This window comes from Bos indicus, chromosome 18 (genome assembly GCF_029378745.1).
Source record: "Bos indicus isolate NIAB-ARS_2022 breed Sahiwal x Tharparkar chromosome 18, NIAB-ARS_B.indTharparkar_mat_pri_1.0, whole genome shotgun sequence".
NCBI classification, from domain to species: Eukaryota; Metazoa; Chordata; class Mammalia; order Artiodactyla; family Bovidae; genus Bos; species Bos indicus.
In genome coordinates, this window is record NC_091777.1 from 66725896 (window position 1) to 66790523 (window position 64628).

Here is a 64628-nt window from a genome sequence, read left to right on the forward strand (position 1 = left end):
TTTTGAGGCTGACTGCATTCTATCTATGGAATGTGTTTCTAAATAAATCTACTTCTTACCTATCATTTTTGTATCTCACTGAATTCTTTCTGCGATGAGACATAAAGAACCTGAACTTCGTTAAATCCGGAGACCCGGTGTGTGATCTCAATTAAATGACCATGGGTTGGGACTTACTTGGCAGTCCAGTGGTTAAGACTCCATGCTTTCACTACAGGGGGTGCAGGTTTGATCCCTGGTTGAAGGGATCCCTCGTGCTATGCCATGAAGCCAGAACAATAGAAAAACACCTTGTGTTTGAGTCCCAATATATAGGTTTAGGCTGGGTTTGTAGTCCAGACGTGGGTTCAAGGTGCACCCCAGATGGGACTTGAATATTCTTTGTGTACAAGAATGGCAGGAAACATGTCCTACAGAGATATGCATTAGATTTTCTTCAGTTTCAAGGTGAGCAAAATTTAAGCACAAATACTAATTGTAGTATTAAGGAAATCAGTCCTGAATATTCATTGGAAGGACTGATTCTGAAGCTGAAGCTCCAATACTTTGGCCATATGATGCGAAGAACTGACTCACTGGAAAAGACCCTGGTGCTGGGAAAGAGTGAAGGCAGGAGGAGAAGGGGACGACAGAGGATGAGATGGTTGGATGGCATCACTAACTCGATGGACGTGAGTTTGAGCAAGATCCGGGAGATGGTGATGAACAGGGAAGCCTGGTGTGCTGCAGTCCATGGAGTCTTAAAGAGTCGGGCACGAACTGAGCGACTGAACTGAAATGAACGCCAAAATGGATGCTATCTCTTACAATACAAAGATTTACATACAGTATTAATAGTACAGACATCTGGAAGGCCGGCTACTCCACTTCCCAGCGTCCCTCGCGGTGACGCTTTGCCGTTGCCGTGGAGACAGGAGGGCGCCCGCCACCCCCGTCCGCCCTGCCTGCAGGCAGGCAGAAGCCACGCCTCCCCGAAGTCTCTGCGCGTGCGTCCGCAACGCGCCACGGGCCAATGAGAGCTCACGAGATTGGACTTCCGGCGCCTGGGACTGTCACTTGGCTACCGGTGTCGGGCCACGCCGGTGACGGCCGGAGAGGGCAGGGTCGCGGCCGGCTTGGCTGGAGGGTCTTGTGACCCGAGGCGCGGGCAGCGAGGACGCGCGGGAGGAGATTCGAGGCGCGGGCGGCGGAGCCAGGAGGCCCACGACTCATAGCCGGTCTCAGTTTCCCCGGGTGCCGCTTGGGCTGCCGCCGAGCCGCGCGCTCTCTGGTTTCCACGCAGCCCCGACGCGGCGCCCTTGACGGACGGGGAGTGAGGCCCGCGTCTGGGCGCCCGCCCTTTCTGCAGGTTCCAATGGCGGCGGCGGCGGCGCAGCCCGACCAGGAACAGGTGAGTAGCTAGAGCCCGGGCGCCCCACCCCACTTTGCCTCTTCCAGGGACCAGAGCCCCAAGCCGGGGAGGCAGTTCACCTGATGTCTTCCCCTCGCGCTTCGTCCTAGGCCCTGGTGTTCCGGCCGGTTGGGCGTGCACTCGTGGGATCCCCACTTCTTGCAGCTAAGGGGGTGAGGTGTGAGTAGAACTTCCCAGGGGACGTTGCCCCGTGTACAAAAGCTGGGAGGGAAGCCTGAGTGTAGGCGCTTCCGAAACCGAAACTGCGGGACCAGGAGAGGGTATGTCCTAAAGGACAGGCCGAGGAATTAAGACTATCCCAGGGCACTGGAGACTGGACATGCTTTAAGTCACGAGGTTTTACGTATCCTATCGTTTTCTGGATGGAGGGCAGCAGAGGGGGTGGCGCTGTGCAGGGAGCAGGCTGCGGCCAGAGTCCGGGCAGTGGAGAAGAGAATTCTGTGTAGATACTCTGGTGTAGCAAGTGGGATGTGCGTGAGTCCCCAATGGAAGGACCATTCTAAGGTTTTCCGCGGAGCACCCAACAGGATGCAGGTGTGGGGCCAGGATTTGGGAGCTTGGCCTGAAATCGAAAACCCTTGATTACATCCTTGCCCTGGGACTGTGTCAGTGACAACTATCACTCAGTGGGACAGAGTGGGGGAGGGGGAAGAAGGTGCTGTAGACAAAATTAGGCATTTGAAGGGAAAGTAGGTTTAAGGGGAAATTGGTAAGAGTCTATGGTATCTTAGAGTGGAGGTGTCACATGGACCTGGAATTGTAGCTGTCCAACGACAGTGTCCTGGTGTTCTGAGTGAGGCTGAGCCTGGGAATCAAACGTAGGAGGAGGGGATCTCATGGAGTCAGCCAGGGACATGCATAGATACTTAGGGTTCTAGGGAGATGGAAATGGCTGGCAGTCCTGGGGCTCTTGGGGGAAGTCTGGCAGGTGGCTGAGGGAAAGGAGGCGGCAGCCGAATGAGGAGGAAATAGAGGAGGTCTGACTGTTGGAGGAGGGAAGTGGCTTCTGTGTGCCCGCCAGGTCCTTGGGATCTTGCCTGTGGCGACTGCAGGGGATCAGCCAGCCCTCTGGTTCAAAGAGCAGCCTCGAAATGTTGGGCGAGTTCAGCAGGAGAGGGCGTCCCTGCAGGGATGGGCGTGTCCTGGGGGCTCTGCTGCCGTCACTTGCTGTTACTTGTGCAGGAGCAGTGAGGGCACCTTTGGGTGGGTCAGCATTTGCAAAGGCTGGAGAATGGGTGGGCACCAGGGGCTTCCCTTGGGGCTTCCTCATGTAGATGGTCAGGCGGGGTTAAAGAGGCATCTACGGCCTAGATAAGGAAGGCAGAGGGGCTCAACCAGGTCAGGGGCGTTCCACCTGCAGAGACTTGTTGGGGGGGCGGGTAGCAGCTGAGAGACGTGCGCAGAGGTAGCTTTTGGGGCAGAGAGCTGGGTCTTGGGTCACACAGCCGTAGCTTCATTGTGTCCACCTTCCGACTCTGGCAGGGCCTAATGGCCTTTGAGGATGTGGCCGTGCACTTCTCCCAGGAGGAGTGGGGGCTCCTGGATACAGCGCAGAGGGCTCTGTACCGCCGGGTGATGCTGGAGAACTTCGCCCTCCTGGCCTCGCTGGGTAAGTGCTGGGTCCCCACGCGAAGCCAGGCTGGGCTGCCAGCACTAACCTCTCATCGCCTGGCAGCCACGTGCCCACTGGCCAAGCATCCCTGTTAACTGTGGTGTCTCAGCACTCAGTCCCCTGCTGGTGCTGCCAGCACGGTTTTCCTCACTCGTGGGAGGAGGTGTGACCCTGCCCTGGGGTATGCCCTTGGCCTCCTCATCCTCACAGACGGTGCTGTCTGCGTCCCATGAAGCCCCAGCCCCTCCGTCTGCCCCTCACTCGCCCGTCTTCTCCTGCAGGCCTGTCTGTGTCCCGGCCCCGTGTGGTCACGCAGCTGGAGTGCGGCAACGAGCCCTGGGTTCTCAGTGGGGCGGACGTGACCTTGGCCTGGGATGCCCAGAGGAGGCCCCACCACGGTGAGTGGGGCTCGGGGTGTGAGCTGGCGGCCAGTCTTTGAGCTGGCTTCGTACGCCTCCCTTCCCGGACGTGGTCCTTTCTGGCTTCCCACCCTCCTGACTGTTCACTTTCAGCCTCTTCTAGAGGCTCCGACTTTGGCCACCCTTTGAAGGTGGCTTCGGGGCCGCCTCCAGGCCATGGGGAGACCTGCCCAGAGTTCCACCCTCGGCCAGTGTGTGTGGCCTCAGACCCTTCCAGTCTTCCCTCGCCACCTCATCCGTGAGGCCATTTATTTATGGGTGCATGGTTTCTTGAGCACTTGGGGTGGCCAGCTCCATTCCAGGCCCTGGGGACACAGTCTTGCCCAGATCACTTGTGGTCTTGCCTTGGTGGGGTCCTACGGGGGAGAGGCAGTCAGTAGGTGCTAGGGCCCAGGCGGTCAGTACCAGAGTTGGTGAGGGAGGAGCAGAGAGGAGAACCCCGGGGTCAGCTCTGCACCTGAAGGTAGTCAGGCCCCTGTCCCCCTCATCCACGCTGGGTCTGGGGTCCCCTCGCCCACCCCCACGGCCCGCCCAGGATGACCCAGTTGTCCACCGTTTCTGTGCCTGCAGGCTCCCCTCCTCTGGTGGAGGACGGTTGTGTTTCTGGAGAAGCCCCATTCCCAGGGGCCTTCGGGGATGGCTCCCCTCTGGCGCCTGCCAGGGTCCTCCCCACCGCGGGTGCCTGTGAGCGCGGGAAGATCCCGGAGGGTCGGCGCAGCATCTCCCCTTCCCGGGAGAGGAGACCCACCGGGGTGTCCGTGATCTACTGGGAGAGGCTCCGGCTGGGGCCGGGCAGGGGCGACGCCAGCGTGAGCCTCCGGCTGACCTCTTCTCTGCGGCCGCCACCTGGGGACAAGGCCCTCGCAGAGCACCCCACGCCCAGCCAGCCACCCCGGGTGTCAGAGCGGCGGAAGCCCTGGGCACGCGAGGCCCCCGGGGGAGCCTTCTCGAGTGCTCCCGGGGCTCCAGGAGCGCGAGGGATGGGCCCGGCCTGGCGCGAGCCTCCCGGCTGGGCCGAGCTGAGTGAGGCACTGCAGCCCGGGCCTGGCCTCCTCTCTGGGGAGAAGCCCTTCGAGTGCAGGGCGTGCAGCAAGGTGTTCGTGAAGAGCTCCGACCTGCTCAAGCACCTGCGCACACACACCGGGGAGCGGCCGTACGAGTGCACGCAGTGCGGCAAAGCCTTCAGCCAGACGTCGCACCTGACGCAGCACCAGCGCATCCACAGCGGGGAGACCCCCTACAGCTGCCTGGCTTGCGGGCAGGCCTTCCGGCACAGCTCGTCGCTGGTGCGGCACCAGCGCATCCACACGGCCGAGAAGGCCTTCCGATGCGCCGAGTGCGGCAAGGCCTTCAGCCACCGCTCCAACCTCAGCCAGCACCGCAAGATCCATGCGGGCGGCCGGCCCTACGCGTGCGCGCGCTGTGGACGCAGCTTCTGCCGCAACTCGCACCTCATCCAGCACGAGCGCACGCACACGGGCGAGAAGCCCTTCGCCTGCGCGCTCTGTGGGGCTGCCTTCAGCCAGGGCTCGTCGCTCTTCAAGCACCGGCGCGTGCACACGGGCGAGAAACCCTTCGCCTGCGCGCAGTGCGGCCGCGCCTTCAGCCACAGCTCCAACCTGCGGCAGCACCGGCTGCTGCACACGGGCGAGCGGCCCTTCCGCTGCGCGGACTGCGGCAAGGCCTTCGCCAAGGGCGCCGTTCTGCTCAGCCACCGGCGCATCCACACGGGCGAGAAGCCGTTCGTGTGTGCGCACTGCGGACGCGCCTTCCGCGAGCGCCCGGCCCTCTTCCACCACCAGAGGCTCCACACCGGCGAGAAGCCGGCACGGCGGCCCCGGGCTGGCCCGCGCCCCCCGTCCAGGCCGCCTTCGGGGGCATCGCCCGAGGGCGCGCTGGGGCGGGAAGCCGGGCTCCCCGCCACCTCGGGGCCAGCCACCATCCTGAGAACCACTGAGGCCTGAGGGTGCGGCCCGACCTTCCCCGGCGGGTGGTTGGGCCCTTCCGCGCACACAAGCCCCCTCCTCCGCAGAGGCCTCCACTCTGGAGGAGCTCGGTGCGGGCACTGGGGTTCCTCCTGCACCTGGTGACGAGATCTGCCGCTTGTCGGCCACAGCTCACCCCTCCAGCCTCAAGCGGTCTGGCTGCAGAAAGGACGGGGGAGGCCGGCAGGGTGCTGCCGGTTCACGCGTGTCTTCCCTGTGGTACTACCAGAACGGGAGGTGCTGGAGGGCGTGGAGGTGGTCCGGAGACATTTCCGAGGTTTCCACCCAAACGAGGCTTCGTAGAGAACCGCTGCACCCCCGCTGCCGGGAGATCCCCCACCCCAGGCCTCAGTTCAGCTCAGGCTTCCTGGGAGCGGGCCCGTGGACAGGAGGCCTTGTGGGAGGTGGCTGTTGGCTTTAGAACCAGTGGCTGGGCTCTGAGCCTCAGCTCCCACCTCCGGGGAAGAGAAAACATTGAGGCTGCAGACGGCAATCTGCAATCCCCGCAGGCTCCCGCCAGCTCCGCCTCTGCCTGCAGCGGCTTCTCCTGACAGCGCTGAGGGGCTGGTGTGGCTGGGGTCTCCACTCCCCAGAGGAGGCTGAGGCGCAGAGAGCTCGCCCCTTCACCCCACACTTAGCCTGCCAGCTCGGAAGGTGAAGCCTGCCTGGCTCCCTGCACGAGGCCGACCCTCAGGAGGAGGGGAGTCCTCAGGGAGCTGGGGGGCAAGGTGCAGAGTGCCGGTTCCCTGGCTATGCTTGTTCACTCAGATTGTGGTCCCGGCTTAGCTCCTGTGTCCTGCCCTCCCTAAAGTCAGCGCCATCCGAGCCTCTCCAGCCCCACTGCCCTGATGGAAGGTGACCACAGCAACAGGTTCAGAGGAGGCGGATTGGCCACTTGCTTCTGTGGGATCCAGTGTCCGTGTGCCTGCCTGTGCTCCCCTCATGGGGTGGAGGACTTGACACCACCTGAAGCTGTGTGTGGCGCTCTTCTGAGACCCCTTCCCAGGGTGCCACAGCCCACCCGGTAGGGGCACTGAGGCAGACAAATAGGCTGGGGGCCCGGTTGGCTTCTTGTGGCCTTCCACCTGGGGCATCTCCACCCGGGGTCTCACCTCCAGGGAAGTTAACGGTGCATTTATTGGAGGGGAAAAGACTAGAAATTGCGGCTTGGAGGTACGTTTTAAACTCTGCACGGCACTGTGCAGGTCCGAGGCCTCAGCCTCCAGGTCGTGGTTCAGAAGGTTTTGATAAGACAGAGTCCAGAGAGACTCCCTAATAAAGGTTTCTTTTTAGAAACATGAACATAGCTGGCCTGAAGCGGGTTTCATCTCAGCGTGATGCACACGTGTTGTCACACAGCTGCAGGGCCCTGGCTTCAGGCCTGGTCCCTGTGAGGGGCTGCAGGGTAGAGGTGCAGCCTGTCTGTCCCCTGAGCAGTCGGGGACCCGGATGGGGTGGGGCTGCCCCACGCTGCAGCTCTGCTGGGAGATGAGCCCTTGTGGGTCCAGACCCTGGAATCTGAGGCTGTGGCCACGTGTGGTGACCCAGAAGGTTGACCCCAGCCCAGTGAGCGCTCCAGCTCCATCACCTCAAGACCTCACATTTTTAGGTTTAAACCTGCCGGCAGGCTGCCGCCCCTGAAACCTCACAAGTCTTTGAAGGAAAGGAGACTTGGGGGTAGGGAGAGGGGTCACACAGGGTCACGCTCCCCAAGACTCCTCAGAGGCAGGTCCTCTGAGCCAGTGTCCAGCCGTCTTGGGCCCAACCTCTCTGCCCTGGTCCTTGCCTTGGCCTGACTCTGTCTTGTCTTCCCCTAGGCAGGCCTCCATGAGGGAGCATTGAGCAGGCTATATCAGGGTCTGTTGGTGTGGCTGTGAGATGCAGGCAAACCCCACAGCTTACAGAGCGCTGTGGTAGGAGCCCGTGGGACTCAAGAGCAAAGGAGCCTGTTGCATATCAAACAGGTTCCCAGAGAATCAGTCACATGCAACCTTTGTTGCATCTCAGAAGAAGCTCCTGGAACCTGGTTTCCACCCTGAGCCCTACTGACCCCTCAGGCTAGGCCTGGTGCCCTGTCCAGCCTCCTTCCTGCTTCACTGAGCTTTTGTTGCCATGTGGTTGGCTCCTACTACCCCAGTTCCTCCACCCTCCTCAAGTCCACCCTCCCAGTACCAAGGGGTAGGAACAGCAACCATAAGTATCCCCCTGCCCCCATGTCTTGGCCCCAGAGTTGTCCTCCAAACTTTTGTGGTCATGTTGGGCTGTGTCCTGCCAGGCTGACCCCTCTGCTTAACCCCGAATGTGTTATGACTAAGTTTTTGTGGGTTTTCTAGGTCAAGATGAAGGACTGAACACATGCATCTTACTTGGTCCAGAAACCCACTGAAACCACAGGGAGCGTTTGAAACACTAACCCTTGGGAATTCCCTGGCAGTCCGGTGGTTAGGACTCCAAGCTTCCATTGCTGAGGGCCCAGGGTTCGATCCCTAATTGGGGAACTAGGATCCCACATTCTGCGTGGTGTGGCCAATAAGTAAATAAAACACAAAACCACAAGTAGGATCGTGAAAGAGGAGGCAATGGCATACGGAAGCTAGAAGTGGGTGGAAATCGAGGAGCTAGTACCGATTTAGGGAAAAGCCAAATACTGAGTTGGCGCTGGTGGACGTGCAGGGTGGTCCAACCAGGCTCACGCTGTAGAAATCCAGAAGGCTTGAAAACCAGCAGCCCTCTGGAAGGGTAGACCCAAAATAAACATGACTGAGGGAAATCTCCTGAATAGGCTGTTAGAGCTCCAGCTCTCCCCACATGGTAGATGGTGGAAGAGACCTTTTTTTGCAGGACTCATCTAGCTGAAGGCACGTCTGAGAGTCTGAGGATATAGATTACGGGACAGTTTCCTCATCAGTAGATGAGTGCCTGCTGTCCCTGCACACCCGCAGGGCGCTCAGTGGTAGTCGAATGACGGACCCCAGCGCCACCCTCGCTGGAGAAATTCCTGGGGAAGGCGGAGAACGCTCATGGGTTAGGCCAGCCTTCCCGGCAGGTCCCTGCTTCCTCCTGGGACCCCGAGAGGCGAGTCTCTGGGAAACTTCCCGCCGCCTGGGAGGGCACGGCCACGCTCCGGCGGTCGCCTTGGAAATAGCGGGAGGCGGGCCGCTGTGCTCCCGCGGTAACCACGGCGACCGCCGGCGCCCAGAAGGAGGCTGCAGGGAGAGCACCAGGGCGGAGCGCTAGCCTGATTGGCCGAGAGGTCACGCCCCGCCCCGCCTCACCTCTCGGCCAATAGGTGCCGGCCTGCTGTGCGCATGCACAACGTCCGGAGGTCTCGTCCATCTCTGCAGTTGGTGAGTCTTCGGGGGCGGGTGCAAAGGGAGAGCGGCTGCCGGGACGGGGCGGGAGACCCCCGAAGCCCGCGGCGCCGCAGATGCCTCACGGAGGAACGGGGCGCCCCTCAGTCATGCGAGGCCTCCGAGAAAGAGCACCTGCTCTGAGGCCGCTCCTGTGCTCGCGTGCTGAGGCTCATGGGAAACGTAGTCCGACGGGAGGGGGGCGGGGTCTCGGAGCAGACGTGTGATTCGCCAGGGCGGCGTCGCCGAGGCAACGCGCGAAGGGCAGGCCGACGGGAGCTGCGGAAGGGACGGGGCTTCAAAGCAGACGCGTGATGGGTCAGGGCCGCGTCGCCGGGGCAACGCGCGAGGGGCGGGCCCATGGGGGGGGTGGCCCGCGGAAGGGGGCGGGGCCGCTCACCGCAGTGGCTCGGGGTGGCGGAGTGAGCGCCGGCCGGCGCGGCGCACGGGCCCCTCCCGCCGCCGCCCTATGCGCGTGGGCCCTCCCGCTGCCACCCGACGCGTGCGGAGCGCCCCGCCCCCGAGCCTTCGTCTGGCCCCTCCTCCGTCTGGGGCGCCGTCCCTTCCTCGCGGAGGACCCCCGTCTCCCCTCCGTCTGTGGAAGGCCAGCTCTGGGGGTCGGGCCCTGTCCAACCTGTCGGACAGGCCCCCCCATGTGGACGCGTCTCCCTGCGGACCCTCAGGGCCGGGACACGGTTGTCCGCGGAGCGCCCCATACAGCCCTAGGCTCTGTTTTGCTTGGCTTCCGCCTTTCACAAGTACGGTCCACACGGTGTGAGTCACGCACAGCTGTCTAGTGTCAGCGAGCACGGTGTCTCGGGGTGCACGTCGGCCCCTGCCTCGCCCGTGGCGCAGACCAGCCCCTCGGGGTGCCCCTCTTGAATCAACGTCACCCAGAGATGGAGGGGACGGGTAGCCTGTTCTCACCCTGGTTCCCCCACCCTCGGCTCCTCGGCCTGACCCTGGAAGCCTGGGGTAATTCCCCTGGCCTTGGGTTCAGCATCATCTAGCTGTTCCCTGGAAGCTCCATCCGACTCCAAGTGATTCACAAGATTTCCTTCTGCTCTTAGTTCCAGCTCTCGTGACCTTTCCTTCCACTAAACTTTCCCCAGTTCAGCCTCGAGCGTCCCCACACTAGGGTCCTCTCTGTCCAGACATCAGCACCACCACCACCACCCCTGGGCTGGGGCTGTCTGCACGCAGCTGCCTCACCTTGGCTGTGGCCTTGTGGCTGACACTCTGACCCCTCTTTCCTGCAGGTGGCTCCAGGAAGATTCCCCGCACAATGCCATCCCCACTGGGTCCCCCAAATCTGCCTTCTCTGGACCCGGAGGCCATCCCAGAGAATCCTGAGACGGCACGCCAGCGCTTCCGGGGCTTCTGTTACCAGGAGGTGGCTGGTCCCCGGGTGGCTCTGGCCCGGCTGCAGTTTCTGTGCCACCAGTGGTTACAGCCCGAGGCGCACTCCAAGGAGCAGATACTAGACCTGCTGGTGCTGGAGCAGTTCCTGGGGGCGCTGCCCCCTGAGATTCAGGCCTGGGTGCGGGGCCAGCAGCCAGGCAGCCCTGAGGAGGCGGTTGTCCTGGTCGAAGACCTGCAGCGTGACCCTGGGCAGCTGCTGGGTTGGGTGAGTGTGGTGGTGGTGGCTTCTCTGAGGGACAGAGTGAAACTAGCACCCCAATGACCCTCCCTCCCCCCTCAGATTACAGCACATGTCCTACAGCAAGCTGTGCTCCCAGCCACGCAGAAGACAGAGGAGTTGGTGGGGGGTGTCCACCCCTCAGGGACAGTGGAGCCCCTCAGGGCAGCCTCTGGGGAGGGGCCAAAGGATGCCCAGATGGAGGGCAATGCCCAGCTCAGCTGCAGCGTGAAGGAGGAGCCTGATGGCTACATGCAGGAGATAGGTGAGGTGCGGGTGCACGAGGGCTGGGGCCCCTTGAGAGTCAAGGTGGGGGAGTCCAGGAGAGGTTGTGCAGAGACTGGGGGCTCCTGGAGTGGGTCTGGCGTCTCCAGCTGGGAGGCGGGCCCCACAGGGACTGGGCCCCCCAGAGGCTGGAGGGAAGGGCTGGCTGCCCACCTGCCGTGTGCCTGGCACACAAAGAGCACACCTCCTGTTGCCAGAGGAGGGCCCAGGCTACAGCACCAATGCCAGCTCCTTGCCTGCACTGGCTCGCAGGGACAGTCCCTGACCCCTGCCTGCCTGGCTTCCTAGCATCCTCCAGCCCCCCACCTCCAGCCCAGTCCCACAAGGAGCACGTCGAACAACAGGAACCGACCTCCGCACCCTTCCAGCCACCCCGGCTTCAGGTGAGCAGCCCCTGGTTGGCGAGTACAGCCCTGCTGCAGGAAGAGGGTGTCCTCAGGGGCTGCTCTCTGTCCTGCCGGATGTCCAGGCTCCTTCGCCAGTGCTTCTTGTCCTCTTTGCTGCCCTGAAGTGGAGTTGGTGTCAGGGTACCCCTGGCAGGGCCGGGGGGACAGAACAGTGCTTGGAAAGAATTCTGCTCTCAGGGAACTGGGAACCTGGTTTAGAGTGATGGGAACTGGCAGAGGTAGGTTTCGCACTTACAGACGTGAGACGGAGATTGGCAGGAGTCCTGAGCCGGCACCCGGGGTGAACCCTCATGGGCTTGTGCAGAGGGGACAGGGTCCCCAGTGTGGCAGGAAAGCCTGAGTGCCACCCAGCAGTCTGGCCTCCCTTGCACACCTGAGGTCAGAATAGAGACACTTTTACCAGGAAATGGCCCGGGGCCTTCATCCAAGGCCAGTCAGCCCTCAGCTGCAACCAACTGGGCGTGGAAGCCCCTGTCACTGGAGGGCTTGGGTCCTGAGTGCAGGCAGCAGGGTCTTGTCCTTTCCCAGTGACACTGTTCCTAACCCTCTCTGCACTGAGAAGCTCGCGAGGACCCAGCCGCAGCCTGAAGGCCTGGTTGCATCATCCACAGCCGGCCCAGCTGTGCCCGGAGGTGCGAGGCTGTGCCTGCCCTCTGGCGCCCCAGCCTCCCTGCAAGTTTGCTGAGGTGCTGGGCACTTTCCCTGAGGATCTCTATTACCCTTGAAACCAGAGGCAGGGGAGAGGTGGTTGGGGTCCTCGCCATTCCCTGGCCTTTTGCTCCACGCAGCACACGCAGTCCCAGGGCCATCCAGGTGTCCTCAGCTTCCTTCTTTGCGGCCAGAACGAGGGGTGGGGCAGCTGAGGGTGACTGGTGAGCCAAGACGCAGCTCCCTTCCCGGGCCTACATCTTCAGTGCTCACTGGTTCCCATCTCAGCAGGTGAGGCTTTGGTAACCTGCCACCCCTCAGGGGACCAGCAGGGCTCTGGCCAGGATCGGCCTGGTGGGTGCAGGGTAGATAGTTATGTGGGTGATGGGTTGTGTCCCTGCAGGAGTGGGGGCTCCTGGAACCATCCCAGAAGGAGCTGTACTGGGACGCGATGCTGGAGAAGTACGGCACGGTGGTTTCCCTGGGTGAGGACCCCTCTCCTTGTCCGGGCCCTTGGGCGCACCTTGCCTCCCAGCGCTTCCCAAGGGCTGCCCCCCCGCCCCCGGCCCTTCATTCGTGCGAACCCCTCACCTGATGGGCCCCCCACCTCAAGCAGGGTTGCCGCACCCCCTGCCTGAGTCCCGCGCGGAGTCTCAGCCGGAGGTGCTGAGCACCGGATCCGAGGGGCGGAGACGCCTCCGCCCGGGTGAGTGGCCTCTCAAGGTCCCTCGGTGGGGGTTGGGGTGCAGGTGCGGGTGGGGCAGGGGCGGGGGTGGAGAATGGGGGCTGGCGGGGTGCCCAGGAGGCCTCGGCTGGACAGTGCTGGGCCCCCAGGTGACCTGGCCTCCTTCACTCCCCAGGAGATGAGAGCGAGGGCCGGCCCGGTGGCCCCGAGGCCCCGCCACCACCGCCGCCGCCGAGGAGCAAGCCCTACACGTGCACTCAGTGCGGCGGCGCCTTCGACTGGAAGTCAGTGTTCGTCATCCACCGCCGCGCGCACGCCGGCGGCCCGTGCACGGAGAAGCCACCGGCCGGCCCGCCCCAACGCGCGCTCCCGGGCCCGCGCGGCTACGCCTGTGAGGAGTGCGGCCACAGCTTCAGCTGGAAGTCGCAGCTGGTCATCCACCGCAAGGGCCACGCCGGCCAGCGGCGCCACCTCTGTGCTGACTGCGGCCACAGCTTCGACTGGAAGTCCCAGCTGGTCATCCACCGCAAGAGTCACCGGCCCGAGGCCCCTTGAGCGTGGGAAGGGCGGTCTCCCATCCCTGCGCCAGCGAGGCCTGGAGACCTGGAGGCCGCCCAGGACCCTGGAGCAGGTCAGAGTCCCAGGGGATCCCTCGGCCCCCCTCAGTCTCCCCCCGGAGTCAATGCTCCCCGTCTCCTGCCTCCCCCACCCCAGCTTTCTGAGAGGCCTGGGCTCCAGGCCTCCGCCAGCCCAGCGCAGCCAGGGGACTTGGAAGCTCCCACCGGTGACCTAGTGCAGGCTCGCCTGACCTCTGGGACCACTTGGCTTGGTGACCAGGCCCCTCCCACTCCTCCTGCAGAAGCTGGGCCCGAGGTTTGAGTGTGGACGGGCCAGGAACCCCAGGAGAGCACGGCCTGCTTCCGTCAGCAGCCAGCTGCAAAGTTGAAGTTTATCCACTGTGCGTTTTAGAGTTTTAACAGATTCCAGTTTTAAACTGGAGACGTTTCTGCAGAAGAATCCTGGTGTATGGTCTCTGCTGATCGGATCAGAGCAACTGCCCTCCCGCCTAGCCCCTGGAGCTGCCGAGCAGCCGGCCCCCGAGCCGGGCCAGCGTCCAGCCCACCTGCTCCTTGGCCGCACACCCAACTGCTGGCATTGTTGTCCCCGCCTGAGTGGACGTGAAGGGAATTTCTCTCCAAGGATTTCTGGACAAGGATGGGCTCCGAGAACAGATGTCACTTAGGCCTGTAGGCCGGCGGCTCAGGGCTGCGTCCCCACAGCCTGCACAGTGGGTCACCCCCGGCGGCCCATCTGGGTCCTGGGCAGTCGTTCAGGTCTCAGCCAGCATCCTGTGGTACTTTCCTACTGCTGCGATGGCTTAACACAACACGTGTGTCCTCTTGGGACTCTGGATTGGGTCTCCCTGGGCCCAGTCACGGTGTCAGCAGGGCTGGTTCCCCCTGAAGTCTCTAAGGGGGAATCCACTGCAAGAGTTTTTCTGACGTGTAGAGGCCGCTGCACCCCTTGGTTGGTGGCTCTTCACTCCATCCGAAGTGCTCTCTGTGGACGGTGCGGTCCCACGCTGCCTCCTCCTCGTCAGGCCCTCGGGGCTGCGTCCAGAGTCCCCAGTAACCGTGGTGGTCCTAGTCTCAGGACTGCACGGCTTCCACGTCCACCCACCCTCCTGCTCTCATCTGCACAAGCCCTTTGCATGTGAGGTGACATTCAAGGCTCCAGGGGTTAGGACGTGGACGTCTTGGGGGCTGTTACTCGGTGCGCTTCGGTCTCCATTCTGCTCTAAAACGAGCATTTTGTGGGAGGTGATTTCAGGGAAACACGTGCGCCCAAGAATTGAGCCCCCTGCAGCCTTGGGCACATGCAGGGGTTGCAGGAGGGTGTTGAGTGCTGCAGTAACCATCGTTACCGGGCAAGGTGGAGGACACCTGGACGGGGGTTGGGGGGCTTACTGCAGCCTGAAACCGGGAGGGAGAAGCCTTCATCCCAGGGACCCACCTCCTCCATGCCCAATCCTCCATGCCCCCCAAATGCCCAGGGACCTTTGAGCTGTTGACCATACTCAGGCCCGGGGAAGTACAGCCAGGCTGCAGGTGGAACTGGGCACCGGTGACCTCGTTACCGCATCCAAGCTTGTGTTGCTTGGTGCATGACAGGCTGATGAACTGAGAGCCTGAGTGGTGAGGGCAAGGAGTAGTGCGTGTATTCAAAAAGCCAGCAAACTGAGACGGTAGGAGACTTGTGCCCCAAAGAACCATCTCGTCTGAGTTAAAATCCAGGCTGCTCTTACACTGAGAGGTGATGGAGTCAGGTGAAACATTTCCTGCTTCAGAGGGGATGTGTTCATTTCCTCCTTCCTGTAGACACTCACAGGTGGTGTGGTCAGGAGGTCTCCTGTGAGCTAAACAAAGGAATTCTAGCTTAAATGCTCACTACCTGTGAGTCAGGGCTCCCAGAGGCGGGCTATTATGTATAATTTAAGCTTAGAAGCAGCATTCTTAGTGACTAAGCAGCATCACTTAGTGACTTAGTGATGGACTCAGGTGACAGAATTCAAAGGTTCTTCCTCATTATAACACAGTCTGGCTGGCAGCCAGAGGTGAGGTCTGAGCTGGGGTCACAGAGGAAGGTGGCGGGCAGGGCCCAGCTGCACACAGGTAGTGAGGGGTGGGCGGGGGCAGGCAGGCAGCCTTCCTGGGAGATTTTCCATGTTTAAAGTAGTTTCTGTTTACTTAGGAAAGTCTGAAATGTACCAGAGGACAAAGGTCACAAAAGTGGTCCTGGATGGCACTGTTTTTCTCCGTGTTCAAACGGGGTGGGGTTTTACAGCGGGCGAGGCCCCAGCGTGTTGTTCTGAGCCCTGCTCTTCCCGCCCACCTCCCTGTGTTGCTAAAAATGGGACGTGTCATGATGCCTAGGTGGAGATTCCACTTCCTGGGTTTCCACCAGGCCCCGTCAGTTCCCTGTCTGCCTCTCCCTCACAGCTCCCCGTGCCCTGAGGACACACCTGAGCAGACCCTCGGGGGGCAACCTGCGTGTTTCCTCAAAACAGACTCCCCGCAGAGTGGGAGTGGCAAGTTTTCTCGAGCGTGGGATTTCTGTTCTTATTTTCTTTTTCTAATTGTTTTAAGAAACAAAACAGATTGCAGTTCTGAGGTCAGGAGGCAGGCATAGTCTCACTGCGCTGAAGTCCAGGTCCCGCAGGCCTGCTTTCCTTCTCTGATCTCTGGGAGAACCATCGCTATACTTTTCCACCCTAGAGGCCTGTGTGCCACGCTCACTGCCCTTCCCCAAACCTTCTAGGCTGGCAGTGGCCACTCAGTGCTCAAGCGGGCTCGCCCGACACTCTCCTCTGCCCTCCTTTTCCACCTCTGAGGACCCTCGTGATGACGCTGGGCCCACCTGCATCATCTCGAACAATCCCCCTGTCTCACGGTCAGCTGGTGGGGTAAGGGGTTTTTAAATTCTCCGCGGACTCATCAGCGTCTTCCGGACACATGGCCCCCGCCCGCCTTCCCGGGAAGGAAAGGCTTCCAGCGGCAGAGGCCCCAGAACGTCGTGGACTTGCTTTTCCAACCTCCCTTTTCCATCCTTCGGGCGAAGCCCACGAGCTCTGCGTCTCTGCGGACAGCAGGCAGGCTCCGCCCCACCCACGTGCTCGGGTGTGCCTGTTGCCCTGTTGGCGCGGCCTCGCGCATCACGGGGTCACATCCGTCACTGTCTTCCATCGGCTTTAGACCGCTTGCCCCAGCCAGCTCCCGCAGCACGGTCACCCTGTTGTAACTGAGCCAAGCCTCCTCGGCCAGCCTCCCGGGCACCCCGCACCCCAGCATCGCCCGGGCTGCCTCTGGGCCAAGACCGTGGGCGGCGTCGGCGTCTTCCCGCCTGGTCCCAGTTGCTCGCTTCCCACCCCGTCTCATCTGGTCCTCGAGGCCACCGAGAGCCTCTGTCCTCAGCTGGGCCTCCCTCCAGCTCCGTCTCTTTCCTCTGCCGTTGCTCCCGAATTAAGCCTGCTGGAGGCGACCTAGTGGTTGGCCGAACCGCAATCTGACGCGGGTCTATCTGACATCTGCACCGGCTAAAAGTAAGGCCTGATTCTGTTGCCTCCGTAACACCAGAAACCAGGAGAGCCTCAACGGGCAATTAGCGAATCCCCTTCCCTTGCTCCCCATGCTGTTCCTGGTAAGATCCCGAGTCAAACAGCTCCCTGGGTGCTGTTTCCCCCCCAAGCAGAGTGACTGATTCCCCCTCAAAGCCGGCAGTCACCCCAATGAGCCAGTCACACCCTCAGCAGGAGTCAGGGCCCCCCTAGCCTCTCCTGACTACAAAGCCTACCTCCCCCTGGTCCGGTGGGCACGCGACCCTGCGTGGTGGGAGGTGCTCACCTCCACGTGTTGTGTGTTCAGCCATCTTGGTAGCTCTAGGGCTGGTTGAGCAGGAGATGGTTACAACGCTGGGCCCAGGAGCAGGCTGCCTGCCCCTGCACTCGATGAAGATGCACCAGAGGCAGGTAGGGTACCGCACCCCAGAGCTGCTGAGCAAGGCTGGGGCGGGCGGGGAGAGTGGGGCAGGAGAGCAGGACGCTGGCCTGGGTCACGACTTTGAAGGGACGCCACAAACTCAGCCAGCAAAGTAGGTAAAGGCTTAATATTCTAAAAAATAAAAATGCACACATCGTAAAATGTTAAATTGCAGTGTTGAGATTTCTTAGCAGCTTTATGGAGACAGCCATATGCCATGCAATTCACTCCTTGCAGGTATACGATGCAGTGGTTTTTAGTGTATTCTCAGAGCTGTGCCTCAGTCGTCACAGGTTTTGAAAAATTTCTCATTACCCAAAGCATGCACCCCTGTTGGCAGTCCCCCAAGTCCTCTTCCCCCTGCCCCTGGCAATCACCGGTCTCTTTTCTGTCTCTCTGGATCTATCAGAGCTGCTTTTTTTTTTTTTTTGCTGCCGATAATAATACGCTATTTACACATTTAGCACATTTGTTTTATCCATTCCTAAGTTCTCTGGGCACTGGGTTGTTTGCAGGCTTGGGGACTGGGAATAATGCAGCTATGAACATTGATGTGCAAGAGTTGGTGTGGACATATGTGTTTATCTCAGTTCAGTTCAGTCTCTCAGTCGTGTCCGACTCTTTGTGACCCCATGAATCGCAAAACGCCAGGCCTCCCTGTCCATCACCAATTCCCAGAGTTCACTCAGACTCACGTCCATCGAGTCAGTGATGCCATCTCGCCATCTCATCCTCTGTCGTCCCCTTCTCCTCCTGCCCCCAATCCCTCCCAGCATCAGAGTCTTTTCCAATAAGTCAACTCTTCGCATGAAGTGGCCAAAGTACTGGAGTTTCGGCTTTAGCATCATTCCTTCCAAAGAAATCCCAGGGCTGAATGGACTTCAGAATGGACTGGTTGGATCTCCTTGCAGTCCAAGGGACTCTCAAGAGTCTTCTCCAACACCACAGTTCAAAAGCATCAATTCTTCAGTGCTCAGCCATCTTCACAGTCCAACTCTCACATCCATACATGACCACTGGAAAAACCATAGCCTTGACTAGACGAACCTTTGTTGGCAAAGTAATGTCTCTGCTTTTCAATATGCTATCTAGGTTGGTCATAACTTTCCTTCCAAGGAGTAAGCGTCTTTTAATTTCATGGCTGCAGTCACTATCTGCAGTGATTGTGGAGCCCCCCAAAATAAAGTCTGACACTCTTTCCACTGTTTCCCCATCTATTTGCCGTGAAGTGATGGGACCGGATGCCATGATCTTCATTTTCTGAATGTTGAGTTTTAAGCCAACTTTTTCACTCTCCTCTTTCACCTTCATCAAGAGGCTTTTTAGTTCCTCTTCACTTTCTGCCATAAGGGTGGTGTTATCTGCATATCCGAGGTTATTGATATTTCTCCTGGCAATCTTGATTCCAGCTTGTGCTTCTTCCAGCCCAGCGTTTTTCATGATGTACTCTGCATATAAGTGAAATAAGCAGGGTGACAATATACAGCCTTGACGTACTCCTTTTCCTATTTGGAACCAGTCTGTTGTTCCATGTCCAGTTCAAACTGTTGCTTCCTGACCTGCATACAGATTTCTCAAGAGGCAGGTCAGGTGATCTGGTATTCCCATCTCTTTCAGAATTTTCCACAGTTTATTGTGATCCACACAGTCAAAGGCTTTGGCATAGTCAATAAAGCAGAAATAGATGTTTTTCTGGAACTCTTGCTTTTTCCATGATCCAGCGGATGTTGGCAATTTGATCTCTGGTTCCTCTGTCTTTTCTAAAACCAGCTTGAACATCTGGAAGTTCACGGTTCACGTATTGCTGAAGCCTGGCTTGGAGAATTTTGAGCATTACTTTACTAGTGTGTGAGATGAATGCAATTGTGCGGTCGTTTGAGCATTCTTTGGCATTGCCTTTTTTTGGGATCTGAATGAAAACTGACCTTTCCCAGTCCTGTGGCCACTGCTGCGTTTTCCAAATTTGCTGGCATATTGAGTGCAGCACTTTCACAGTGTCATCTTTCAGGATTTGAAATAGCTCAACTGGAATTCCATCACCTCCACTAGCTTTGTTCATAGTGATGCTTCCTAAGGCCCACTTGACTTCACATTCCAGCATGTCTGGCTTCAGGTGAGTGATTACACCATCATGATTATCTGGGTTGTGAAGATCTTCTTTGTATAGTTCTTCTGTGTATTCTTGCCACCTCTTCTTAATATCTTCTGCTTCTGTTAGGTCCATACCATTTCTGTCCTTTATCGAGCCCATCTTTGCATGAAATGTTCCCTTGGTATCTCTAATTTTATTGAAGAGATCTCTAGTCTTTCCCATTCTGTTGTTTTCCTCTGTTTCTTTGCATTGATCGCTGAGGAAGGCTTTCTTCTCTCTTCTTGCTATTCTTTGGAACTCTGCATTCAGATGCTTATATCTTTCCTTTCCTCCTTTGCTTTTCGCTTCTCTTCTTTTCACAGCTATTTGTAAGGCCTCCCCAGACAGCCATTTTGCTTTTTTGCATTTCTTTTCCATGGGGATGGTCTTGATCCCTATCTCCTGTACAATGTCACGAACCTCCATCCATAGTTCATTAGGCACTCTATCTATCAGATCTAGTCCCTTAAATCTATTTCTCACTTCCACTGTATAATCATAAGGGATTTGATTTAGGTCATACCTGAGTGGTTTTCCCCTCTTTCTTCAATTTCAGTCTGAATTTGGCAATAAGGAGTTCATGGTCTGAGCCACAGTCACCTCCCAGTCTTGTTTTTGCTGACTGTATAGAGCTTCTCCATCTTTGGCTGCAAAGAACATAATCAACCTGATTTCGGTGTTGACCATCTGGTGATGTCCTTGTGTTGCATCTTCTCTTGTGTTGTTGGAAGAGCTTGTTTGCTATGACCGGTGCATTTGCCCGCGCTATGTGCGCGGTTGCAGCCGCCCCTGGTAACGGTGATAATTGACCTTATGCTAACTCCACATGTAACCTTGAGATGACTTTTTTTCTGTTTTGCTCTGGGACTTTGTTACGGTGTGTGAGTTTCTCTCTAGTTGTGGCACCTGGACTCAGTAGTCATGGCATGTGTGTTGCTCCCAAGGCACATGGTGTGGGATCTTAGATCGCCAACTAGGGATCAAACCCCTGCATTGGCAGGTGGATTCCTTAATACTGAGCCACCAGGGAAGCCCTCCATCTTTTTTTTTTTTAACATCCACAAACATCTGTTGAGGTGGACACGATCCTCAGGCCCATTTTACAATGAAGGAAACCAGTACTCGAGAGGCAAGTGGTTCTAGGCATTGCCCAGGCCACCCAGCCTGGAAGTGGACAGCTGTCAATCCATGCTGCAGGCTCGGGGACCCATAAACCCAGGTTCCTGTCCAGCATGCACCCCCTCCCACCACGTGGCTCTCTGGGCTCCCAGCATATGCTCTTCTGTTGACGGAATGGGTGCTAACCTCTTCTGTCAAGAGGAAATACAGTGACAGCCTCATCGGCCAGGGCCCCTTGAACTGGGCCTCACGGGGTGGGGGGTGGGGTGGGGGTGTGTGTGTGGCCACAGCTTAACCCCACTTGCAGCACGGCACGTGCTCGAGAAGTGGACGTATCAGCTGGCAGGGGCTGTTTGGCACAGGAGCCCAGGGACGCCTGGAGAGCAGAGTCCAGCACAAGACATGGCAGGAGCAGCTGACCACAGCAGGGCCGTTACTAGCACAGCTGCTCTTGCTGACATCAGCCGGCCTGCGGCTCCTGCAATGCCCCCGAGGGCACTTCTAGCCCCAAGACACCATGGCCTCCATTCTCCAGAAGCCTCGCCTCTGGCCCTTGTCAGACCTCCCCTCACGGCGCTTCTCCCCACACTCTCCAGACCACATCCTCGTCTGCAGCCCGGCCCAGCCCCGACAGAGGCCACAGGCAGACTCGGAGTGTTGTCTCCTCCTGGAGTGGCGCTGGCTCCAGCATTCCCCTGGCCTTGTCCAGACAGGGCTGCCCCTCAGGGGGACCTCACACCTCTGGCTCGTTCCCCATCGACACAGACATCCGTGTACACATCCGGGTTTATTCTCGCTCTGGTGCGGGCCAGGGTCACCCCAGCCTGTGAAGCTGGGGATAAGGCCAGGCTCGTCGGGTTTGGGGAGTGGGTGAGGGGACAAGGGGAGGGGGGGAACAGCGTTGGGTGGAGCGCCTTCGGATGTCCTGTGAGCTGATGGGAGGTCAGAGTCTCCAGGCTCCCTCACACACTGCCCGGTATATATCTGGAGTCAGGGGCCGGAAGGCTTGGGCCTGGTTGTCCAGCACGAACAGGGGATCAGCAACGACGCTCACGTTGAAGCCCTCGCGCACCAACCGGGACTTCACCAGTTTGAACGTGCCTGTGATCTCCAAGGCGTCCTGCGTGGGGAGAGACTGTAATCTCGACTGCAACCGCCCTGCCGGGCCTCCCACCCACCCCTCCAGCCACCCGAGCTCACCTGGATACGAATGAAATGGGGAGCGGCGTAGCCCGGGAGAGAAGTGCGCACGTGCTGGTACAGCCTCTGCCCGTCGAAGGCCTGGCCGGGCACCAGCTGCACGGCGGCCATGCCCACCTTGCCCTCACACCCTGGGGAGCACGTGCAACCTCAGCACCACAGCTGCCCTCTCCCGGGTCCTGGCGGCTCCCCACCTGGAACAAGCCCCCACCCCTCGCACAGGGCTGTGCACTCCTCCGCACCGGGCACAGGCACGCCGTACACGTTCACCTCCTGCAGGAAGTCCACGACTGACAACACTCCCTCCACCTCCCGCGTGGACACATTCTCACCCTTCCACCTGCGGGGGTGGAGCAGGTGCCTGGGATCAGGGCGCGGGAAAGGAGGTTCCACCCCTGACCAAGCGCCGCCTCCTGGCCCCTAGGCCCCTGGCCTGTCCCGTCCTGAATATGTACGAGGGGCCCACCCCTGGAAAGGATAGCCCCCGCCTCCTGACCATCGAGCCCCGCCCCCTGGTAGGAGAGGCCCCGCCCACTTCCCAAGCCCCGCCCCTCCCCGAATCCACACGTCCGGCCCTGAGGAGCCCCGCGGTACCGGAAGGTGTCCCCAAGGCGGTCGCGGAAGTAGAGGAAGCCTTCGTGGTCCATGGCCAGCACGTCCCCGGTGTTGTAGTAAAGGTCGTTTGGGCGCCGCACGTTCTTCACCAGCTTCTTCTCTGACAGCTCCCGGGGCCCGCGGTAGCCCAGGAAAGGTTGGTGACGCAACACCTGGGTCAGCAGGAGTCCCGCCTCCCCTGGGGTAGGAGCGGGAGTCGGGCATTAGCCATGGCCGAGCGCGTCAGGAGCCCCCCAGGCCACGGCCCGGACTCTGCCAGAGAAGAGAAAGACCCAGAAACGGATCCAGAGACAGGAAATGAGGGTGGTATCAGAGAGTCCCCTCAGAAGAGGAAAAGGCCAACAAGGATGGACAAGGGAGAGACACAAATGGTGATGGGAAGAGAGATTCCGCTGTGAGCTTGCCAGCCCCCAGGAGAGCAGACCCTCGGAAAAGGTTCAGGGCGGGAGCTGGATCCCTGGGAGGATGGGACTTCCACAGAAAGCGCAAGCGAACACCTCAGATGGACACCCAGAGACGCAGCAGAGCCAGAGGTTGAAGCAGAGAAGCTGGGCAGAACCGACCAGCTGAGAGGGAGGCCCCAGACTGTGGGCAGACAGACCAGGGATGCAGGGCCTGGCTGAGGACTGCAGGCGCCACCACTGGGCGTCAGCCACCTCGAGGCTTCGGGTGGCTTGTTCCAGCCACAGAGAAGCCCACAGCTTTCACCCCTTCGCACACCTGGGGAGGTTCCCCAGCCCCGTACCTGGCCTCGCAGGGATGCAGAGGCCCTGACTGTCCCTCAGAGGCTCCTCTGTCTCCAGGCTGTACTGCACCAGCTCGAAGGGGGACAGCATCTGGGTAGATGGTGGGAGGCATCAGCAGAGGTCCGATGGGCTCAGCCCCAGTCAGGGCTCCGTCATGCCCAGCAACTCACTCGGAGGAAGCAGCTGGTCTTGCCCTGGGCCCCACAGCGCCCCGGATAGTTGATGAAGCCGACGTTGCCCTCGGTGGAGCCGTACATCTCCCAAATCCGAATGGGGCCGAAGCGCCGCTGGAAGGTCTCCCACACTTCTGCCCGGAGTCCACTGCCAATCGCCAGGCGGACTTTATGTGTCCGGTCCTCTGGCCGCTGCAGGGACACCCCGAGAAGGGTGAGGAGGGGCTGCCCTTTGGTGTGCCCCAGTAGCCCTTACCCAGGAGAGCTATCCTGGGAGGTGACGGGGGCCTGTATCTAGGGGATCTGAGTTCTTAACTTTAGAGTAGTTACCTGGAGTCTATACCTGGAGAGAGTTACTTGCAGGGCTTACCTGTGGAGGATACCTGGGAACCTTACCTGGAGGAATATGTAGGGGTGGCCAGAGGGCTTCTATAGGGTCTGACCTAAGGGAGACCTCTGGGGTGTTATACAGGGGTGGTTATCTGAAGCTTTTACCTGGGGGTGTTTACTGGAGGCCTTAGCAGGAGGAGTTACTTGGGGGGCTTTTACCTGAAGGTAACCTGGGGGACTGACTTGAAGGTTAATTTTGAGGAGTTATCCCGGGGCCTTACTTGGGTTAGTTACCAGGAACCTTTTCCTGAGTGGTTACCTGGAGATTTTATTTGGAGGGACGTTAGGGCCCCCCTGGTGGATCAGATGGTTAAGAGTCGGCCTGCAATGCAGGAGACCACGGTTTGATCCCTGGGTTGGGAAGACCCCCCCTGGAGAAGGAAATGGCCACCCACTCCACTATTCTTGCCTGGAAATTCCATGGACAGAGGAGCCTGGTGGGCTACAGTCCACGGGGTCGCAAAGAGTTGGGCACACCTGAGGGACTAACACACACTCCTTGAGAGAATCACCTGGGGTCCACGTGTCACTAATCCATAGGATGAGACCTGCTCAGGTCTAGTGACTTTATCCCGAGCCACAGCCTGCTCTCAGTACTTTACATGTTTGATTCTTGCTGCACCCCTGTGAGGTATTATTCTGTTTCCCCAAAGAGGACACTGAGGCTGAGAGAGGTGAAGTCACCCCCCCACCGCCCCCCACCACAAGATAGCACAGCTGATCCTCAAAGCAGCTGTGATGGGAAACCTTGCGTGGGACCCCCTGTCCTGAGGGCCACTGTGTGAGTCCTGGCCCGAATCTCCCTGAGACCTTCACTGGGATGACTCGGGGGCTCTCTGAGCATCTCACCTGGGGTGTGTTGCACAGGTACCGCAGGATCTCGCCCACGTACTGGATCACAGTCACACCATGCTGCCGACAGTCATCCCAGAAGCCGGAGGCAGAGAACTTGGGGGCCAGGACACAGGTCACCCCTGGAAGGGAGGAGAGGAAGGGGTTTCAGGTCAGGCCTCTGAGCTGCCGTAAGAAGCTGCTCTGACCAGCTGGCTGTGGCCCATGAAGCCCAAAATGGCATCACACTCATCTCTGTGTCACTGGCCCAGCCAGGACTGTCCCCAAGAGAAGAGCACAGCCCAACCTGAGTCCAAATCCTGTTCAGAATGTGTGGAAAGCTCAGTGCCTGGTACAAAGCCCTGCTGAATGAGGGCTGTGAGCAAGAGTCATTCATGATTGTGATAAATGTCTTAGGAATGCCTATCTAGCTGGGCAAATGGATAGTGGGTAGAAGGATGGATGGGTGATGGGGGCTGGGTTGCTGGATGGATATATGGATGTTGTGAAAGATGGACATGTGGATCAGTACATCTTAGGGGCCACTACAGTCACTCCATGGAGAAGGGCATGGCGCCCCACTCCAGTATTCTTGCCTGGAGAATCCCATGGACAGAGGAGCCTGGTGGGCTACAGTCCATGGGGTCACAAAGAGTTGGACACAACTGAAGCAACTTAGCATGCACAGTCACTCCAGGAAAGTGCTCTCTCTTTTTCTGATCCCCTCCTCTGCAGCTGGCCCTGTGGATGGCACTCTCCCTACCTCAGCTCTAATCCTCAGAAAACCCCACAAGCTAATATCATCAGCCCTGCACCCAGAGGGATGACTGCTCCTGTGCTTGGGAAGGGAGCAGGTGTGTGTCTTCTTCGAAGCTGTATCTTGGCAGAGGTGAAGTATAATGTCCTCTCTGTGAAAATGGATGCTGGGTCCTTGAAAGCAACAGCTCTGTTGGCAACCCCAAGTGAAATGCCTGGATTCTGGAAAGGGCTTCAAGAGCTGCTAAGACCAGGGGGGAGGTTGATAAGGATTTTTCCAATGAAAATGTCCCAATTCTTCTTTGCCTAAAATGGGATCCCAGTTTTAAGAAGTCTCTGGTGTGACAAATTAGGAAGCAATATGCACTGCACCAAAGTTCTTCCCAAGAATAATTAAACTGAATTTAAATAAACTGGAAAATTCTGAAAGAGATGGGAATACCAGATCACCTGACCTGCCTCTTGAGAAATCTGTATGCAGGTCAGGAAGCAACAGTTTGAACTGGACATGGAACAGCAGACTGGTTCCAAATAGGAAAAGGAGTACATCAAGGCTGTATATTGTCACCCTGCTTATTTCACTTATATGCAGAGTACATCATGAAAAACGCTGGGCTGGAAGAAGCACAAGCTGGAATCAAGATTGCCAGGAGAAGTATCAATAACCTCAGATATGCAGATGACACCACCCTTATGGCAGAAAGTGAAGAGGAACTAAAAAGCCTCTTGATGAAGGTGAAAGAGGAGAGTGAAAAAGTTGGCTTAAAACTCAACATTCAGAAAATGAAGATCATGGCATCTGGTCCCATCACTTCATGGGAAATAGATGGGGAAACAGTGTCAGACTTTATTTTTGGGGGCTCCAAAATCACTGCAGATGGTGATTGCAGCCATGAAATTAAAAGACGCTTACTCCTTGGAAGAAAAGTTATGACCAATCTAGATAGCACATTGAAAAGCAGAGACATTACTTTGCCAACAAAGGTCCGTCTAGTCAAGGCTATGGTTTTTCCTGTGGTCATGTATGGATGTGAGAGTTGGACTGTGAAGATGGCTGAGTGCCAAAGAATAGATGCTTTTGAACTGTGGTGTTGGAGAAGACTCTTGAGAGTCCCTTGGACTGCAAGGAGATCCAGCCAGTCCATTCTGAAGTCCATTCAGCCCTGGGATTTCTTTGGAAGGAATGATGTTAAAGCTGAAACTCCAGTACTTTGGCCACCTCATGGGAAGAATTGACTCATTGGAAAAGACTCTGATGCTGGGAGGGATTGGGGGCAGGAGGAGAAGGGGACGACAGAGGATGAGATGGCTGGATGGCATCACTGACTCGATGGACGTGAGTCTGAGTGAACTCTGGGAATGGTGATGGACAGGGAGGCCTGGCGTGCTGCGATTCATGGGGTTACAAAGAGTCGGACACGACTGAGCGACTGAACTGAACTGAAAAACATCGTGGGGATTCTTCTCGGGTGGTCCAGTGGTTAAGAATCCACTTTGCAATGCATCAGACACAAGTTTGATCCGTGGTTGGGGATCCCACCTGCCACAGAGCAACTAAGGCCTCGGGCCACAATAGAGTCCAGGCACCACATTGAAGGCCCTGCAGTACACAACTCAGACCCACTGCAGCCAGATAAATAAATAAAGATTGTTTTAAAATAAATGAAAACACTATGACAACCTGGAATGGGATGCGGTGGGAGGTGGGAGGGAGGTTCGGGAGGGAGGGGACACATGTATACCCGTGGCTGATTCATGTTGATGTATGGCAGAGACAAACACAATATGGTAAAGCAATTATCCTTCAGTTAAAAATTTTAAAAAAGCGAGTCTCTTGTAAAGAGCAAAAAAAAAAAAAAAAAAAAAAGTAAAAATAAAACAGGGACTTCCCTGGTGGTCTAGTGGCTGAGACTGTATGCTCCCGATGCAGGCACCCCGGTTTGATCCTTGGTCAGGGAACTGGGTCCTGCATGCCACAACAAAGACCTGGTGCGGCCAAAGAAATAAAAACTGTTTTAAAAATAAATGAAAACATCTCTAGAAAGACTATCTAGTTTTAACAGGAATGTGGGAGGGAGAGGAACAGAGACCAAGCAAGCAAGTACAAAGAACACTTGAACTGCAAAAAGATAATTGGGCTAATTTTTAAAAAATGTATGTAATCATTTATTTGGCTGCCCTGGGTCTTAGTTGCCGCATGTGGGCTCTAGCTTCCTGACCAGAGATCGAACCTGTGGCCCCTGCAGTGGGAGCACACAGGCTTAGACACTGGACTCCTAGGGAACTCCTGGGAAGTTTTTAACATGAGGTGAGCATCAGATATTATTCAAGAGTTACTGTTAATTTTTCAGGTAGGTGTGCTAATCACAGTGGTCACAGGTGTTTTAAGTTCTTACATATTAGAGATACATACTGCAGTATTTACAAAGAGAAAGATAGTATCTAGAATCTGCTCCAAAATAATCCAGAAAGAAGAGAGTTCCTATTAAATAAAATTGGCAACGTTAACAATTGTTGAGGCTGGGTGAGGATTTCAGAGACTTCATCAAACTATCTGCTCTGCTTTCCTGTATGTTTGAAATGGCCCATGATTTTAAGATTTTTGAAGAAATAATGAGAGTAAAAAGTGAGAGTAAAGGGGAGGTGATAATCAAAACACAGAAGAGCAAAATGCTGCTAACGGCTGCAGCTGGGTGGTGAGTACCTGAGGATTCATGTAGAAAACTTTAGAAATTTTGATATTTCAATATATTCCATGTTAAAATTTCAGAAACAACAATGGCAACAAAACCGACCAGGCGCTCTGTTCACTGAATTCGTGGCCAGGTGTCTAGGGAGACAACCGGAAGGAAAGGTTGCTGCCGGTTCCTTCACTGGCTCCACCTGGGACCCTGACTGCCAGGAATACCCAACACCCACAGCAGTGCCGCTTTCTTCCTGCCCGCGGCACAGCCACGAAGGACTCCCCGGGTGTCCGTCCCTCTATCCAGGTGGCCGTCCCTCTATCCAGGTGGCCCTGGGCTTCTCTGTCCCTTGTCAAAGATGGGAACCTGGGGTTCTGGGTAACCTATTGGGCTTGCCACCCTGACATCCAGGCTGGGAGTCCTGTGGATTGAATGGGGACCTCAAAGAAAGAAAGGCTTACCAAGGTCCAGGCAACTGAGGACTCCAAGGACAAGCCCCATGGTGTGGTACAAAGGCAAGGCCGTGTAGACCACGTCGTCGGCTGTGACGCCGCACAGAGTCAGCATCCCTGCAACCTGCAGCACCCGCTCGTAGGTGAGGATGGCGGGCTTGGGGAGCCCTGGGGAGAAGAGGCGAGAGGAGGGTAGGGCAGGCCCGCAAGCTCAGGGGTTTGAGGCTCTGGAAAGATGGCCAGCGTGGGTGGGTTTTCATCGGGGTTCAGCGGATGAATTCCAAAGGTCAGGGTTTCAGCGGCTGTTTACCGGCCAGAGGCAAGGTTCTGGCACTGACCATTCAGATAAGACTGGCTGTCAACGTTGGGGCCAGGGGTCACAATCCAGGGGCAAGGAGGGTTTCAGAGGCCAAGTTGAGGGCACAAATCAGGCTTGAGATCAGGTCAGCAGGAGAGTTCAGAGGTCGGGCCTGGACATCGGGCACGCTCACCGGTGGTCCCCGAGGTGTAGATGAACAGGGCTGGGCTTCGCAGCTTGATGTCCGCCCGCAGGTCGGCGGGCACCGGGTCTGAGGGGGCGGCGGCCAGGGCGGCGCCCAGGGCCCCCACCCCGGGCGTGGGGGAGCTGCGGCCCAGGTAGAGACAGTGCACCTTCTCCGCCTGCAGCTTGGGCAGGACCTCCTCCAGGTTTGCCCGGAGCTCTGCGGGAGGGGTCAGAGGAAGCTTCAGGGGGGCGGGGTGCCCTGCGGTGGGAGGGGCGAGACGTGCCGAGGCCCGCCCCCCGCAGCCGCGAAGCGCACCTGCCTTACCTGTAATGAGTATTGGGGTGCGAAACGCCCGCAAAGAGCCACGGTGAAAAAAAAAATCAACAGAACTCTGGGACCTTCAGCATTTCTGTCCAGCAACTGGGTTTGGGTCCTAAGAGCCAGCGGGCTGTGGGCTGTTTTAAGAGCCAGCCCCGACTGGGACCCCCTGGACAGCAGTACTCCGCCGCCCTCTCCCGCCTGCTGCCCAGCCCCTCCGGCCCCCTTGTCCAGGGGTTCTCACCTGGGTCCACCACCAGCACGCGGGCCCCGGAGCTCAGCACCGCGTGCACCAGGGGTGGCCCGCGGCCGTGAGGGTTGATCCAGACCACCGGGCAGCCCAGCTTGGCCAGCCCCAGCCACAGGCTCAGGGCGGGGAGCATCTGCGAGGGCAGCACCAGCAGGGCGGTGGGCTCCCGGGCGCGCAGGCCCGCGACGCCGGCCAGCTCAGCCTTCAGGGCCCAGGCTGCCTGGCAGGCCCTGGTGTCCAGCTCCTGGAAGGTGACCGCGCGGCCCCCCGGACCGGTGCACACCAGGATCGTGCGGCCTGGCTGCGCCCGTGCACGCCGCTCAAAGGAGTCCACGAAGGTGTCCGGCGGCTGGCGCCGCAAGCGTGCCCAGGTGCGGAGGCCCAGGCGGAGCATCAGGAAGGTGTAGGCCAGGTCGGCCGGCAGCCAGAGGAGCCCGGGCGGCGGCCGTGCGGGTAGCAGGGTCAGTAGCAGGGCCGCAGCAGCCAGGCTCAGCCAGTGCGGTGTCCAGGGGCCCAGCCAGGGCCCTGCCAGCACGGCCAGGCCCAGCAGCAGGCCGCAGGCCGGGTCGCCCAGGAGCCAGCGCAGGGCTGGGGCCGCTGCCGCCGCCCATGGCGACTGCCCCAGGCCCCACAGCAGCAGCAGCAACAACAACGAGAAGGCCAGTCGCCTCCAGAGCCCCATGGCACCTGCTCCTAACTCCGGGAAATGTCCAGGAGTGCCCACCTCCGCCGGCGACCCGCCCCTGTGCAGTGACTCATGGACTGTTGACCAAGGTGTGGGCCCCAGGACTCTGCCCTCCCGCCTTCCTAACCCCAGGTGTTTGTTTGGCCCTGCCTGCTCTTCTGTGTGTCGCTGGCCTCTCTGCCCCCGTTCCTGCCACTGGGTGCCAGTCTCTTGGGAAACAGTCCTCTGAACTTCCAGCCAGGCAGGATAGCAAGGCAGCTCCGACGCTAGCAGGCCTCCCGGGAGGCTCCCTGTGCACCGACCTAACCTGACTCCGCGGGAGCTGGGTGGGGGCCAGGGACACAGCAGATGGGCAGTAAGCTCTGAACGTCGCAGAGCCTGAGTTCAAACCTGATCCTGACCCCCCAACCCAGGCCCCGCTCTGACTCTGCTGTACCCCTGGCAGAGTAGACCAGGCTCAGGGTTCAGGAGGCTGAACTTTGTCTGGAATATGGGTATGGCGGGAAAGCCTCAGCAGGGGAGCGTGGAAACGAGCCCGGGGCCTAGGATCTCAACGTGGGCCCGCAGGGCCCCCCCCCCCCCGCCCCCCCGCCCCACACCCCTGCCCCCAGCTCGGGATACTTTGCAGGCGGTGCGCGGGCCTTGCGCCAGCGATGTGAAGGAGGCCTGCGAGGAGGAGCCTCTAGCTGACCCTGGCTGGTATCTTCAGCAACCCCGGTAGGCAGCCTGAGAGGCCGGCTGCTGGTGTCTGTGCCGCCCCTAGGCCAGCGGGGCACTCGCGACTCTGAAGGCCAGGACAGTAATTCTGGGACTCAGGCCCCAAAGATCCCCTGCCCCTCAAAGTGAGTGGTTAAACCATCAAGGCCATCAGGAGGGGAAGCCTGAAGGCCAGAGAATCTGCCTGGATGATCTCGGGGGAGGGGCCTCGAAATCTTCATCTTGGGCGGGGGTTGGAAGGAGGAGGGGTGGGGTGGGTTGCGGCTTCCAGACCCTTGTCAGAGAGGGCTGTCCGCACCCCACTCCCCAACAGGAGCGAGGGCTCTAGGGAGCCAGGCGTCTCCTACAAGAGAACAGAGGCACGAGATGGCAAAGCGACCCATCCTGCCGCGCGCCGCCCAAGGGAGCGCTGACCAGCGGGGTGCTGCCCAGGCGCACTGCACCCCAACACCCACGGCGGTCACAGACGGTGAGGCACACATGGGCTGGGGCTCGTGCTTCTGGGTTTGGACCCCACGGCCCCCAGTCCTTTATTACAGAGCAGGGCTCCCAAGGCCGGGCCTTAGTCCGTGGCGATGCCCTAGGTGCCAGATGAGGGAGGGGTGGCTCGGGTCGGGGCGCTGGGGACCTCGTAGCCTGGCACGGGGTCAGAGGAGCAGCTCCCACCCCACTCCCTGGAGCCGGGGAGGCGTGAACTGGAGTCGGGACCGTGAATCCTGGGCCCGGCTCCATGGCCGAGCCCTAGGTCAGCATGGAGATGATCCAGTTCTCGGAGGCGGTGGAATTCCTGATCACCCCCAGCCGGCCCCCACCTGGAGGGCCGAGTACGCAGGAAGGGAGGAACGAAGCAGGCGGGGCTGGGGAACAGGGTGGGCAGGAGCAGGGCCTGCGCTCGGGGACAGCGCGGGCCGGCGGCGGGAAAGCGGCCAAGAGGCCGCGACAGGTGTGACGTCGGCCGTGGACGCGGCCGCCAGCGGAGCGGAGAGGCCAACCCCACGGGGCGCGGCCAGGGCCCAGGCCCGCATCAGGGCGCAGGGTGCGCGGCCAGGTGGCGCTCCAGCAGCGCGCGGTGCGAGAAGACCTTGCCGCAGGCGGGGCAGGGCGCGCGCTCCGGCCGGTGGGTGCGCATGTGCACGTTCAACGAGCTTTTCTGCGTGAAGCGCTTGGCGCAGACGGCGCACTGGAAGGCGCGCACGCCAGTGTGCGTGACCATGTGCTTGAGCAGGTAGTCACGCAGCGAGAAGGATCTCCAGCACACGGCGCACTGATGGGGCTTCTCCCCTGCGGGCGACAGGGCGGGAAGCGCGCTCAGGTTAGCTGGGAAGGGGCTTTGGGGCGCTGTGCCAGACCACGACTCCCCTCCGCACCCAGACGTGTCATTAACCTGGAATCCCTCCACCTGGCAGGGACGCCCCTTTCCCAGACCCTAATGGTGACACCAGGGTCACTACCTGTCAGTGACTCACGACTCCAACAGGTAGCTCCTAGCAGGGAAGCCCGCAGGTCTAGGACATCGTTGCCCATCGAGGCTGACCACTCAGGTCTACCCCCACCTCCAGGGACGATACCTCCCCCCTCAAACTTCCTGGTGTCGGGCCCAGGGCCGGGCTGCCCCTCCTCCATCCCTGCCGCGCCCAGAGAGCCTTCTGAACTCTGGTCACTGGCCGCCGTTCAGGCCCAGCGGCCTCACACTGGGAAAGACCGAGGTATACGTGCCCCTCCCTGCTGGCCGGCACAGAACCCCCGGGGTTACAGAGCAGGCCGCCCCATCACCCGAATCCGAGAGGGGAACCAGGCTGTGATGACCCTTGGGTCACTGACAGTTCACGAAAGGCCTAACTCCAAATCGAGGGGCCCAGAGACCCACCCCGGCTCACCCGAGTGGATGAACATGTGCTTGGTGTAGTTTTTTCGAGAGCTGAACGTCTTGTGGCAGTGGCTGCACTCGTAGGCGGGCGGCTCGGCACCTGGGGCGCGCGCGGGAGTGATCGAGGGGGCCACCGGGGGCGCAGCCGCTGGGGCCGGGGCCTCCCCTAGTGGCGCGCTGGGAGCTGCGTCCGACTGCAGCGCTGGGTAGAAGGCGGGCGGGGGCGCAGGGGCCGGCCCCGAGGGCGCAGGAGAGGGTTGCGCCGGCGGCCCGGGGGCTCCCAGGTGGAAGGGGAAAAGCGCCACGGGCGGCCCGGGGGTCTTCACGCCAGGTGGGCGGGGCCCCGACAGGACGCAGTCGGGAGGGGCAGGGGTCTCGACCGGACAGCCTTCGGGGGCAGCCTGATCGCCCTCTTGCCAGGCGGAGACGTAGCCGTCGGGGAACACGTCTTCGGTGGCCGAGGTCCCCCGGAGGAAGTCCCTGCCGGGCCCGCTGTAATCCGAGAGGCCGGCGGGCACAGACGGCTCCTCCCGCGTGCCATCCGCCGCGGCGGGCAGGAAGCCCGCGGCGCAGTCGGGGAAGGCAGGGGGCGCCTGGATCTCCCCGGGGCCGCTGCCCTCGCCGTCCTCGCCGTCGGTCTCGTCGTCGGCCTCGTCGTCGTCATCGTCCGCGCCGTCGTCCGCGGTCAGCGCGGGGTCGGAGGCCGCGCTCTCCGCCTTGGCGGGCGCGGGGGGCGCGGGCAGCTGCAGGCGCGCCGGTTGGCGCTGCTTGCGCGGGTGCGCGGCGCCGGGGGGGCCCGGGGGCCGAGCCGCCAGCAGGTGCCGCAGGCGGTGGCGCAGTTGCGCGGGCGCCAGCGGCGGCGGCACGGGCGCGGGCGGGGGCGCGGGAGCGCCCGGCGCGGGGGCGCGGGCTCGGGCGATGATCTGTGTGCACTCGTCTATGACCGTCTGGATGCGCAGCACCGACGCGGCGGTGAGCACCTGCAGCGCCTCGCCCTGCGCCACCACCAGCGAGCCGCTGTAGAGGAACTCGACGAGCTGGCGCACCGTCTGCGCGGGCACCACCGGTGGCACGCGGATCTCCGAGTGGCCGAGCAGCAGCTTGTCCTGGAAGAAGGGCGAGCCGGCGGCCAGCACGCAGCGGTGGGCACGCAGCGAGGCCTCTCGGATGCGGACCGTCACGTCACAGAAGTGCCCGCCCAGCCGCTGCCCGTTGAGGGTCTCGAGCAGGGACCGCGAGAAGTTCTGCAGGTGGATGTGGTGCACCGCCTCCGCCGCCGCCGCCGCCATCTGCGCGGGACGGGCGGTGTGAGCCGGGGGACCTCCCCTCAATCTGCACTGGACGGGGCTGTGGTGGGGGTGGGGGGGGCGGTCAGCCATCCCTTCAGCGGGCCGGGGGGCCGCACACGCCCAGGCCTCAGGAGCCCCAGCCCTCTCCAGTGCCCCTGGCCCCTCCAAGTCCTGGTTCCCAACCCAGCAGGACTCCACTCCCCGCCTCCAGGACTTCTGTGGCCGCCTCCCACCCCCAGCACCTCCAGCTTTGCGGCCCTCCCGGTCGTGCTTACTGCCAGAGTGGGGAGACCCAGGGCCCGCCTCACCTATTTTGTCCTACCGACCCCCTCTTCCACTAACTCCCATCCATGCCTCCCCTACCTTCTCCTCCAATAGGGTGGAGAAGAGGGCAGGAGCCCCTATATAGAACACCCCCTTCCCCACCCTGCCAGCTAAGACTCCCACCACTAGGGACTTCTTTTTCATCTCCTCTTGGCAGGGCCTTCAACCTTGGAGCATCCAAGACCCTTGCAGACCCAGACCCAGACCCAGAGGTCTGCTGCCTCAGAACCTGGTTATATCGAGTGTATGCGCAGGTCTTCGATGGGGTGGGGCTGGCATGAATGGCCTCTGGGTCGAAGGGTGCTCATAGTCACAAAGTGTTGAGAGGAGGTTGGGCAGTAGCCTGGCAGGTGTCCTGAGTGCGCACTAAGTGGATTCAGTCGTGTCTGACTCTTTGCGACACTATGGACTGCTGCCCACCAGGCTCCTCTATCCATGGGAAGATTCTCCAGGCAAGAATACTGGAGTGGGTTGCCATGTCCTCCTCCAGGGGATCTTCCCAGCCCAGGGATGAAACCCGGGTCTCTTATATCTCCTGTATTGGCAGGCAGGTTCTTTACCACTAGCGCCACCTGGGAAGCCTGGCAGGTGCCGCTGGAAGGGAGGGAAATACATGGTCTAGTGGGAGACATGTCTTGCAGTCTGTGTTTCCTGGAATCTTGATGCGACCTATGGGGCACCTATGGGACCCAGGGTGTGGGTGTGGCATCGAGATGGGCCTGTGGACTGCCCAGGGCTGTGTGATTGGTTGGGTGCAGGTGGAGTAGCAGAGACATCAGGTTCAGCATGGCTGAGCAATATGGACACTTCTTGTCCAACTATAGCCTGGAAATCCCAGCACTGCCCACCCTCAGGCACCGAAAAGGGGAAGGGATTCCCAGGGATCTCTGGGAATCTGAGAAGCTCAGCTACTTCACCGTCAAACAGGAAGCATGCTTGCTGGGCCTCAATTTCCCCTTTATCAAACGTATGAGATACCCTGAGACGGTCCCACTCTGCACCAGTCTGGTTTAGGTGAGGCCTCGAAATCCTCGGAGCCTGCTGGGGTCTCAGACTCATCCCCTCTGGCTCCTTACGTCCAAATCGACTTTCCTTTGCTGGGGGCCGTTCATGCTCCGTATCTGACCCCTCGGACCACTTTGCACACCTCTACCAGGTTCCCCCACCTTCCGGTCTATTCCCCACCCGACAGCCTGAGGGAGCCTGTTGAGATCTATTAAGAACAGATCGGGACTCTCCTTAGCTCTGGGGTCTTCGTGGCAATTCCTTACGCAGGCCAAGTCTACATGTGCCGTTACCTCTGCCGCAAGCCCCCTGCACTGGCTTTATTCGCCCGCGCCTAAAGGACTTCCAGCCTGTGCCCGGGCGACGCGGGCAAAAGCCCGCGCCCCAGTCCGTGGGGACTGGCCCTTCCTTTTCCGCCCCGCGCCCCGGCAGGCTCCTGTCTCTGCAGGTGCAGCGGAGCCTCGGGCGGCTCGGAACAAAGGCCCACCTTGAGCCGCGGCTCCCAGGCATCCTCGCCGCCGCCCCTTGACCCACGCCGTGCCCTCTGGTCCGAGCACCCTCTTGAGTCCCCTGCGCCATGCCTCGCGCCCCCCCGACCCCAGCAACCCGTTCTCCGATCGGCTCCGGCTGCGCCCGCTCCGGCCCTGGCCGACCTGGGTTCCCGCCTCCGCGCCCCGGCCCGCGACATGCCCCCGTCCTGCAGCGCCCCCTCACGTCTGCGACGAGCGCGCCAAGCCTAGCGCGGGCGCCCCTCCCCTGTCACGCCCCGGCCTCCCCGCCGGCCCTGCGGCAGGGGGATGCTCGCCTGACCCCACCTCCGGCTCCTCCTCAGGCACCAGGCCGGGCGGTGGCCGCCTCCAGCTCACCACCTCCGAGGCCGCACTTCCGGGCAGCGACGCCGGCGGAACTGAAGTCCGCAGATGCCGCGACGCGGCGAACCACTCGGTCAGAGCACGTTTCCGGCGTTTCCATGGAGACTAGTCGCCGCCGCCAGGTCGCACTTCCGGCCAAAGTCGCAGGGGGCCGGGGTAACCACGCAGTTTCGCCCTAGCGACGGGGCGGGGGCGGGGCCTGCGCTGTCAATCTGTAGGCCACGCTCCTCGCATGTGCTGTCCGGCTGGAGAAGGTGAGGCCGGGTGAGGCCGGGTGAGGGCGGGAGGGCGGTGGACTCCCAAGCCCGGGGCGGGTCCCGGCAGGTCAAAATCCCTCTTGTAGATGAGGACACCCCAGGCCTCCACCTATGTGGGCCTGGGGGCTGCGAGTGGAATGTGGGAACAGACGGGCACCACCTTGCCTTGGCCCAGGGAGAAGGTGAGGCACCCGGACTCGATGCCCCTACAGGAGGCGCACCTGCCCCAGGGAGGGGTGTGAGGAGGGACTGTTCAGAGTGCTTTCAGCAGGCCACACTCCGCGCCAACGCTCAGAAAATAAAGGCGGTAGAGGCGATGAGACGGGTCTTGCGTCTAGCTGGGAGGTGGTGAGCAGTCAGAATCCAAAGAGGCACTTTAGAGCCCAAAATCTGTTGGAAGAACTGTCCGGGCAGAGAAACAGCCTGGACCCCCGAGGACCTTGAGTTGGGCCTGGCTGTCCAGGGCCCCGGGGGAGCCAGGACCACTGGATGTGGACTGGCTGGGCCTTAGGCTCTACTCATGGAGGCTGAAGGAAGAGGGAGGTGATGCGCAGTGGACCCCATGCTTTGTGCAGCAGGTTCGGAGTCCAGAGTGGAAGGGGCCGACTTCTCAGCTCCAGTTTGAGGATAAGATCAGAGACCCTGCCTCCTGCCTTAGGCAGCTACTGAGCGGCTGTGTTCAAAGCAGGGAAGGGAGCATTCCGTGGCCCAGGCCCCAAGGAAGCTAATTAAAATCCCAGTCTCTAGGCCTCATTGTCCCTGTTAAGAATCTGAGTCCTTCAACAATGGCCTGCCCAACTCCCTGGATCTCTTCTGTCCAACCTCTCGTCCCCAGTTTTTATCACTGATCATGCTTCACTGGCTTCACAGGCCCCTTGCTGTGCCCACCTCGAGACCTGTGAGACCAGTGGCTCACCTATATCCTGTGTCTTGACAGCTGTTGCCACTGCAACCTAAACAGGAGTGGAACTGCCAAAGCTGCCCTGGACTGGCCTGATTCCACAGGATTTGGGGGCATTAAGTGAGAATTCTAATAGTTCATAGTACATAGCAGGTATAATTAAAGTTACTAATCAGCTGACTAGATAAGGAGATAGTCCTGGATTGTTTGGATGGGCCCTAGGGAATCATAAGGGTTCTTTGTTGTTGTTCAGTGGCTAAGTTGTGACTCTTTATGACCCCATGGACTGTAGCACGCCAGGCTTCCCCGTCCTTCACTATCTCCTGGAGCTTGCTCAAACTCATGTCCATTCAGTCGGTGATGTCATCCAACCATCTTGTCCTCTGACATCCCCATCTCCTCCTGCCTTCAATCTTTCCTGGCATCTGAGTCCTTTCCAATGAGTTGGCTCTTCGCATCAGGTGGCCAAAGTATTGGAGCTTCAACTTCAGCATCAGTCCTTTCAGTGAATATTCAGGGTTGATTTCCTTTGGCACTGACTGGTTGGATCTCCTTGCAGTCTAAGGGACTCTCAAGAGTCTTCTCCAGCACCACCGTTCAAAATCAATTCTTTGGCATGCAGCCTTCTTTATGGTGAAAATCTCACATCCATACATGAATGCTGGAAAAACTAAAGCTTTGACTATACAGACCTTTGTCAGCAAAGTGATTTATCTGTTTTTTTTAACACGCTGTCTAAGTTTGTCATAGTTTGTCAAAAGGGTTCTTAAAGGTAGAAGAATACTCGAAGTAGGAGGACTCCAAGGTTTTGAAGGCAGAGGACCGTGTGGTGAGGAATGTGTGGGTGGTGGTAGTGGACTCTTGAATTTCAGAAGAACCCTGGGAGACAGCCAACAAGAGAACAGGGACTTCATCCTACAGCTTCATGGAGCTGGCTTTCCTAGCAACCTGACTGAGCTGGGAAGCAGACTCTTCCCCCCAACCCAACACACTCGTACAATTTTTGTTTTCAGTTCAGTTCAGTTGCTCAGTCATGTCCGACTCTTTGCGACCTCATGAATTGCAGCACGCCAGGCCTCCCTGTCCATCACCAACTCCCAGAGTTCACTCAGACTCACATCCATCAAGTCAGTGATGCCATCCAGCCATCTCATCCTCTGTCGTCCCCTTCTCCTCCTTCCCCCAATCCCTCCCAGCATCAGAGTCTTTTCCAATGAGTCAACTCTTCCCATGAGGTGGCCAAAGTATTGGAGTTTCAGCTTTAGCATCATTCCTTCCAAAGAAATCCCAGGGCTGAATGGACTTCAGAATGGACTGGTTGGATCTCCTTGCAGGCCAAGAGACTCTCAAGAGTCTTCTCCAACACCACAGTTCAAAAGCATCAATTCTTCGGTGCTCAGCTTTCTTCACAGTCCAACTCTCACATCCATACATGACCACAGGAAAAACCATAGCCTTGACTAGACGGACCTTTGTTGGCAAAGTAATGTCTCTGCTTTTCAATGTGCTATCTAGGTTGGTCATAACTTTCCTTCCAAGGAGTAAGCGTCTTTTAATTTCATGGCTGCAGTCACTATCTGCAGTGATTTTGGAGCCCCCGAAAATAAAGTCTGGCACTGTTTCCACTGTTTCCCCATCTATTTCCCATGAAGTGATGGGACCAGATGCCATGATCTTAGTTTTCTGAATGTTGAGTTTTAAGCCAACATTTTCCACTCTCCTCTTTCACCTTCATCAAGAGGCTTTTTAGTTCCTCTTCACTTTCTGCCATAAGGGTGGTGTCATCTGCATATCTGAGGTTATTGATATTTCTCCTGGCAATCTTGATTCCAGCTTGTGCTTCTTCCAGCCCAGCGTTTCTCATAATGTACTCTGCATATAAGCTAAATAAGCAGGGTGGCAACATACAGCCTTGACGTACTCCTTTGCCTATTTGGAACCAGTCTGTTCCATGTCCAGTTCTAACTGTTGCGTCCTGACCTGCATACAGATTTCTCAAGAGGCAGGTCAGGTGGTCTGGTATTCCCATCTCTTTCAGAACTTTCCACAGTTTATTGTGATCCACACAGTCAAAGGCTTTGGCATAGTCAATAAAGCAGAAATAGATGTTTTTCTGGAACTCTCTTGCTTTTTCCATGATCCAGCGGATGTTGGCAATTTGGTCTCTCGTTCCTCTGCCTTTTCTAAAACCAGCTTGAACATCTGGAAGTTCACGGTTCACGTATTGCTGAAGCCTGGCTTGGAGAATTTTGAGCATTACTTTACTAGCGTGTGAGATGAGTGCAATTGTGTGGTAGTTTGAACATTCTTTGGCATTGCCTTTCTTTGGGATTGGAATGAAAACTGACCGTTTCCAGTCCTGTGGCCACTGCTGAGTTTTCCAAATTTTCTGGCATATTGAGTGCAGCACTTTCACAGCGTCATCTTTCAGGATTTGAAATAGCTCAACTGGAATTCCATCACCTCCACTAGCTTTGTTCATAGTGATGCTTCCTAAGGCCCACTTGACTTCACATTCCAGCATGTCTGGCTTCAGGTGAGTGATCACACCATCGTGATTATCTGGGTTGTGAAGATCTTTTTTGTACAGTTCTTCTGTGTATTCTTGCCACCTCTTCTTAATATCTTCTGCTTGTTAGGTCCATACCATTTCTGTCCTTTATCGAGCCCATCTTTGCATGAAATGTTCCCTTGGTATCTCTAATTTTATTGAAGAGATCTCTAGTCTTTCCCATTCTGTTGTTTTCCTCTGTTTCTTTGCATTGATTGCTGAGGAAGGCTTTCTTCTCTCTTCTTGCTATTCTTTGGAACTCTGCATTCAGATGCTTATATCTTTCCTTTCCTCCTTTGCTTTTTGCTTCTCTTCTTTTCACAGCTTTTTGTAAGGCCTCCCCAGACAGTCATTTTGCTTTTTTGCATTTCTTTTCCATGGGGATGATCTTGATCCCTGTCTCCTCTACAATGTCACGAACCTCCGTCCATAGTTCATCAGGCACTCTATCAGATCTAGTCCCTTAAATCTATTTCTCACTTCCACTGTATAATCATAAGGGATTTGATTCAGGTCATATCTGAATGGTCTAGTGGTTTTCCCTTCTTTCTTCAATTTCAGTCTGAATTTGGCAATAAGGAGTTCATGATCTGAGCCACAGTCAGCTCCTGGTCTTGTTTTTGTTGACTGTATAGAGCTTCTCCATCTTTGGCTGCAAAGAATCTAATCAATCTGATTTCGGTGTTGACCATCTGGTGATGTCCATGTGTAGAGTCTTCTCTTGTGTTGTTGGAAGAGGGTGTTTGCTATGACCAGTGTATTTTCTTGGCAAAACTCTATTAGTCTTTGCCCTGCTTCATTCCGTATTCCAAGGCCAAATTTGCCTGTTACTCCAGGTGTTTCTTGACTTCCTACTTTTGCATTCCAGTCGCCTGTAATGAAAAGGACATCTTTTTTGGGTGTTAGTTCTAAAAGGTCTTGTAGGTCTTCATAGAACCGTTCAACTTCAGCTTCTTCAGCATTACTGATTGGGGCATAGACTTGGATTACTGTGATATTGAATGGTTTGCCTTGGAAACGAACAGAGATCATTCTGTCATTTTTGAGATTGCATCCAAGTACTGCATTTCTTTTTTTTTTTTTCCAAGTACTGTATTTCTAACTCTTTTGTTGACCATGATGGCTACTCCATTTCTTCTGAGGAATTCCTTCCCACAGTAGTAGATAGCCCAGCGTTCAGGTCTCCAAGCCCAGCCCTATCCTGGTGAACATGGGCTGTGCCCGGTGTGGGATCTCACACGCTTGCAAAGTAATGCTCAAAATTCTCCAAGCCAGGCTTCAACGGTATGTGAACCATGAACTTCCAGATGTTCAAGCTGGATTTAGAAAAGACAGAGGAACCAGAGTTCAAATCGTCAACATTCATTGGATCATCAAAAAAGCAGGAGAGTTCCAGAAAAACACCTACCTTTGCTTTATGGACTACAAAGTTAAAGCCTTTGACTATGTGGATCACAACAAACTGTGGGGAATTCTTCAAGAGACGGGAATACTAGACCCCCTGACCTGCCTCCTGAGAAATCTGTATGCAGGTCAAGAAGCAACAGTTAGAACCAGACATGGAACAACAGACTGGTTCCAAATTGGGAAAGGAGTACCTCAAGGCTGTATATTGTCACCCTGAGTATTTAACTTTTATGCAGAGTACATCATGCCACATGTCGGGTTGGATGAAGCACAAGTTGGAATCAAGATTGCCAGGAGAAATATCAACAACCTCAGATATGCAGATGACGCCACCCTTATGGCAGAAAGTGAAGAAGAACTGAAGAGCCTCTTGATGAAAGTGAAAGAGGAGAGTGAAAAAGTTGGCTTAAAACTCAACATTAAGAAAACGAAGATCATGGCATCCGGTCCCATCACTTCATGGGAAATAGATGGGGAAACAGTGGAAACAGTGTCAGACTTTATTTTTGGGGGCTCCAAAATCACTGCAGATGGTGACTGCAGCCATGGAATGAAAGGATGCTTCCTCCTTGGAAGAAAAGCTATGACCAACCTAGACAGCATATTAAAAAACAGAAACATTACTTTGCCAACAAAGGTCCATCCAGTCAAAGCTATGGTTTTTCCAGTAGTCATGTGTGAATGTGAGAGTTGAACTACAAAGAAAGCTGAGCACTGAGGATTGGGACTTGAACCCATGATCTTTTAATTAGAATCACTTACCAGGTGTCTGGACTTTCTGAGGCTCAGGTTCTTTGTGTCTCATGACAGGAAGAATTCAGTGGGAGACAAGGAGGTAGGTAAGAAGTGGATTTATTCAGAGAGAAACACAGTCCATAGAGTGTGGATCATGGCAGAGGGTGAGTGCAGCATCGAAATGTATGTGGTTAGCTTTTATGGGTTGGGTAATTTTATAGGCTAATGAGTAGGAGGATTATTCCAACTATTTTGGGGAAGGGGCAGAGATTTCCAGGAATCGTGTCAGTTCAGTTGCTCATTTGTGTCCAAGTCTTTGCGACCCCATGGACTGCAGCACACCAGGCCTCCCTGTCCATCACCAACACCCAGAGTTTACTCAAACTCATGTCCATTGAGTTGGTGATGTCATCCAAACATCTCATCCTCTGTCATCCCCTTCTCCTGCCTTCAATCTTTCCCAGCATCAGGGTCTTTTCCATTGAGTCAGTTCTTATCTGGTGGCCAAAGTATTGGAGTTTCACTTCAGCATCAGTCCTTCCAATGAATATCTAGGACTGGTTTCCTTTAGGATGGACTCGTTGGATTTCCTTGCAGTCCAAGAGACTCTCAAGAGTCTTCTCCAACACCACAGTTCAAAAGCATCTATTGTTCAGCACTCAGCTTTCTTTGTAGTCCAACTCTCACATCCATACATGACTACTGGAAAGACTACAGCTTTGACTAGATGGACCTTTGTTGGTAAAGTCAAGTCTCTGTTTTTCAATATGCTATCTAGGTTGTTCATAGCTTTTCTTCCAAGAAGCAAGCATCTTTTCATTTCATGACTGCAGTCACCATCTGCAGTGATTTTGGAGTCCAAGAAAATAAAGTCTCTCACAGTTTCCCCATCTATTTCCCATGAAGTGATGGGACCGGATGCCATGATCTTAGTTTTCTGAATGTTGAGTTTTAAGCCAACTTTTTCACTCTCCTCTTTCACTTTCATCAAGAGGCTCTTCAGTTCTTCACTTTCTGCCATAAGGGTGGTGTCATCAGCGTATTTGAGGTTGTTGATATTTCTCCTGGCAATCTTGATTCCAACTTGTGCTTCATCCAGCCTGGCATTTCTCACGATATACTCTGCATATAAGTTAAATAAACAGCATGACAATATACGGCCCTGATGTACTCCTTTTCCAATTTAGAAAATAGAACCAGTCTATTTTTCCATGTCCGGTTCTAATTGTTGCTTCTTGACCTACATACAGATTTCTCAGGAAACAGGTCAGGGGGTCTGGTATTCCCATCTCTTGAAGAATTTCCCACATTTTATTGTTATCCGCACAGTCAAAGGCTTTGATGTAGTTCATAAAGCAGAAGTAGATGTTTTTCTGGAACTCTCTTGCTTTTTTGATGATCCAAGGGATGTTGGCAATTTGACCTCTGGTCCCTCTGCCTTTTCTAAATCCAGCTTGAACATCTGGAATTGTGTCAAGGCCCACTTTTTGGTTCTTGATGATCCCCTTGGAACTGTCATGGTGTCTCTGGGTATGTCAGCTTGCTAATGTGTTATAATACTCATCTGTTGCAATACTAATGTGTTACAATACTCATGTGTTACACTGAATAATATACTAAGCATCAGGAACTAGTCAAGTTGCCTTGTCTGCCATTTTGGACACACTCATTTTGTTCTAACCAGTTTAAGTTCTGCCCTCGGGCTATGTTACTCTTTCAATAGTTGTGCCCTTTCCCCTTCCCTCCAGTTTCACCACTGTTGCTTCCCCAAGGTCAACGCACCTGGGTCCCCTACTGGGCCCTTGGATTAATTTCCAAAGTTAAAAAAAGAAAACAAGAAGCACAGAAAACAATAGAACACACAGTGAAGCACTCACATTCTCAAGCTACCAAGTATTCTTGTCTTCTCTTTTTTTGTTCTATTTTTAATAAACTAAAAAACTTTTTTCAAGTAAAAATAAAAATTTTTTTAAAGTAAACTGAAAGTTTCTCAGTTGTGTCTGATTCTTTGTGACCCCATGGATTATACAGTCCGTGGAATTCTCCAGGCCAGAATACTGGAGTGGGTAGTATTTCCCTTCTCCAGGGGATCTTCCCAACCCAGGGATCGAACCCAGGTCTCCTGCATGGCAGGTGGATTTTTTACCAGCTGAGCCACAAGGGAAGCCCTACAAAGAGTTATGAGGGAAGCGTTTAAAATAAAGCTTGTAGGTAATGGGAAAGCCACTGGACTTGTCACACCTAGGTAAATCTGTCCTGATGGCCTCCTGTTCCACCCTTGGGTTAACGCATCCCTTGAGGCTAGGTTAAAATGCTTGTTTTAACCAATGTTCCTCAGTGACTTCCCCTCCCTTCCATTGCTCCTCCTTGACGTGGGGCTGGAAGTTCCTCGCACCCTATACAACCTTTCCTACCTCTGAACACCAGTCTCTGATAAATTCTCCATGTCATGTGCACATATGACCCAGTCATTTTTAGTCAATTTACCGTTCTGTGGCTCAGCTGGTAAAGAGTCCACCTGAAATGCGGGAGACCTGGGTTCGATCCCTGGGTTGGGAAGATCCCCTGGAGAAGGGAATGGCTACCCACTCCAGTATTTTGGCCTGGAGAATTCCATGAACTGTATAGTCCATGGGGTCGCAAAGAGTACACAATTGAGCGACTTTCACTTGCACTTTCTTTAGCATCCTCCTGCTTTAGAACATTTCTCTCACCTCCACTGAGATCCCTCTGTCCTTGCATGTGAGTCTCTGATCTCACCCCTGTTCCAGGCAACTGCAGATCTAACATCACTGTAGACTTGCCTGTGCTGGACATTTCATAGCAGTGAAACCGCACCATATGAGGTTGCCACAGCTTTGGTTGGGCTGCTGTGCCCACCACCAAGATGTTGTGAATTTTGTCTTGTTGGATTGTTCCTTGTTTTCCTTACAGAAGCTGTGCCCTTGGCCTCAGGTCTGAGGAGCACTTCCCTGCTAACATGGGTGACTGCTGCTGAACCCCCAGGCTTGCACTTCCAGCCTATCTTCCTGCTATGTCCGTGGAGGCTGAAGCCCACGAGCCCTCCTCCCCTCCACTCTGCCCATTTCGTGTTTAAGATGCTGGCTAACTCTTCTCTTTTTGTTTTGTCTTCATTTTTGTTTTCTTGAAGTATAGTTGGTTCATAATGTGTTAATTTCTGGTGTTCAGCCCAGTGATTCAGTTACACAGGTATACATTTTTTAAATATTCTTTTCCATTAAGGTTTAATCGCAGGATATAGAATATAGTTCCCTGTGTAGGACCTTGTTGTTTGCTCCTGATTGCTGATTTAGTTGCTCAGTCATTTCTGACTCTTTCCAACCCCATGGACTGTAGCCCACCAGGCTCCTCTGTCTGTAGGATTCCCCAGGCAAGAATACTGAAGTGAGTTGCCATTTTCTTCTCCATGGATCTTCCCGACCCAGGGACCGCACTCACGTCTCCTGCATTGGCAGGTGGATTCTTTACCAGTGAGCCACCTGGGAAGCTCACCTTGTTGTTTATCCATCCTATACGTACTAGTTTGTGTCTGCCAGTGCAGGAGACACAAGTTTGGTCCTTGCCTCTCCTACCTTTGGCAACCGCAAGTCTGTCCTCTGTGTCTGTGTATCTGTTTCTGTTCATAGATAGGTTCATTGTGTCATGTTTTAGCTTCCACATATAAATGATATCTTATGGTATTTGTCTTTCTCTGGTTTAATTCACTTATTACTAGAATTCCTAGGTCCATTCATGTTGCTGCAAATGGTATTATTCCATTCCTTTTTTATGGTCAAGTAATATTCCATTATATATATGTATCACATCTTCTTTAGCCATTTATGTCAATAGCCATTTAGATTGTTTCCATGTCTCAGCTATTGTAAATAGTGCTTCTGTGACCTCTAGAGTGCATATATCTGTTTTTTTTTTTTTTTTCGGCTGTGTGGCATGTGGGATCAAACCTTGCCCTCTGCAGTGGAAGCGTGGAATCGTAACCACTGGGCAACCAGAAGATACCTGTGTATGTCTTTTTGATTTATGGTTTTGTTCGGATATATGCCCAAGAGTGAGACTGCTGGATCACATGGCAACTCTGTTTTTAGTTTTTTATGGGACCTTCATACTGTTCTCCATAGTGGCTGCACCAACTTGCATTTCAACCAACAGTGTAGGAGGGTTTCCTTTTCTCCTCACCCTCTCCAGCGTTTATTATTTGCAGACTTTCTAATGATGGCCATTCTGCTGCTGTGAGGTGATACCTCACTGTAGTTTTCATTTGCAGTTCTCTAATAATTAGCCATGTTGAGCATCTTCCTGTGCCTGCCCGCCATCTGTATGTCTTTGGTTAATTCTTTTAACTTTAGGATTCATCTTTTAAAAACGAAGATGGTTTCCTTGCTGCCTGTCTTCGGAAGCTTCCTTACTCCTTAGCGTGTCTCCTGCACATCCCCACATCACCGTTAGTCCACAGACAGCCCTGAAGGCTGGCTTGTCCCTGCCTGGGACCCACTCAGGATTGCTTAGGTCCTTTGCTCCCTACTGACCTGGAAGCCTCACCTCTTCTTTTGAAATAAAGGTGATTCACATAACACAAAAAGTAACCATTTTAGAGTGAACAATTCAGTGGATTTTAATATAGTTGCAGTGTTGCATAATCACACCTCCATTTAATTCCAGAATATTTTCCTCCAATAGCTCTCAATTTTCCCCTCTCTCCAGCCCCTGACAATGAATAATCTCTGCTGGATGTTTCTGTGAATTTGCATATTCTGGATATTTCACGTAAATGACATCATATTATATGTTGTCTTTTGTATCTGAGTTTTTTCACTTAGCATAATGTTTTCAAGGTTCATGTTTGCTGGAGCACATACTAGTACCTTGTTGTTTCTTTTTATGGTTATGACTCCATTGTATGAAAATACCACGTTTATCTATCCATTCATAATTCGGTGGACATTTGGGTTGTTTCCACCTCTGACCATTGTGAATCATGCTGCTGTGGCCAGTGCTTTACCAGGATTTGTTTGAACAGCGTTTTCAGTTCCTTCGGATGCATACGTAGTTCACTGCTGGATCAAAGTGGTAAGTCAATCGTTAGCCATTTGAAGAAATGCCAAATTTTTTTCCAGGATGACTACACTATTTTACATTCCCACCAGCAAGGTAGGAGGGTTCCAATTTCTCCATATCCCTGCCAATACTGTTATTTTCAGAGAAAGAAATGTTTGTTTTATTCATTATTTATTTGGCAGCACTGGGTGTTAGTTGGGGCATGTGGGATCTAGTTCCCTGACCAGAGGTTGAACCCAGGCTGCGTGCATTGGAAGTTCGGAGTGTTAGCCACTGGCCTACCAGGGAAGCTCTTATTTTAATTGTTTTTTTAAACCATCCCAAGTGGGTGTGAATCAGTATCTCACCATGGTTTGACTCGTGGTTCTCTAATGACTAATGATGTTGAATGTCTTTTCATGTGCTTATTCTCCAAGCCCATTTGTATATCTTCTTTGGACCTTCTCTCCTTTTTCAACAGTTGTATTGAAGTATAATTTATATGCCATAAAGTACACCCATAGCAGATATACTTCATATTGTGCAGCCATTGCCACAATCCAGTTTTATAACATTTCTCTCTACCTAGAAGCTTCTTTCACGGGAATTCCCTGGCAGTCCTGTGATTAAGATACCCTACTTCCACTGCAGGGGTCATGGGTTCAATCCCTGGTCAGGGAACTAAGATCAGCATGCCTCACTGTGCGGCTAAAAAAAAGTAGATAACAGGAGAAACTTCCTTTGTGCAGTCTGTGTCCATTTCCACTCCAGCCCCAGCTAGTCACTGCTCTGGCGTCTGGCTGGAGGTTTACAGCCCCCTCAATGAGGATGGGTGGGGGACAGTGGATCCTGGCTTCTGGCAGGACCTGCCCCATCCAGATGGCCTCTCTCCCTGCCTCCAACATCCCCTTCAGCTCCCATGGATGGAAAATGTGATCTAAAGACTTGCTGGGCTTTGGGCCAAATGTCGTTGGCTGGAACCCCTCACAGCTGGCAGGATATGAGTGCTATCGAGTCCCATGTAGGTTCTTCTGCTGCTGCTCCTAAGGGGGCGCAGTGGTGGCTGGCTCCTCTCAGTCACGTCCCCAGCGCTGTTCACCTTGCAGTGTATACGGCATGTATTGGGGCCTGCTCCAGACTCATTACCGCCTGGGAAATGATGTTTTCTGAATTCTAGCATTTAATTATCTCATCAAGGACTGGGACCATGTGTTGCCCTGAAACACAGTTTCCTTTAGGAAGACAGCATCAGTCTGCATTCTCAGTGAGGAGATGCTGTAGAAGCAGCACCATGTGGTGGCAGATGGCCCTATTTTTCTGACTCTTTTTTTAAAAAATTTTAAGCTATAACAGTTTCAGAAAGACTTTTATTCGTTTTGCTGCTGCTGCTGCTAAGTCGCTTCAGTCGTATCCGACTCTGTGCGACCCCATAGACGGCAGCCCACCAGGCTCCCCCGTCCTTGGGATTCTCCAGGCAAAAACACTGGAGTGGGTTGCCATTTCCTTCTCCAATGCATGAAAATGAAAAGTGAAAATGAAGTCGCTCAGTCGTGTCCGACTCTTTGTGACCCCACGGACTGCAGCCTACCAGGCTCCTCCGTCCATGGGATTTTCCAGGCAAGAGTACTGGAGTGGGGTGCCACACACAACAGTAAAAAGTATACATTACACACATCGTTGTTTTAGTTGCTAAGTCGTGTCCGACTCTTTGTGACCTCCATGGACTATAGCCGACCAGGGTCCTTTGTCCATGGGATTCTTCAGGCAAGAATAATGGACTGTGTTGCCATTTCTTCTCCAGGGGACTCTTCTTTTTGAGAACCCTTGGGCTTCCCTGGTAGCTCAGCTGGTAAAGACTCTGCCTGCAATGCAGGAGACCCTGGTCCGATTCCTGGGTTCTGGAAGATCTGCTGGAGAAGGGATAGGCTACCCACTCCAGTGTTCTTGGGCTTCCCTTGTGGCTCAGCTGGCAAAGAATCCACCTGCAATGTGGGAGACCTGGGTTCGATCCCTGGGCTGGGAAGATCCCCTGGAGAAGGGAATGGCTGCCCACTCCAGTATTCTGGCCTGGGGAATTCCATGGACCGTATAGTCCATGGAGTCGCAAAGAGTCAGACGTGACTAAGTGACTTTCACTTAAATGTGGATAGGGTGGATTCATTGTGTGTCAGTCAATGACAGTGGTTGGTTGTTTTGATGCTCGAGTCCTATCATTAGGTTTGGCTTCTGTGTCGTCTTAACAGGTTCCAGTCATCCTCTGGGTGCTCCACACGTGCGCTTCCACTGCAGGGGCACAGATTCCTTCTCTGGTTGGGGAACTAAGTTCCCTCATGTCCCATGACATGGCCAAAAAATAGAGAAAAATAAATAAATACACATAACCAAGTGCTCCAAGCTCACCTGGAGCTTTCCCTGAAATCCTTTGTCCCAGGACCCCTGGTTCCTAACTGCAGAGAAAGAGCTAAAGCTCTGGGCTCTGGATATCTCCTGTCCTTTCCCTCCCTGCCCTCCCTGGGGGCCAGAGATTCCCCAGGACTGTGGGAGCCTGGACGACATGGTCTACGCGCTGGGATCGGTTTTTCCATCTGTGAAATGGGGGCTGCAGTAGGCAGAAGGGTGCCCCCAAAGATCTATATGATGTAATCCTCGGAAACCATAAGTGTTACCTCATCAGGAAAGAGGATCTTAGGAATTGTGATTAGGGACCTGGGATTGGGGAAATTATTTTGAGTTATTTGGGTGGACTCTAAATATTAATTCACATACACTTTTATGAGAGTGAGGCAGAGGGAAGTTTGTCATCTGTCTTAGTCGGTTCTAGGTACAAAAACAAAATAGTAATACTATAGACCAAGGCCATAAATTTGTTTCTCACAATTCTGGAGGCTGAGAAATTGAAGAACAAGATGCCCACAAGGTAGGTTTCATTCTGAGGCCCCTTCTCTTGGCTTGAAGGAGGCTGCTGTATGGCTTTATGGTCACATGACCTCTTCACTGTGATCACAGCAAGCTGTCTGGTGTCTTTCCCCCCACCTTTTAAAAAAAAATTGTTTTTGGCCACTCCTTGTGGCTTGTAAGATCTCAGTGCCCTGACCAAGAATTGAACTGGGACCACGGCAGTGGAAGCCCAGAATTCTAACCACTATGACACCAGGGAACTCCCTGGTGTGTCTTCTTAACTGGACACTTAAAAGGATGGAGGTCCATAACATTGTACAGAAGGCAGTGACCAAAATCATCCCTAAAAAATAAATGCAAGAAGTTAAAGTTGTCTGAAGAGGCTTTACAAATAGCTGAGAAAAGAAGGGAAGCGAAAGGCAAGGGAGACAGGGAAAGAAATACCCAAATGAATGCAGAGTTCCAGAGAATAGCAAGGAGAGATAAGAAACCTTCTTAAGTGAATAATAATTCAAAAAAATAGAGGAAAACAATAGAATGGTAAAGACTAAAGATCTCTTCAGGAAAATTGGAGATAATCAAGGGAACATTTCATGCAAGGATGGGCACGATAAAGGACAGAAATGGTATGGACCTAACAAGCAGAAGAGAAAAAGGAGAGGTGGCAAGATAACACAGAACTATCTGAAAAAAATCTCAATGATACAGATAACCATGATGGTGTGGTCACTCACCTAGAGCCAGACATCCTGGAGTGTGAAGTCAAGTGGGCCTTAGGAAGAATTACCACAAACAAAGCTAATGGAGGTGATGGAATTCCAGCTGAGCTATTTCAAATCCTAAAAGATGGTGCTGTTGAAGTACTTCACTCAATATGTCAGCAAATTTGGGAAACTCAGCAGTGGCCATAGAGCTAGAAAAGGTCAGTTTTCATTCCATTCCCAAAGAAGAGCAATGCCAAAGAATGTTCAAACTACTGCATGACTGCGCTTATTTCAAATGCTCACAAGGTAATGTTCAAAATCCTTCAGGCTAGGTTTCAGCAGTACGTGAATCTAGAACTTCCAGATGTACAAACTGGGTTTGGAAAAGGTAGAGGAACCAGAGATCAAATTGCCAACATTTGTTGGATCATTGAGAAGGTAAGACAGTTCCAGAAAAATACCTGCTTCATTGACTATGCTAAAGCCTTTGACTGTGTGGATCACAACAAACTGTGGAAAATTCTTAAAAAGATGGGACTATCAGACCACTGTACCTGTATCCTGAGAAACATGTTTGCAGGTCAAGAAGAAACAGTAAGAGCCAGACATGGAACAATAGACTTTCCAAATTAGGAAAGGAGTATGACAAGGCTGTATATTGTCACTCTGCTTATTTAATTTATATGCAGAGTACATCATGCGAAATGCCAGGCTGGATGAATTACAAGCTGGAATCAAGATTGCTGGGACAAATATCAACAACTTCAGGTATGGAGATGATATTTGGAATGACAGACTAATTACAGCTCAAGCAGACAGATCCTTTCTTAAACAGGCAGCAGGTAGGACACTTCTGAGACATGGGAGCTGACTGACACTGAAGGACTGACCATGATCCTTTTTTGTTGTTCAGTTGCTAAGTCGCTAAGTCGGGTCTAACTCTGCGATCCCATGAACTGTAGCACTCCAGGCTTCCCTGTCCTTCACCATCTCCGGGAGTTTGCTCAAACTCATGTCCCTTGAGTCAGTGATGTTATCCAACCAGCTCATCTTCTGTTGCGCCCTTCTCCTGCCCTCAATTTTTCCCAGCATCAAGGTCTTTTCCAGTGAGTCGGCTCTTTGCATCAGGTGGCCAAGTATTGGAGCTTCAGTTTCAGCCTCAGTCCTTCCAATGAATATTCAGGATTGATTTCCTTTAGAATTGCCTGGTTTGATCTTGCAGTCCAAGGGATTCTCAAGAGTCTTCTCCAGCACCATAATTCAAAACATTAGTTCTTCATAGCCCAGCCTTCTTTATGGTCCAACATCTGTACATGACTACTGGGAAAACCGGGAAAACCATAGCTTTGCCTATATGGACCTTTGTCAGCAAAGTGTTGTCTCTGCTTTTAATAAGCTGTCTAGGTTTGTCATGGGCTTCCCTGGACCTCAGTTGGTAAAGGATTCACCTGTAATGCAGGAGACCCCGGTTGGATTCCTGGGTCAGGAAGATCCCCTGGAGAAGGGGTATACTACCCACTCCAGTATTCTTGGGCTTCCCTGGTGGCTCAGACCAGAAAGAATCTGCCTGCAATGCGGGAGATCTGGGTTCAATCCCTGGGTTGGGAGGATCCCCTGGAAGAAGGCATGGCAACCCACTCCAGTGTTCTTGCCTGAAGAATCCCCGTGGACAAAGAAGCCTGGAGGGCTACAGTCCATGCTGTCTCAGAGTTGAACACGACTGAGTGACTGATACTTTTACACTTTCATTTTCAGGTTTGTCATAGCTTTTCTTCCAAGAAGCAACTGTCATTTAATTTCATGGCTGCAGTCACCATCCACAATGATTTTGGGGCCCAAGAGAAAAATTGATTCTGTCTTTCTCCTTTTTATATCCCTTATCTTCTCCTCTTGGTTCTGCCCTGTGCAAAAATGCAAAGAGGCATATGCTCAAGGCCAATCAGGGAAGGGGGCGTGTCTGGGCTCATGCAAAATAGAGCTTTTTACATATTCATATAGGTGGGAGTGTACTGAGCACTTACAGGCTCTATTGCACATGTCTTTCCCATAGTTCAGTCTGTTATAATCAGATGTATGTATGTGTAGAATATTTATGAGCCCGTAATGGGCTCCTAGCTGCCTAAGGTTACTTGAGGACACAGCTGTGCATCAAGGGTGCTTTTGCCAGAGTGGGAGAAACCTCTGTGGTGAGTTTGTATCCACTCACTGTGTGCTGATGGCCCCTGTGCAGGAGCTGGAAAAGCCTGTGGTTATTACTATTTTTTTTTTTCTGTTATTTATTTTTATTTATTTAATTTTTTTGTTTAAAATTTCTTTTTTAAAAATTTCTTTTTTTTACTTTACAATATTGTATTGGTTTTGCCATACATGTGGTTATTTTTGTAACATATCTGTGAGATCTCCTGGATGTGTCTGGGATGGGGTTTAGCGATCAGCTTGCATGGTTTTTGGCTAGGCCACTCCTAGTTGCTGATGCCGAACTTCCTACATAACAATACAGTGATACAGCTCTTAATGGCACAAAGTGAAGAGGAACTTAAAAGCTTCTTGATGAGGATGAAAGAGGGGAATGAAAAAGTAGGCTTGAAACTCAACATTCAAAAAACTAAGATCATGGCATCCAGTCCCATCACTTCATGACAAATAGAAGGGGAAAAACTGGAAACAGTGACAGACTTTATTTTCTTGGGCTCCAAAATCACTGTGGATGAAGTTAAAAAATCCTTGCTCCTTGGGGGAAAAGCTATGACAAAGCTAGACAGCGAGAGATTTGGACCATAAAGAAGGCTGAGTGCCAAAGAATTGGTGCTTTGAAATTCTAGGGTTGGGGAAGACTCTTGAGAGTCCCTTGGACTGCAAGGAGATCAAACCAGCCAATTCTCAAGGAAATCAACCCTGAATATTCATTGGAAGGACCAGTGCTGAAGCTGAAGCTCCCATACTTTGGCCACCTGATTGTAAGAGCCAACTCATTGGAAAAGACCCTTTTGTATTTTGCTATCAGAGCTGGTTACCATGGATGCTCACTGTACATGTGATGTGTATGCTTTTCTCTACATATCATAAGGCTCCATGAAAAGGTTTAAAAGTTCACAGAAACAGAAAACAGATCAGCTGTTGCCACTGGCTGGTTGAAGCAGGAACGGAGAGAGTGCTGACGGATTCAGAGTTTCCTTTTGGGGTGATGAAACTGTTCTGGAATTAGATGAAGTGGTGATTGTACAACATTGTGAATGTATGAAATGGCATTGATTTCACTCTTCAAAATAGATAAATTGATGGGTGTGATATGTGAATTTTAAGTGTTTTTTTTTTTTTTTTTAAAGGTTTAAAAAGTAATAGAAGGGGCTTCCCTGGTGGCTCAGTGGTAAAGAATCCGCCTGCCAATGCAGAAGACACTGGTTTGATCCCTGGTCCTGGATGATCCCACATCCTATGGAGCAACTTAGCCTGTGTGCCACAACTATTGAGACTGTGCTCTGGAATAAAAGTCACAGCACTGAAAAGCCGAGTGCCACAACGGGAGAGTAGTCCCCGCTTGCAGCAACTAGAAAAACTCCCCACACAGCAATGAAGACTCAGTACAGCCAAAAATAAATAGGTAAGTTTAGCGACCCCATGAACTGCAGCCCACCAGGCTCCTCCGTCCATGGGATTTTCCAGGCAAGAGTACCGGAGTGGGGTGCCATTGCCCTCTCCGTTTTAAAAAGTAATAGACCTCAAATCTCATCTTGTAGCCTACAGAACTGGTATCATCTTCAAGCAGTTGTCCTTTTACTCACTGACTGAGTGCCCTCTGTGTAGCAGGCCCCAGGTGAGATGCAGCAGACAGGGCAGTGATGTAAACAGTTTGGACCTCATGTCTTTGTGATTCTCTCATGTTGAAACGTGAAAGAAGAGGAGTCAGAAAGAGAGGTAGGAGAACGTTTTGGGCAGAAGGAAAAGCAAGTGCAAAGGCTATGAGGTGGGAACAAATGGGTCAGCCTGTGTGGTTGGAGCTGAGTGTTGAGATCAGAGGTCAGAAGGGACAGACTCATCAAAGTGTGATTGTTATATGCATGGTAAAATACATAAAATTGCCATTTCCACTCTTTTTATGTATATGATTCAGTGGCATAAAGTACATTGATGATGTGCAACTATTACAACTGTCTTGTTCCCAAATGGAACCTGTGAAGATGGAGAAAGAGATCGGAGTGATCCTGCTACAAGACTTCCCCAGGAAGTGGCTTTGGGGGTAATACCCAAAGGTTGGAGGTTGAGTCCTGTGCAAGCATGGAGTTTGGCAAGTGAAGAGGCAGTAAGGATGGCTGTTTGCAGGCAGGTACACTGTCTGCAAAGCCGGAATATAGACAATTTCTAGTGGTCCAGGATTGGAAAAGGTGAGATGCTGTAGAGGGTGGCAAAGAACACAGGGGTTAAGGGTATAATGTGACACCAGCTTACTGGGGAGTAAGATCATGCCCTGCCATACTCTTCTGGACAGGCTGGCTCCTCAGGGAGGACTCAGAGGCAGGTTCTGGCCTGGCCTTGCCCTCCTGCAAGCCCACTTGTCTCCACCATCACACTTCCCCCAGTTTGTGTGAGCCTGATTTCCACTCGAACCTGCCTCCACTGATGCTATTCTGAAAGAATTGCCTTGCCGGAGTCTAGTGAAGGGACAGTAACCGGGGCCACCGCAGGACCCAACCTGTCCAGCAATTTCTAGGCACTTCCCACCTCTCTGGTCACTGCTGCCTCAGTGCCTGCCTGCCTCAGGGCCTGTGCACTTGCTTCTGCCTGAACTGTTCTGTGCTGTTGGAGGAAACTCTTGAGAGTCCCTTGGACTTCAAGGAGATCCAACCAGTCCGTCTTAAAGGAGATCAGTCCTGAGTGTTCATTGGACGGACTGATGTTGAAGCTGAGACTCCAATACTTTGGCCACCTGATGAGAAGAGCTGACTCATTTGAAAAGACCCTGATGCTGGGAAAGATTGAAGGCAGGAGGAGAAGGGGACCACAGAGGATGAGATGGTTGGATGGCATCACCGACTCAATGGACATGAGTTTGGGTGAACTGCGGGAGTTGGTGTTGGACAGGGAGGCCTGACATGCTGCGTTTCATGGGGTCCAACGAGTCGGACACGACTGAGTGACTGAACTGTTCTTCCCCTAACTGTTAGGGCCAGCCCTGAGTCCCACACTCTTGACCATCACCTACGTATTTTGACTGTTGGGCCAGGATAGGTATGGCTCATCCCTACCCCACGCAACCCGGTGATTTTGGGGCCCAGCACAGAGTGCTGGACTGGGGTCATGGAAAGTGCTCAGCAAATAATTACTAAAGGATTCCGCGCCTCAGGCAGCTCACGGCCAGCCACCAACTTTCCTCCTCCCTCTTCCTAGGAGGGAAGCGGGGTCTAGGCCCAGGCCGCGGGGGAGGGCAAGGCCCGCGGCGGGGGGAGGGGCGGGCGCTGCGGCGGGCGGGGCCGGGATTGGGGGCCGCGCCCGAGCCGAAACAAAGGCCGGCGCCGAGACAAAGCCCCGCGGCCCCCAGGCTCTGCGGGGGCCAAAGATCCCGGCGGCCGGGCCGCGCCGGAGGCATCTCCAGCGCCGCCTCCGCGTGCGGGCTCCTGGGGAGTCGGTTTGGGGAGGCCGCGCCCCGCTTCCCTGGAGCTTTTTGGGGATCGGTGGAGCCCGCGCCAGGCAGAGTCGGGTCTGGACGCCGGACGTGACGGCCCTTCAGGTTCTCTGAGTCCTCGCAGAGTAGCCGCCGAGCCTCCTGCCGGACTGGAGGCCGCAGGGCCGGGAGCCCCGCGCAGGGACGGAGGCCCACCCCACGCACAGCTCCAGGGCGCCCGTGCCTCTGGTTTTCTCTGCCCGGTGACTCCAGACAGATGCCCTCCCGACGACCTTGCTTTCCTCTCAGGACCCCTCCTCCCCCAGCTCCAGCCGCAGTCCCTGCTCCCTTGCCCGCGCGTGCCGACAGGGCCCTTCTTCCCCCACAGATTCCGCCCCACCCACAGGATTCTCCGCCCAGACTCCGCTTCTGACAGGATTCTCACAGAAAGACCATGTTTGTCTCAACTAAGATTCCTCCTCCAGGCCTAGCTTCCCCCACCTGACAGAACTCTCCCAGACACTGCTTCCTCAGACAGGCATACCCGCCTCCCACGCAGATCCTGCTCCCGGCTGAGGCAGGCTTACCCGCCCTACAGATCCTGCCTCCATCCTCGGATGGACCTCCCCACAGACTCCGCTCCCCTCTTCAGTCCGCCCACCCGAAGAGTGTCAAAGCCAGCGCAGTGGCTGGCTGGCTAAAAGGTGGCCAGGGGCCTTGGGGGCCAGGCGGAATTTCAGTTTCGCTGCTCTGAGCCCCTTGGGAGCTAGCTGACTTAGGTTTCAGTGTTTCTCACGTTAAACAATAAAAAGGTTAGAACGCCAGTAAGCGGCCCGGCCACGGGGTGGGGACGCTTGGCCCCTCCGCCCGGGCCAGCATCTCCGCTAGGTCTCGACCCCGCCCCCTCCTGAGAGCGCCTGGTGACGTAGCTGCTGGCGACCTCTCCCGACCGCCCGAGAGGCGGGGACCCAGGCGGGGGCCGACCACGTGCGCGCCTGCGCAGCAAGCAGCCTGAAGCGGGCACTACAGTAGCGGGCACGCGCCCGGCCCACGGGTCAGGCTTAGGCGGTGGAGACACAGTTGCCCGGCCCCTGCCTCAGGTGAGGCGGTGCGAGGGGTGGTGGCGGGGCTGGGAGGGGCCCGGGGCTGCGCGTGCGTACTCGCGGCCTCGCGCGCTCCGGCCCCGCCTCCCGGCTCGAGGTGCTCAACGCGCGTGCGCGACGGCGTCGGCGCCAGTTATTTCTGTCCCGCCCCCCGACAGTGGCTCTTTCTGCGAGCGGGCGCGCGGGCGAGCGGTTGTGCGCGTGCCGTGTGGCGCTGATCTGAGCAGCCGCTGAGGCGGCGGCGCAGGCGGCGGCGGCGGCGGCGGGAGAGCGGGCAGCGGCCGGGTGAGCCTCGGTAGCGCCCCGCGCGCAGCGGGCGGCGCCCCAGGCTTTGCCTGGCGGCGCTAGGCCTCGCGGCTGCAGCGGCCCAGCCGTTGGCTGCGAACGCCTCTGCGCCTGCGTGGCGGGCCCCGCGCCCCTCCTCCCTCCTTGGGCGCCCCCGGCGGCGTGTGAATGGCGGCTTCGGCTGCGGCGGCCTCGGCGGCGGCGGCGGCGGCCGCCTCCGGCAGCCCCGGCCCGAGTGAGGGCTCGGCGGGCGCCGAGAAGCGCGCCGCCGCCTCCTCGGCCGCGGGCTCCGCATCGGGCTCGGCGGCGGCATCCGCCTCGGCGTCGTCACCCGCGGGGGGCGGCGGCGAGGCGCTGGAACTGTTGGAGCACTGCGGCGTGTGTCGGGAGCGCCTGCGGCCGGAGAGGGAGCCGCGCCTGCTACCTTGCCTGCACTCGGCCTGCAGCGCCTGCCTCGGGCCCCCGGCGCCTGCAGCCGCCAACAGCTCGGGGGATGGAGGTGCAGCGGGCGACGGTTCTGGTGAGTGCGGTCGGACCAGGGGCGGCCCCTCCCCCACCCTGCAGCCAAGGTTCGGAGGTGGCTCGGGTATTGGGGGTCGGTCCCCAGCGTCACAATGGCAGGGGTCATCTGGGTGAGAGGGTCGGGACCGGACAGTGGCCAAAACGGGTGCGGGCTGTGGGTCTCGTATTCGGATGGGGCGATTGTTTCAAGTTAGGCCAAGGAAGGGTTTGATTGCTTCTCCCGGAGCGGAGGGTTGGCTTAGCATGGGGTGGAAGTTGGTCCCTGTGGAGGATGGTATCGCACTCTGGATGTGAAAATGCGGTGATCTTGTTTTCCTCTGTTCTTCACAGTGGTGGACTGTCCAGTATGTAAGCAGCAATGTTTCTCCAAAGATATCGTGGAGAATTATTTCATGCGAGACTGTGGCGGTAAGGCCGCCACGGATTCCCAGGATGCTAATCAGGTATGTGTTGCCCAAGCAATCCCTGGAAGGCCTCTGGACGGGGGTAGGAATCTGCAGCGCAGAGCATAGTACCAGCTCCAGGCTTTACTACGGCTTTAGCAGGTTGTTTAGGCTAAGTAAAGGCATCATCTTACCAGGTTGTATTTTCTGGGTCTGAATGCAGATGTGTCTGGTGGTGCTGTCTCCTCTGACTCTGCCTTTGCTCAGCAGTGCTGCACTAGCTGTGAGGATAATGCCCCAGCCACCAGTTATTGTGTGGAGTGCTCTGAGCCGCTCTGTGAGACGTGTGTGGAGGCGCACCAGCGGGTGAAGTACACCAAGGACCACACCGTGCGCTCCACTGGTATGCAACACGGAGGGGGCTGCCTTGATTCTTCCCCTATATGTTTGTCCAGCTGCTTTTGATGCTGGTTGCAGATGGCGGTGGAGTGTCAGGGAATTTCTGAGGGGGTACCAAGTGAAAGGCCTGAGGGCGGAATTCAAAAAGGGGGAGGCTGCCTCTGCCCCTCCGGATAGAAGGGGAAAAGCCACAGGCAGGAAATGTGTGGAGTGCACAGGGGATCTCATGCTGCAGTAGAGGGTGTGTCAAGGCTTTGAGGAAGCACTTCACGGAATCCCCAGGCAGAGGATATTCCTCCAGAGGTGGAGGGATCACATGTACCGATAGGGAAATGCAGGCTGTTGGGGAATGGTGTGAGGGATCTCCTAGGCCTGAGATTCCCTGGAATGTGGTTTAAGGCTCCGTAGGAAAAGTGAGGTCTTTGGGCCTTGTGTCCTCATAAGCCATGAGTGTCCTCAGACTGGCACTGACCAGTGAGTGCTCTAAATGTTCTTATTGTTAGATCGCAGATGTTTCAAAGTCTTAACTAGATATCTTTCTTCAGACTTTTCTGTGAACCTGGTGGCTGTTTTTCGGAGAGGGGCTTGGGCTTGGTTTTTCATCCAGAACTGCCCGTGAATGGTGGTTTGGTAGTCATGCTGTGGCTCTTGCAGCCCAGAGGACAGTTTTGATGGGAAAATCCAGATGGAGGTGGTTGCTGTGAGTCATGAGGAGCCAGGAGGGAAGGGCAGGGGTCTCCAAGGGGATCCTGGGTTCTAAGCAAAGATCAGGGTGCAGGAGGGCTCTGAATTGGGGGCACTGAGATTTGCCTTATCTGTATTTTGATGTTTTTATGTCTCAGGCTGGGTCAGTGTAGCATTGAGATTTGATTGGGGAGGAAGGGGCTGGCTGTTCCCAAGCAGTTATCTAATGGCAGCAGATTCTGGGAAGCGGTGGGGGTCACTGTGGTGTATTAGTCTTTGGGGGCTGTTGCTTTGAGCACTTTCAGACCCTTTTCCCTGTGTGGGAGGCCTGACCCCTCTCAGAGGGTCCTGGTCTGACATCAACTTTGTCCAGCCTGAGAAGGCTTTGCGAGGCTCCTTGTGGGTTGTTAAGATGGTGTGGTCTCCTTTTACCAGAGAAGAGAGAAGAGGTCTCCAGGCGTGGCTCAGGAGGAAAAGGTACCTGACATGTCTTTAGGTCCTCGTTTGGTTTCTGTCTGAGCCAGAAAACTCTTGCGTGTGTCCGGATGCCATGGTTGCCAGAGTCCCCTCCCCTGTGGCAGAGTCTTTTGAATGGAGGAGAAAGGGAGCCCAGCAGTGGGGGCCGCAGAGGCGGAGAAGCTCTCTTGAGTGTCTGCTTGGAGGAGTTTGCAGTGGGGTGGTCGTCAGAGGCCATCGTCCTTACACTTTTAAGTTGTCATTCCCAGAAGCTGAAAGAGCGGGAGTGCGGATCTCTTGGTCAAGATTAGGGCAGAGGGTGTTCAGAGCAAGGATTTGGGCCCTTCCCTGTCCACTGCTGTAGGCCCTCTGCGTTTTTTAGCAGCTAAGCCAGGGCTGCAGGACAGACACGATGTGAGGCCCCGGTCTGTCTGCTCCTTGAGTTGAGGTGGTGAGGACCAGCTCCTGCTTCATAGACCCCATTCCTCAGGGCCGGCCAAGTCGAGGGACGGTGAGCGCACTGTGTATTGCAATGTGCACAAGCACGAGCCCCTTGTGCTGTTCTGCGAGAGCTGCGACACCCTCACCTGCCGGGATTGCCAGCTCAACGCCCACAAAGACCACCAGTGAGTCCTGAGGCATGGTGGGTGGGTGCTGCCCATTCCCATGCTGGGCGCCCGGGCCCACCTCTGTCTGTCCTCAGGTACCAGTTCCTGGAGGATGCAGTGAGAAACCAGCGCAAGCTCCTGGCCTCATTGGTGAAGCGCCTCGGGGACAAGCATGCAACACTGCAGAAGAACACCAAGGAGGTTCGCAGCTCGTAAGTGGAGGCCAGAGTGATGGGGGAGGTCCTGGGGTGAGCACCTGCCTGACTGGCCCTGATCTCACCCTCCACCCCCCAGGATCCGCCAGGTGTCCGACGTACAGAAGCGCGTGCAAGTGGATGTTAAGATGGCCATCCTGCAGATAATGAAGGAACTGAACAAGCGGGGCCGTGTGCTGGTCAACGACGCCCAGGTACTTCCTGTGTGGTGCTTGTCTGCTGACAGCTCGCCGTAGCTCTGGTAGCGGCGTCCTGGGGGTTTGGCTCCCTCTGCTGGCCGCTGATGCCATCCTTGGGTTGGGGGAGAGGTTCTAGTGCCGTTTCCTCCCTGACCTCTCCTGCTCTCAACCTGCAGAAGGTAACAGAGGGGCAGCAGGAGCGCCTGGAACGGCAGCACTGGACCATGACCAAGATCCAGAAGCACCAGGAACACATCTTACGCTTTGCCTCTTGGGCTCTGGAGAGTGATAACAACACGGCTCTGCTGCTCTCCAAGAAGCTGGTGTGTGCTGGTGGGCACCCAGGTGGTGGGTTGTGGGTCAGCACCTCCCAAGGCCCTGGAATGCTGTTCTCTGCCTCTGCTCATGTACCGCCCTCCCCCAGATCTACTTCCAGCTGCACCGGGCCCTTAAGATGATCGTGGACCCCGTGGAGCCCCACGGCGAGATGAAATTTCAGTGGGACCTCAACGCCTGGACCAAGAGTGCAGAGGCCTTTGGTGGGTGTTTGTCTTGCTCTCACTGAGGCTTGCTCTCCCAGGAACTGCGCCTTAAGCTGTTTTACCTCCTTGCTGCAGGCAAGATTGTTGCAGAGCGTCCTGGAACCAACTCCACGGGCCCAGCACCAATGGCCCCTCCTCGGGCTCCGGGGCCTTTGGGCAAGCAGGGCTCTGGCAGCAGCCAGGTGAGTAGGGGAGGGGGCCATGGGGGAGGAGAGGGGCCTGAGGCCCGCTGGGGGCCGGCCTGGTGAGGTTGTCTTGCTTTTCCTACAGCCTATGGAGGTGCAGGAAGGCTACGGCTTCGGATCAGGTGAGTGGTTTCTGCCCGGTAGGTGGGAGAAATCCAATGTTCTAGGTTCATCCAACCTGTCTTTTTCTGTGTCCTGAGCAGATGACCCTTACTCGAGTGCTGAGCCCCATGTGTCAGGGGTGAAGCGGTGAGTGTGATTGTCCTTTGGTGCATGTAGGGACAGGGTGGTCATGGGGACAGGGGTGCTCAACGCCAAGCCACACCCACAGACCCCGCTCAGGTGACGGCGAGGTGAGTGGCCTCATGCGCAAGGTGCCTCGGGTGAGCCTCGAACGCCTGGACTTGGATCTCACGGCTGACAGCCAGCCACCAGTCTTTAAGGTCTTCCCAGGCAACACCACTGAGGATTACAACCTCATCGTCATCGAGCGAGGTGCTGCCGCCGCTGCTGCTGGCCAGCCTGGGACTGCGCCCTCGGGGGTCCCTGGGGCCCCTCCCCTGCCTGGAATGGCCATTGTCAAGGTGAGCCTGCTTCAAGCTACTGTGGCTGGAGAGTGGAGGTCTGCTGTCCCAGCTAGCATTCCACTAAACCACCCCTCGCCTCCTCGCAGGAGGAAGAAACAGAGGCTGCCATTGGAGCTCCACCAGCTGCCACCGAGGGCCCGGAGACCAAACCTGTGTTGATGGCCCTGGGGGAGGGCCCTGGTGCGGAGGGTCCCCGCCTGGCTTCACCCAGTGGCAGCACCAGCTCAGGTCTGGAGGTGGTGGCTCCAGAGGGCACCTCAGTCCCAGCTGGTGGCCCAGGTTCCCTGGATGACAGTGCCACCATCTGCCGTGTCTGCCAGAAGCCAGGTGACCTCGTCATGTGCAACCAGTGCGAATTCTGCTTCCACCTGGACTGCCACCTGCCTGCCCTGCAGGATGTGCCAGGGTGCGAGGCTGTGGAGTCTGCAGGGTGGAGGGCTGGGCCAGGTCCTGTGCAGCCCCTCACCTCTCTGTTTACTCCAGGGAGGAGTGGAGCTGCTCTCTTTGCCACGTGCTGCCTGACCTGAAGGAGGAGGATGGCAGCCTGAACCTGGATGGGGGGGATAGTACCGGAGTGGTGGCCAAGCTCTCACCAGCCAACCAGCAGGTGAGGGGGGGGCACCCATATGCTGGGTTTTCCTGCAGCTCCCAACTCCCCTTTGACTCTGACGTCTGTGTCATCTGCAGAAGTGTGAGCGCGTCCTGCTGGCCCTCTTTTGCCACGAGCCCTGCCGGCCTCTGCACCAGCTGGCTACTGACTCCACCTTCTCCCCAGTGAGTTCTGGGGCTTGGGAGGGTGGGAGGTCCAGGGGCTCTTCGGCCTCACCTTCAGCCTGTGGCCTCTGCCTGCAGGATCAGCCTGGTGACACCCTGGACTTGACCCTTATCCGAGCCCGCCTCCAGGAGAAGCTGTCACCCCCCTACAGCTCCCCCCAGGAGTTTGCCCAGGATGTGGGCCGCATGTTCAAGCAGTTCAACAAGCTGACGGAGGTGAGCCTGTGGGGATGGGGGTGAGTTGGAGGAGGGGAGGCTGGGGGGCAGAGCTAGGACCCATCCATTGTAATCTGCCTGGCAGGACAAGGCCGACGTGCAGTCCATCATTGGCCTACAGCGCTTCTTTGAGACCCGCATGAATGAGGCCTTCGGGGACACCAAGTTCTCCGCTGTGCTGGTGGAGCCCCCGCCGCTGAGCCTGCCTGGTGCTGGCCTGAGTGCCCAGGACCTCTCTACTGGCCCTGGTGAGGGCCCCTGAGGCTGGGCAGCCCCTGAGCCAGCCCAGCCTGGCTCTGTTCTATGTCCTGTCACTCCTCCCCTCTCCTTCGTCTTCTCTCCAGTGGCCTGGCTCCCGCTCCTTGGTGGCCCATACCCCAGTCCCTCACGATATGGTTTTTACTTCTGTGGATTTAATAAAAACTTCACCGATTAGTCAGGTCTTGGTTGGTGGGGACAGTGGTCCTGGGCCTGCTGTCTGCCTGCCATCAGTCCCTCACTGAAGCCCTCGTGCCAAACACCTTGGTGGGGGTGGGGCACGTGTCTTTAGCCACCTGGTGTCTGGGGAGGGTTACATGGTGGGCAGGCAGGGGAATCCCCAGGTGCATGCTGCACCCTGGACTGGGGCAGAACATTTCTTATAACCAGATGGGGTATCACAGCGAGCTGGGTGGGCTGAGACTTCCACTGGGCTAATAAAGTTGGGTACTGTATCCCTGGGGTATAGGCAAGAGATCTGGGGGGACCTACCATCTTTGGGAGTGCTAGCCTTGAGGCTGAGGCAGGAGGGGTGCTGGGCCAGTGTTCGCAGCTCACCGTCACCTCCTGAGGACCTGGTAGGCTTGCCCAGGTGAAACCATTCCAGCCCTCTATCCCACACCCTGAGTGACTGGCACATTACCAAGCCTCCTGAATGACTTCCTAACCCAGCCTTGCTCACGTCAGGCCAGTCGCACAGGCCCAGAACTAGTGTCCAACCTCTTTTATTACAGAAGGTACAATGAAAATGCTAGGCCATCCACTGGCTCCCTGGGGCAGCACGGGCAGTCAGTCCCTTCGAAGGTTCTTGAGCCTCTCCTCCAGGTCTGCGTCTGCGTCCACCAGGGCAGAGGCTGTAGCCTCTGCTTTCTTTCCACCGGCAGCCACGCTGAGGGAGCCTCCGGTGGAAGGGAGGTCTGCAAAGAGTGGGGGTTAGGAAGAGCGCCCATGCAGAAGGGAATAATGCAGGGAGAGGGAGGTGGTGGCTGGGTCACAGGGTTAACACAGGGCCCAAGGTGTAAACACTCACTTGACAGCTCATCTGTCAGGCTCAACCCCAGTTCGTCCAGGACCTGGGCTACAACAGCATCACTAGATAAGGAGAGAATGCTCGTGAGAATCGGGCAGAGCCAGGCATCCCTCCCCACCCTCCTGCCAGCTGTCTCCGAACCTCTCCTCTTCATCGTCCTCGTCCCCCATGGCGTCATCGATGGCGTCGTTCATCATCTCCTCCTTCATG

The 64628-nt window shown here is 55.7% G+C and overlaps 6 protein-coding genes across 17 annotated transcripts in view; 3 read left to right on the plus strand and 3 right to left on the minus strand.

Moving 5' to 3' along the window:
• Positions 1 to 1026: 1026 nt before the first annotated feature.
• ZNF324 (zinc finger protein 324) lies at positions 1027 to 6729 on the plus strand. 4 transcript variants are annotated; one of them, XM_070772421.1, is made up of 5 exons: positions 1027 to 1390; positions 1501 to 1671; positions 2894 to 3020; positions 3305 to 3421; positions 4013 to 6729. In XM_070772421.1, the coding sequence occupies exons 3-5, from the start codon at positions 2900 to 2902 to the stop codon at positions 5404 to 5406; spliced, it is 1632 nt and encodes a 543-aa protein (XP_070628522.1). In that variant the 5' UTR covers positions 1027 to 1390; positions 1501 to 1671; positions 2894 to 2899; the 3' UTR covers positions 5407 to 6729. The 4 variants fall into 4 exon arrangements, with proteins under 4 accessions (XP_070628522.1, XP_019833708.2, XP_019833710.2 ...); XM_019978149.2 differs by having other exon boundaries at positions 1501 to 1570; XM_019978151.2 differs by having other exon boundaries at positions 1501 to 1563.
• A 1965-nt stretch (positions 6730 to 8694) lies between these two features.
• ZNF446 (zinc finger protein 446) lies at positions 8695 to 17145 on the plus strand. Of its 5 annotated transcripts, XR_011561808.1 has the most exons (8): positions 9266 to 9535; positions 10037 to 10404; positions 10480 to 10681; positions 10990 to 11084; positions 12160 to 12241; positions 12370 to 12462; positions 12617 to 13072; positions 13301 to 17145. XR_011561808.1 is itself a non-coding variant. In XM_019978160.2 (7 exons), the coding sequence occupies exons 2-7, from the start codon at positions 10063 to 10065 to the stop codon at positions 12994 to 12996; spliced, it is 1194 nt and encodes a 397-aa protein (XP_019833719.2). In that variant the 5' UTR covers positions 8695 to 8774; positions 10037 to 10062; the 3' UTR covers positions 12997 to 17145. The 5 variants fall into 5 exon arrangements, 4 of the variants coding, with proteins under 4 accessions (XP_019833719.2, XP_019833716.2, XP_019833720.2 ...); XM_019978160.2 differs by lacking the exon at positions 9266 to 9535 and adding an exon at positions 8695 to 8774 and having other exon boundaries at positions 12617 to 17145; XM_019978157.2 differs by lacking the exon at positions 9266 to 9535 and adding an exon at positions 8785 to 9095 and having other exon boundaries at positions 12617 to 17145.
• A 3855-nt stretch (positions 17146 to 21000) lies between these two features.
• SLC27A5 (solute carrier family 27 member 5) lies at positions 21001 to 30250 on the minus strand. Its single transcript, XM_019978411.2, has 10 exons — positions 29121 to 30250; positions 28565 to 28774; positions 28083 to 28241; positions 24200 to 24324; positions 22958 to 23152; positions 22787 to 22877; positions 22021 to 22219; positions 21669 to 21766; positions 21427 to 21557; positions 21001 to 21346 (listed from the first exon to the last, which is right to left on the minus strand). Exons 1-10 carry the CDS (start codon positions 29806 to 29808, stop codon positions 21170 to 21172), a joined length of 2073 nt encoding a protein of 690 aa, XP_019833970.2. The 5' UTR covers positions 29809 to 30250; the 3' UTR covers positions 21001 to 21169.
• Positions 30251 to 31026: 776 nt separating this feature from the next.
• Positions 31027 to 35950, minus strand: ZBTB45 (zinc finger and BTB domain containing 45). 3 transcript variants are annotated; one of them, XM_070772423.1, is made up of 3 exons: positions 35829 to 35950; positions 32406 to 33684; positions 31027 to 31809 (listed from the first exon to the last, which is right to left on the minus strand). In XM_070772423.1, exons 2-3 carry the CDS (start codon positions 33682 to 33684, stop codon positions 31553 to 31555), a joined length of 1536 nt encoding a protein of 511 aa, XP_070628524.1. In that variant the 5' UTR covers positions 35829 to 35950; the 3' UTR covers positions 31027 to 31552. The 3 variants fall into 3 exon arrangements, with proteins under 3 accessions (XP_070628524.1, XP_070628525.1, XP_070628523.1); XM_070772424.1 differs by having other exon boundaries at positions 32406 to 33742; positions 35829 to 35924; XM_070772422.1 differs by lacking the exon at positions 35829 to 35950 and adding an exon at positions 35501 to 35716.
• A 21306-nt stretch (positions 35951 to 57256) lies between these two features.
• TRIM28 (tripartite motif containing 28) lies at positions 57257 to 63565 on the plus strand. 2 transcript variants are annotated; one of them, XM_070772398.1, is made up of 18 exons: positions 57257 to 57900; positions 58233 to 58345; positions 58556 to 58688; positions 59804 to 59845; positions 60315 to 60450; positions 60528 to 60644; positions 60727 to 60841; positions 61003 to 61149; positions 61251 to 61365; positions 61444 to 61550; positions 61639 to 61675; positions 61757 to 61802; positions 61885 to 62137; positions 62227 to 62546; positions 62624 to 62747; positions 62828 to 62914; positions 62993 to 63130; positions 63216 to 63565. In XM_070772398.1, the coding sequence occupies exons 1-18, from the start codon at positions 57549 to 57551 to the stop codon at positions 63390 to 63392; spliced, it is 2559 nt and encodes an 852-aa protein (XP_070628499.1). In that variant the 5' UTR covers positions 57257 to 57548; the 3' UTR covers positions 63393 to 63565. The 2 variants fall into 2 exon arrangements, with proteins under 2 accessions (XP_070628499.1, XP_070628500.1); XM_070772399.1 differs by lacking the exon at positions 59804 to 59845 and having other exon boundaries at positions 57259 to 57900.
• A 532-nt stretch (positions 63566 to 64097) lies between these two features.
• Positions 64098 to 64628, minus strand: part of CHMP2A (charged multivesicular body protein 2A) — a 2731-nt gene continuing 2200 nt past the window's right edge. For both annotated transcript variants that reach the window (XM_019978163.2, XM_019978164.2), the window contains 3 exons: positions 64560 to 64628; positions 64419 to 64480; positions 64098 to 64305 (listed from right to left, as the gene is read on the minus strand). The exon at positions 64560 to 64628 is cut by the window's right edge and continues 62 nt beyond it. In XM_019978163.2, the coding sequence (XP_019833722.1) occupies positions 64178 to 64305; positions 64419 to 64480; positions 64560 to 64628 (259 nt within the window). In that variant the 3' untranslated portion in view covers positions 64098 to 64177. The remainder of the gene's footprint in view (positions 64306 to 64418; positions 64481 to 64559) is intronic.

Bases quoted from the DNA above. Each gene is read 5' to 3' on its own strand.
- ZNF324 (XM_019978151.2), top strand. From the start codon at position 1,355: ATGGCGGCGGCGGCGGCGCAGCCCGACCAGGAACAG. The intron at 3,021-3,304 runs GTAAGTGCTGGG...CTTCTCCTGCAG, and splicing joins CGCCCTCCTGGCCTCGCTGG to GCCTGTCTGTGTCCCGGCCC. The intron at 3,422-4,012 runs GTGAGTGGGGCT...CTGTGCCTGCAG, and splicing joins CCAGAGGAGGCCCCACCACG to GCTCCCCTCCTCTGGTGGAG.
- ZNF446 (XM_019978157.2), top strand. The intron at 10,405-10,479 runs GTGAGTGTGGTG...CTCCCCCCTCAG, and splicing joins CTGGGCAGCTGCTGGGTTGG to ATTACAGCACATGTCCTACA. The intron at 11,085-12,159 runs GTGAGCAGCCCC...GTGTCCCTGCAG, and splicing joins TCCAGCCACCCCGGCTTCAG to GAGTGGGGGCTCCTGGAACC.
- SLC27A5 (XM_019978411.2), bottom strand. From the start codon at position 29,808: ATGGGGCTCTGGAGGCGACTGGCCTTCTCGTTGTTGTTGCTGCTGCTG. The intron at 22,878-22,957 runs GTGAGTTGCTGG...CCATCTACCCAG, and splicing joins AGACCAGCTGCTTCCTCCGA to ATGCTGTCCCCCTTCGAGCT. The intron at 22,220-22,786 runs GTACGGGGCTGG...CTCCTACCCCAG, and splicing joins CTGCATCCCTGCGAGGCCAG to GGGAGGCGGGACTCCTGCTG.
- ZBTB45 (XM_070772422.1), bottom strand. From the start codon at position 35,701: ATGTCGCGGGCCGGGGCGCGGAGGCGGGAACCCAGGTCGGCCAGGGCC. The intron at 33,685-35,500 runs GTGGGCCTTTGT...CGTCCCGCGCAG, and splicing joins CCTGGGAGCCGCGGCTCAAG to ATGGCGGCGGCGGCGGCGGA. The intron at 31,810-32,405 runs GTGAGCCGGGGT...TGTCGCCCGCAG, and splicing joins GCACATGTTCATCCACTCGG to GGGAGAAGCCCCATCAGTGC.
- TRIM28 (XM_070772398.1), top strand. From the start codon at position 57,549: ATGGCGGCTTCGGCTGCGGCGGCCTCGGCGGCGGCGGCGGCGGCCGCC. The intron at 60,645-60,726 runs GTAAGTGGAGGC...TCCACCCCCCAG, and splicing joins ACCAAGGAGGTTCGCAGCTC to GATCCGCCAGGTGTCCGACG. The intron at 60,842-61,002 runs GTACTTCCTGTG...CTCAACCTGCAG, and splicing joins TGCTGGTCAACGACGCCCAG to AAGGTAACAGAGGGGCAGCA.